Source organism: Helianthus annuus, chromosome 10, assembly GCF_002127325.2.
Source record: "Helianthus annuus cultivar XRQ/B chromosome 10, HanXRQr2.0-SUNRISE, whole genome shotgun sequence".
Taxonomy (NCBI): domain Eukaryota; kingdom Viridiplantae; phylum Streptophyta; class Magnoliopsida; order Asterales; family Asteraceae; genus Helianthus; species Helianthus annuus.
The window spans coordinates 49,477,938-49,550,026 of NC_035442.2; the positions used below are offsets into that span (position 1 = coordinate 49,477,938).

General features: G+C 40.6%; 1 protein-coding gene across 1 annotated transcript; it reads right to left on the reverse strand.

The window, feature by feature from the left end:
- Positions 1–17,653: 17,653 nt before the first annotated feature.
- LOC110881638 lies at positions 17,654–54,294 on the reverse strand. The gene is made up of 4 exons (XM_022129841.1): positions 54,249–54,294; positions 53,341–53,426; positions 18,281–18,862; positions 17,654–18,109 (listed from the first exon to the last, which is right to left on the reverse strand). Exons 1-4 carry the CDS (start codon positions 54,292–54,294, stop codon positions 17,654–17,656), a joined length of 1,170 nt encoding a protein of 389 aa, XP_021985533.1.
- Positions 54,295–72,089: the final 17,795 nt, after the last annotated feature.

A 72,089-nucleotide genomic window follows, 5' to 3' on the forward strand; every position in this document is an offset into this window, starting at 1 on the left:
TTAAGAAACAGGAAACTGTACAAACATATTTACATACATCTTTTTATGAGTTTGTGTAAGAGGATCATATCAGTTTTGAGACATATCAACAACACCGTTGATCTTGGTTTAACTTTAAATCTTAAACAAATTCACTTCTGATTGTCAGTATTGCTGTCCACTTAAACTTCTAACACAAGTTTCAATTGATTCGAGATACAAATTAGTGTTTTAAAGACTTAACTTATTCGCGTGTCCCACTCAGAATATACTGCTGTATCAAAATTCCCTAGATTCAGTCTTACGGGTGAATATACCAATCTGATATCTGTATTCGGGTTAGTGCGAGACCTTGAGAGCTCAGGTATGAACTACCGTTCAGTCAAAGAGATGAAGGCTCGACTTTAGGTGTGTTCCCTTTAGGGAATCTTTTTTACAACTGCACTTGATTTGTATCTTTCGAAATTTCATCAATTTTTATGTAGAGGGTGAGCTCTTAAAGCGCATAAAGTATTATACTAGGTCTAGGCCATTGCTTCCGCAATATCAGAAGACCAGGTATAATACCCCAGATATCAAACAGTATAAAGACCTAGTATCTCAGAATAAGGCAATCTCTCAAACAAGATTTCGGGGGTTACCCATATATCCGAGAGATGTTCCCCACGAGATAAGCAAGTATTGATATTTAGGTTTATATCTCAAATTCAATCTACTAGTCGTGTGAAGTCTACTGGCACATCATCAGTGAGACTTGTTTAAAATCATTTTAACTTTCCATTTCTTTAGCATGTTGTGATAGTCCACTGATGTACTATCATTTCCCCTTTTTCACAACAAAAACTCATTTTTGCCTTTTTCAATGTTTTCGTATTTTATGAAATTTTATCATGTTTTTGTATTTTCTATAAACTTTCTCACCCTAAAATCAAAAACATATTTTTGTGTTTTTTTTGGTTTTATCAAAAGCAGTAAAGAAACTGTACAGAAAACATGACAATTAGATGCAGATCACTTCTGATCGCCGTCCTCCTCGGCTTCACACTCTACCACCCTCCCAAAAAACAAATTCTTTAACCCGTTCAATTTCAAAAGATAAATTAAATCTTGTTTTATCAAAGGATTTGTGTAAAAATCAGCTCTCTGATAATCGGTGTGTATATAATCAATTCGAATCAATTTTTTCTCGTAGCAATCATGAATAAAATGATGTCGAATCTCAATATGTTTTGTTTTAGAGTGTTGCACCGGATTTTTAGTGATATTAATAGCTGCCTCATTGTCCACGAAAATTGGTGTGTCTAAGAATTGCAAACCATAGTCCCTCATTTTCTGTTGGATCCAGAGGATCTGAGAGCAACAGCTGGAAGCCGAAACATATTTAGCCTCACAGGTCGAGAGAGCGACTGTGGTTTGTTTCTTACATTGCCAAGTGATTATCCGAGTTCCGAAGAACTGACAACCAACAGTTGTGGACTTTGCATTTAACTTACAGCACCCGAAGTTAGAGTCAGCATAACCAGTTAGAGAAAAGTCACCGAATCGAGGATACCACAAGCCGGTGTTTGGGCAACCTTTAAAATACTGTAAGATTCTCTTCACTACCACCATGTGTGATTGTCTCGGACTTGACTGGTACCAGACGTAGAGGCAAGTTGGATACATGATGTCCGGTCGTGACGTTGTCAGATACATTAACGATCCTATGATAGACTGATAGTGTGTTTCATCCACTTTGTCACCACTTTCATCTGGACATATGCCATGATTCAAAGCCGGGGGGTTGATGTGGGAGATGATTCTGACATATTGAATTTGTCCAACACATCATTCACATATTTGGTCTGGTGTATGAAGATTCCATCGGGCAGTTGCTCAACTTGAAGCCCTAGGAAGAACTTCATCTCCCCCATTGAACTCATTTCAAACTTCTTTTTCATGACCTTCTCAAACTCTTTGCATAACTCATCGTTTGTTGATCCGAAGATTATATCATCCACGTATATCTGCACGATGAGTAGATGTCCTGCAACTTCTTTAGTGAACAGGGTACTATCGACAGTCCCTCTGGTGAACCCGTTGGTCAGCAGATGCTGGGAAAGCGTCTCATACCAGGCTCTCGGGGCCTGGTGTAGTCCGTATATGTCACGACCCCCATTTACAATCATCGTTAAGATGGAAGCTTTTCAAATTTCCACCTTCAACAAGATCATTATGAACTAAAAAGTTCATCTTTCTCACATTATGAACTAAAGAGTTCATCTTTCTCACGTGAATATGCCCCATTTTACGATGCCACATGATGGATTCTTTTTCAGTTGCCTTTGTCTTACTTACAAAGCATTGAGCCTTTTAATCTGTCGTTGTTGCAATGCTCATATCTAGTATATAGAGATCGTTTTCACGAGTTGCGCGCATTAACACCATTTCTTCAGGTATCTTAAACCCTGGTTTAAGAATCAGACATTCATCTTTTGTGAAATGAACAGTGAACGACTTATCACAAATCTGAGAAATGCTCAACAGATTGTTTTCTAACTCAGCAATGTAGTTCATTTTTTCAAGTGAGACGACCCCGTTTGTAAGTATTCCTTCTCCAACAATTCTTCCACCTTGAGTTCCAGCAAACCTGACATAACCTCCATTGATTGATTTGACGTCGTAAAGTAGTGCTAACATACCTGTCATGTGCCGCGAGGCACCGCTATCCATTATCCATTTAGAAATGATAGACCTTGGAAGCCCCTGCACACATCAAAAGACATTTACTTAAACAACGATGCCCAATATTTTTCAACATTTGGTATACTACCAAAGATAATATCATGAGCTACTTTGTCAACTTTTGGAATGTTAAAAACAACATTTGGAACATCAGGTTCTGGTTTTGATTTTAGAGTACCCTCCTTGATAGGTGGGAATTCTTTAATCAACTTATCTAACTCAAACTCAATTTTCTCATTGTTGGTTGCACAAATTTTTGGTTCAGATTTTAAAACCTCTTCCATTTTCTTTTCCTCAAAAGAACGTTTAGGTTTCTCCACCCATGATTGACTTTGGGAAGTCTTTGTTTTCGAATAAACCTTTGAAGTCTTTTGAGATTTTGAAGATTCACCAATTTCAAAAGTTGATTTTGGTTTGTCCTCAGACTTCAATGATTCACCGCGTTTGAGAATACGCACGGGAGATATCATAGGTGATTTTCCCTTAACATCCTTTGAAACTTTTGGTTTTGGTTTATGGAAAACTGGTTTTATTATCTTTTTGACACATTGTTTTGCCATGTGACCAATTTCATTGCATCGATAACAGATTCTTTTTTCATATTCAACAAAAGTGGATCTGTTGGTCTCATCTTTTATCTTTTTGGCCGCAATAAAATCGTCAATTGCTTGTTTACTAAAGATATAATCCTTTTCGGCTTCTGTATTCTTACCAGCGACAAACACTTCACTCAATTTTTCTTTTGGCTTAACTTCTTTCTTAGCCATTTTCTTCTCAAAACCAACACCTTTCTTTCTGAAATTATTACCATGTCTCTTGTTACCATTGTTACCCACCCATTCATTTTTCTTTCCCGGGTCGTTTGTCGGTTGTTGTTTGACAAAAGATTTTTTCAGTTTTGATAGAAACAAATTGTTGTTAACATCTAAAATGTCAATTTCCAGGAGTTTGAAAACTTTTTCAACATTTTCCAGATTCGCATTCTAAATCGGGTACTCAAAATCAGTATATAGTTTGTCAGTTCCGGTCATCGTGTAAACCACAATGATCGAATCGTCATCCAAAACTTTATCTGATTTTGGGATAAACTTATCAAGAAAGTTTCCGTCATCTTCAGAATCTGAACTGGAATTCTCAAAATGAGTTTTGACCGTTTCGAAATCAGTGTTATCACTCTCTTCACCCAACACTTCGTCTGCAACTGTTTTAACCAGTTGTGACTCGTTGTCGATGTTAGACGGAGAGAATGTAACATCTATGTTTTTTAGTAACTCATTCTCCTCTATTCTCAATTTGAGATTCAATGCATTTTCCACCCCGTCTGGATACTTCTGAGTATAATGATTCCACATTGGGGGTGGAACATTTTTGAAGTCTGTTTGTTGCAGAACGATCTGATCAATCACATATGAAGATGAAAGATAACTGATCAAATTTTTGTCGACTCTTTCTGTCTCAATGCACATCAGTTCAAGTTCCTTCTTTAGAGACGCAATTGTGTCTAGATGGATGTTAATCATCATTTGCTTTTCCATGACCGTAGCTTTGAGTAGATTAACAATTTTATCATTTTCTATACTCTCAGTTTGAATCATTTTGATAGATCGTGACAAAGTGTCATAAGCTTCTTTAACATCATTAAAATCAAATTTTAATTTGTCGTTAAACTTTTTCAACTCTTGAAACTGTTTGTCTTTTTCAAGACAATCCATGCATGGTTTTAAACAGTTTTCACATGGCGTTTCAGGAATTGGATTAACTTTTTCAAAAGCATTTTCTTGTTTGTCATTTTTACTTTCCGATTTACCAAACTCTGCGGACTCAGACTCAGATTTCTCTCCGGATTCGGACTTCACTTTTTCTGATTTGTCATCGGACTCGGACTTCACTTTTTCTGATTTTTCATCGGACCCGGACTTCTCATTTGACCCCTTTTCAACTGACACTGACTTTTGAGTTGCATCTTTGGTCTCATTGTTATCAGAAGGTGTTTTAGTTTGTTCTACCTCTTGTAGTTTGACCATGAGAGCTTTGTCTGCTATTTCTTTCAAAGTCTCTTCATTCATTTCCTTTGAGACATCAATGATCTCTTGAACCGGAGTTTGTTCAACTTCGTATTGTGGGCAAAATCCCGTAGTCGGTTCACTAAAGAATCCTGCAAAAGAATCAAACACATTAGAAGGCATTATAGATTTAAATGCATTAGTAATAACCTCCTGTTCAGACTGATAGTAGTAGACCGTTGCTGCTGCCTCTTCTAGTTCTGCATAACTTTCTTCAGTCAGCACTTCACTGACTTCTTCTTCAACAATTTCAGCCATCATAGCAGGACCTCCTCCTGGAATGTACTTATCCCAACTGAAACCTTCTGGAAGCTTTTCATCATCTTGATTCACCAAAAGAGCTTTTTCTTTGGATGGACTATTCTCGATTTGAGGTCTTGGATTGAATGGTTGTTGACTGTTTTTATGATAGATGGCATGTCGGTAATAATCGTTGGTGAATGGATTCTGGTGGTTGTTTACTTCTCTGTTTGGACATTCACGCTTGAAGTGCCCTTTCTCTTTACACTTGAAGCAAGTCACCTTAGATTTATCAAATCCAAGTTTCGGATCAGGACCTGCAAGACTACTTCTTCCGGTAATTTCCTTGAACCTTTGAGCTCTTCCCACAATGCTCGCCATACCCCATTTGATGTCGATGAGTTCTAGTTCCTCTGGATCAATTTGATCGTAATCTTCTTTTGTCATGTCTGGGTTACCAATTCGTCCGGCTACTAGACTCTCGTTAGACTCAAGTACGGAAGCTAGAAGTGCTATATGCTGCTTTGCGGCTGTCTCGGTAAAATCTTGACCATTTTTGATGTTAACAGCGATATTGCACAGTATCCCATGACTATAACTCTGATTGTTCAAACTTGAAGAACTTTGAGAAGAAACTTGTTCTTGAGAATTCTCAACCTTAGGATTCGGTTCGTAATTTGGAAACGGTCAATTGTTGTTAGACATGCTTTAAGATACTCCCGATAAAGAATCCGTACTGAATGCCGTTTGGATCTTTGGACTCGGAGTAGATGTGGCAGATAAGCTTCCTTTGTAATAAAGCTGAACATCTTGGTGTACATTTGCAGATTTCATTTGACTCATCTTCCGCATTTCAAGCTCTTGAGCTTCAATTCTCTCAGTAAACGTACTCAAATTGAAACCCATGTATTCCAAGTTGTTCTTCAAAACCATTAAGAACGTACCCCACATTTCTTGTGGTAATGCGTCAGCCAACTTATCAACCAACTCTTCATCTGTTTTATCGATACTCAAACGTTTCATCTCCAGTACCAAGTGACAATACCTCTCAATCAACTATTTTGTTGATTCTCCACTGATAGCAGTAAATATGTTGAATTCTTTTTTCAGTAGTGCCTTTTTTGCTTTTGATCATTGCAGCACTTCCAATAAATTTCAGTTTAAGAGCATTCCAAATAGATTGCGAGTCATTCTGATGCTGTAACAGTACCAAAATGTCTTCCTTAATTGCCTGTTGCAATATACTGGCCATCTTCTTCTCGGCTTTAAAACTCTCTGCTTCAGCTGGAGTTAATGTGTTAAGTGTTTTCGGAAGACCAGCTTCATTCACAGGAACTACATATTTCGCTTCAACTTTCAGCCAACATTCGAGATGATTCGCCTGAACCCACGTGCGAAATCTATCCTGCCACCCCGAATATTCTTCAATGTTGAGCAGTTTCGGTGGTTTTTGCATGGTTCCTAGTTCGTTCTCCATATTCACATTCTGAGCTATACTTGCTGGAGTTTGAACAGTCATACCTCCTCCGAAAAACGCATTGTAAAACTCTTGGTTGTCCATTTTATACTTTGAAAAATGTTTCGAAAAATTTTTAAGTTTTGCAAAATCAGATTTTCAAGCGATCTGGATTTTCAAGCGAACTGGACTCCAAATGAACTGAATTTCAAATGAACAGGACCTTTTCTAAATGACCTGGACAGTCTCACACGACCTGGACTGCCCAACTCGTACGAAGTGAAAAATGCTTGTTAAAGAAAACTTCAGTTCGTGCGAGCTGATGAACTCACACGACCTGGATACTCAATTCGTGCGATCTGATCAAACGATGTGAACTTTTCACGCGATCTGGTTCAACTCGTGCGAGCTGAACAAGATTTTCAAACGATTTGGTAAAAATTCAAACGATCTCGATCATTTCGTATGATCTGAGCATCATTTTCACATGAAGTGACATTTTTGACAGTTTTTGATCAGTTTTAGTGTGATTTACGGTCTGTAACTTTGTAGGATTGATTAAAATGGTGTTTTACACATAATATCAAAAATTCAGTCCATTTTGTCTGTGAATTCATCCAAAAATCCAAGAAAGAGTAGAAGTATAGAGTTCTAAACCATTCAAAACACTGATATCAATAGATTTGACTCATCCTGAGCTCTGATACCACTTGTAGGATCGAGATTCGATCAATACGAGTCAATCTGAGTCAAATCTGGGTGTCTAGAAAGGCGGAAACAGACTAGAAACCTTGAATCGGTGTTAGAATAGGAGTAGAAGAGTAGAAATACACTTTAAACATGTTTTCCATTGATTATAAACGTTTTTGTACGAAGAGAAATGGACAGCAGTTCGGTACACCAAACGTCTACCAACTGACCTTGTTCTTTGTAGGCATGTAGAATGATTCAAAGACGTGAGGTGGTGAAGTGTGTAAACGATAGACTCTAGCCACCCATGCTTCAAGCTAAAAAAGTCAGTTTTTAATTTTTTTATATATTCCCCATATAATTCCATAAGAATGTATCTGGAAGTTTGATTAATATGACTTACCCTCAAGAAACAACGTTCAGCAATGGATACAGATATTTCGGCACCAAAACAATCCATAATAGAAGGTAGAAAATGCAGCAATGCCTTTGGTCCGAACTCATTCGAAACCACATTTTCCGACTTCGCAAGATCATAAAATCGATCTCAAAACCCCAAATAATGTGGTTGTGAGAAGATTGAAATAAAAGGAGAAAGCGGGAATCGCCAATGTGAACTCAGGCTGAGATTTAGGGTTCAAAACAATTGGAGATTTACATATCCATTCTCAGTTTCACATAAACATAGAAGCTTTGAAATAATAATATACATGTTAAAAATTTCAAAAACATGATTCAACAAAATAGAAATCATGATTCAAAATTTTAGAAATGATTGGAGATTTTAAACATTAAACACATGACCGTATATATTATTTGGTCATCAATAATTAGAAACTAGCCATCAGATCTCCAGGTTTACCATCTATAGCTTGTTCACCATTCTCATAAAAGACCACTTTTTGATAGGTGTAAAATCATCAGAACCATATTTAGTCCTTTACCAGTAAGTTCATCGACAAAAACATGGAATCCATACGAGGTATGCATATAGCCGAATGGGATCCAGACGCCATGCTTATTTGTTTGCCCATCATTGCCAAACCTGGAACCTGAAACATATGTTAATAGATAGAACACATGATCTAAAACGACATATATTCAAGTAAAAGATGTATAGATATACAATTTCTTGGAAAGATCCATCCATGATGGCAGGAAGATCATTAAAGCTACAAAGATCCACAACATTTCCACCATCTTGAGTTGCATCTACGTTCCGAAAAACATCTTCTGAAGAAGCGTCCCAACTTTTAAAAACTGAACATTGCTTATTATCTAATATCAATAGGAAAACTGAACATTGCTTATTATCTAATATTGAAGTTTCAATGTAATTAACCTTCAAGTGAAACAGGGGAGCAAAAGCGCTGCATTTATTGTGAAGATTAGCATGATCTATCTTGTTTAGTTGCCAATGCTTCCATCGTCAAAACACCCATAAAATTCAGTTGGCATGTATAAAGTAAGTGTAGAAATTTAAAAGAAAAGCACTCTAAGAAACAAATCCGAGAGAAGTTTTCTTTTGTTACTCATTATAGATTCTAGTGAATGAACAAAATAACTCTTAAAATACAAAGGTTCTTCAACCAAAAGTCAACTTTGAGTGAATATAAAAAGTATAATATAACTGGAGAAGCTAAAGTACCTCAACATCATATGATAATCATTTTTTTGGGTAGCAATTCCTCCAAAATGAGTACTTGTCTGAACGCATCAATTGAAACCAAGCTGACTCACCCATCACTTTTCCGGGTTTTTGTTTCAGTGAACCAATTCTTGTTCTCCTATAATCTTCCGAGTTTTCAAAATCAGACTTTCTTTCTCTTCTCTCTGGCCTCTTATCATTTCTCGTGACTCATCAAAGCCTGTGAATAGCAAGTACATGAGAACTTGTGTTTTTTCAACACCTCACAAATATACGTTCACCTATTTACAATAAAAAAATCATGACATGACAACCTATTACATCCATGTACCGGGTCATGTTCTTAGGGTTAGACATATAACATAACATAACATAACATAATCACAAATAATAACATCTAACGATATAGATTTTAAAAAAAAGAGCATGATCTAAGATAATAATCAAGAAACAAAAACCATAGTTCTAAACATTACAAAACCACTACAACACATCATGACATCAAAATTCAAGAACATAATATACAATACACAAAACACATATATACATACTTGTTGAGATTCCAGGATCTGGTGAGTTTGATGGAGTTTTGGTTCTGAGATAACCGACTTGGTGAAGTATTATTGACAAGAAAGGAGTAGACGTAGAATCAACACCGAACAAGTCAATTTAATCTGGTTTCTATTCAATGATATGAAGTTACATACCCGCGAAACCAATTGGACAGCATCTCCCCTCTGAGAACCAAAGCTTGTCCAAACAAGACCCCAACACCCATATATATAGAGTTTGTTCATTCGTACGAACCTGGATAGCCCCTTCGTACGAACCTAGGTGTGTCTCGTGTTGATCCGTATGAATCAACTATTCAGTCCCTTCGTACGAATGGGCTCCATTCATACGAACCAACTGTTACAATACAAAACCTTTTGATTCGTAATGGATAACATACAAATCTATGCAATATTCAACATACGCTCTATCTAGCCTATTCGCATAGCGGCAGACATACGAAATATGCATCAACAGATTCCCCCTTGGTCGTCACTGTCAAATCGTCTCTTTGAAAACCTAGAGCCGTGTTTTGAATATTCTGGATTCAATCAGGCATCATGAAATCTTCAATAGATTCCCCCTTGATTGATGATCCGGGTTTACTTTGACATTGTTATACACACATTCCCGCTGAAATGAATCTTTAGGTCTTTGTTTGCACAGTTCACGACTCCTCCTCTGATTTGCTCAACTGCAATATTCATGAATCATCATCAACTTGAAACTCATCAATGAAGCTTCCCTGTTTCAGCTTTAATGTCACACCCCTAATTTCCACGTGTCACCGGTGGGCCCGGTGGGGGATTACGTGACGTAGTTGATATCATCATATGTCAAACAACACAAATTATAATGCACAGCGGAAGCAAATGAAAATTAGATTTATTCCAACTATTAATTGTAATATCAAGTATCACAACCAGTCAAAATAGATCCACAGGCGGATCGAAGTAAAAAGAAATAAATTGTTCAACAGATATATGCATCCCAAAAGCTTGCGAGACTCTACGATGCTAAGGAGAAACCAGCCTATTGCGTATAGCACCTGCACTTAATCTTTTTGGGGAAAATACGTCAGTTTGCACTGGTAAATATAATTTAACTGACTCATTTTGAAAAGGTTTTAAAAACTGGTTTTAAATGCACAAGGCACAAAACATTTTATAACTTGGGAATAATTAATCAAAGTTAAACTTGTAAAAGATTTACATGTTTGTTAACCGTTCAGTCGCCCGAGTCGTATCGGGTTTAAGGTTAAATGACACACCACATGGTATAAGCCCGCGGCGGGAAGCCAACGTTAATACCTTAAAAATAATGGACATAATACCGGGTGTACGCCTACACCCGGGTGTTAAGGTCGTGGCCAAAAATGATGCCAAGGATATCCGGGACACGGTCATTAAGCTCCCAAAGGCATAAAAACAAACAACACCAAGTTTTTAAACGGGTCCCATTGATAATACCCAACTACTAATGAGATGGGGTCAATCGTCCGACCAAGCGGTATTTTATATACCGTACCCCCAAGCCCGTATAAGGGAAAATAAGTTAAAAGTATTTACCTGAGCAAGTATAACCACAAATTCAAAAATGCACGCGTCTTTTACTGGGCTCCTATTAAGAGTCCTAAGATGGATTAGAGAGCCAAAGAAAAGAGTTGGTGACCAGAGGAGCTCCAGAAAATCCTTAGCCAAAGTTCCAAAATGAGCAAGTCTCAAATGAACAACTTGAACTCTATTTATAGTGAACCCAATGCACCAAGATCATGCCAAGCAAGTCTAGGGCAGTTACAAGATCAACCCAAATGTCCCTAAGGGTCTATATACTGCCTAGGAAGCCCATAGAATCAGAATTTTACGTTTTAAGTCGGTTAAAGGGCTGGACAGGCAGCTGTCCAAAACATACTGCCAGCGACGGTCTTACAGACCGTAAGCTTGAGGCCTTACGGTCCGTAAGGACCTCTTGCGGACCGTATGCTACATGGTTTGCGGTCCGTAACCGACTTTACTGAAACATGGTTCAGGTGCCCACCTTACGGACCGTAAGCCTAAGGCTTTGCGATCCGTAACCGATCTACGCGGAACATTCCCAGGTACCCTGCTTACGGACCGTAAGCCAAGGGCCTTGCGGTCCGTAAGCGATGGCCAGAAGACAAAAGTTTGCAAACTTTTAAGTCTTGACCATGCAACCACAAAAACCCGAAACGTGCTGCCTCTTTTCAGATGTGGGACCTTCAAGGCCAGCCATTGCATGTCCTACTTCTTCTTACATGTTCCCATTCATATCAACTCAATAAAGGACTTGTATTTTGACGGAGATTCAAAGAAATGAGTCTTGGAATTTTATAGAAATTGGCCAAGCTTATAACAATTCTTATTCATAAGAATTTTATTAAATTTAGGAGTAGTAACAACCTATAATTCCATGGCCCTTAATAAAGATAAAACTTTATTTATTCAAGAGCAACCGGTTATCGAATGAGATGATCATCAATTGATTTAAGGATCTTGGGATTTATAAAATTTGGGTCGCTCAGAGGTGATTTAATAACGTGTCGCCCTTGGGTCGTTCAGAGGTATTTTAAATAACATGACGCCCCTTTTTATTAGAAATCCTACCACATATCTCTTTATTAAATCCGGTTTTTCTGACATGTCTGTCACGGAGGACACGTGTCTTTATTCAATTGGACAGGAATTTTCGAGGTGTTACATCCTCACCCCCTTAAAAGAAATCTCGACCTCGAGATTTACTGAAACAATTGAGGGTATTTCTCCTTCATCGTGGATTCTAACTCCCACGCATAATCAGGACCTCTGCGGCCCTCCCATCTAACCTTGACAATGGGTACGTGCTTCCTTCGAAGCTTCTTCACCTGTCGGTCCTCAATCGACACAGGTTTTTCTATAAACTTCAAGCTTTCATCAATATGCACATCTGTATGTGGTATGACTAGCAATTCATCAGCCAGACACTTCTTCAAATTGCAGAGGTGGAACACATTGTGAATACCACTAAGCTCTTCTGGTAAGTTCAACTTATAAGCCACTGATCCTACACATTCGATAATCTCGAATGGTCCAATGTATCTTGGGCTTAACTTACCTTTCTTGCCAAATCTCATTACCCCTTTCCAAGGTGATACCTTGAGCAAAACCTTATCGCCAACCTCGAACTTGAGGCACTTTCGCTTACCATCAGCATAGCTCCTTTGCCTATCACGGGCAGCTTTTAGGTGCTCAGTAATTTGGGTGACTTTGTCAGTCGTCTCCAGGACTAGTTCGGGTCCTGATACTTGAACGTCCCTACCTCTGCCCAACAAATGGGTGTTCTGCATTTCCTACCGTAAAGTGCCTCAAAAGGCGCAGCCTTAATGCTGGTGTGGTAGCTATTATTGTATGAGAACTCGATCAGAGGCAGGTGTCTATCCCAACTTCCGCCTAAGTCAATCACGCATGCTCGAAGCATGTCCTCCAGGGTTTGAATAGTACGCTCACTTTGCCCATCCGTCTGAGGATGATAAGCTGTACTAAAATTTAGCTGCGTACCCAGTGACTTTTGGAAACTTTTCCAGAAGTGAGATGTATATCTGGTATCCCTATCAGAGATGATGGATACTGGTACGCCATGCAGGGATACTATCTTATCCACGTACAGCTGGGCTAGCATGTCAGAACTGAAAGTTTCTCTAATGGGTAGGAAATGAGCTGACTTAGTCAGTCGATCAACTATCACCCAAATGGTGTCATTTCCCTTCGGCGTCTTAGGCAACTTGGTAATGAAATCCATTGTCACCATTTCCCATTTCCAGGTGGGAATCTCAGGCTGTTGTAGCAAACCTGACGGTTTCTGATGCTCAGCTTTAACTTGAGCGCACGCCAGACACTTAGCCACATGGGTGGCTATAGACTTTTTCAAGCCTATCCACCAGTAATTTGCCTTTACATCCTGATACATCTTGTCCGCTCCAGGATGGACGGAATATTTGGAACTGTGGGCTTCCTTTAGGATGACGTCACGAAGACCTCCAAAAATAGGAACCCATATTCTTCCATTCAACCTCAGGATTCCGTCTTTGCCATAGGATAACTGTTCTTCAGTCACTCCTAGCTTCTCATTAGGGTAGTTAGCTTCTAGCACTGCTTCCTTCTGTGCAGCTAACAACCTTTCATTTAGACTGTTCCTAACCTCAATGCTTTTCGCATTGATTCTGATTGGCTTTATCCTTTCCTTCCTGCTCAGGGCATCTGCGACTACATTGGCCTTGCCTGAATGGTATCGTATTTCACAATCATAGTCATTTAGAGTTTCCATCCATCGTCGCTGCCTCATGTTCAATTCTTTCTGGTTGAACAAGTGCTGAAGGCTTTTGTGATCAGAATAGATCACACATTTAGTGCCATAAAAATAGTGCCTCCACAATTTCAGTGAAAATACAACGGCACCCAATTCCAAATCATGAGTGGTGTAATTCTTCTCGTGCACTTTCAATTGTCGCGAAGCGTAGGCAATGAACTTGCCTTTCTGCATCAACACACAACCCATCCCGGTGTGTGATGCATCACAATAGACTACAAATTCATCAATTCCATCAGGTAACGTTAACACAGGAGCGTTACTTAATTTCTGCTTCAAAGTATCGAATGACTCTTGCTGCTTAGGTCCCCAATTGAACTTGCTATTCTTGCGAGTCAGCAAAGTTAGGGGTGCTGCAATTCTTGAGAAATTTTCGATGAATCTCCTGTAGTATCCAGCTAAACCTAGGAAACTGCGGATTTCCGTAGGCGTCTTTGGCTCCTGCCAATTCATGACAGCTTCAACTTTAGCGGGATCCACTTGAATACCACGCTCACTAACCATATGTCCAAGAAATTGGACTTCTCTCAACCAAAACTCACATTTGGAAAACTTTGCATACAGCTTTTCTTGATGAAGCAGCTTCAGAATACTGCGGAGGTGTTTCTCGTGATCAGCTTTACTCTTGGAATAAATGAGAATGTCATCGATAAAGACGATGACAAACTTGTCCAAATAAGGTTTGCAGACGCGATTCATGAGATCCATGAATGCGGCAGGTGCGTTTGTGAGTCCGAAAGGCATCACTAGGAACTCGTTGTGACCATAACGAGTCCTAAACGCAGTCTTGTGCACGTCTTCATCCTTAACCTTCAGCTGATGATATCCCGATCTGAGATCTATTTTGGAGAAATAGCTTGGCCCTTGAAGTTGATCGAATAGATCGTCTATCCTGGGTAGAGGGTACCTATTCTTAATGGTAACCTTGTTAAGCTCTCGGTAATCGATACATAAGCGCATCGAACCATCTTTCTTCTTGACAAATAGAATCGGTGCTCCCCAAGGAGACGAACTAGGCCTAATGAAACCTTTGGCTAGCAAATCGTCTAGCTGCGTTCTCAATTCCTTCATCTCCGTTGGCGCTAGCCTATAAGGCGCTCTAGCGATAGGTGCAGCTCCAAGAATGATATCGATCCTGAATTCCACTTGCCTGTCTGGTGGCAAACCAGGCAGTTCTTCTGGAAAGACTTCAGGGTATTCGGATATAACGGGGATATCTTCAATCTTGGGCTTTTGCTCATCAATGGTTACCTGTGCCATATAGATGACACAACCATTCTTCAAACATCGGGATGCTTTAAGCATAGACATCTGCTTAGGCAACCCATGACGCGTATCTCCCTGAATGGTGAGAGACTCACTAGATGGAGTCTTGATTATTACTTGCCTTCTACTGCATACGATCTGGGCTTGGTTATGCGATAACCAATCCATACCCAATACTACATCGAAACCGGCTAATTTGAAGGGTAATAGGGATAGAGGAAAAGAGTGGTTCCTAATGGATATAGCACATCCATCTAACACAGTCGAGACTGTTTCTAAGGTACCATCTGCTAACTCTACCTCATACTTAGCACTAAGGGCTTTAACAGGCAATCCTAACAGCTCACAGAATTTACTATCCACAAAAGACTTATCTGCGCCAGAATCAAATAATACTCTTGCGAAAACGTCATTAATGAGAAACGTACCAGTTATGACGTTATCGTTCTGGATGGCTTCTTGAACATTCATTTGAAAGACCCTGGCATTGGTCTTCTTTCCTTCTTCCGCCTTCTTGGCATTCTTTGGGCAGTTGGTCTTGATGTGCCCTTTCTCATTGCAACTGAAACAAGTTGCATCTTTTAACTTCTTGCATTCAAGAGTCCGGTGTTCAGAAGACTTGCATATCCCATACATCTTAGACTGGGATTTCTGTTCAAACCTGCACCTCCCAAAATGGTGCTTTTGACAGGTCTTGCACTTGGGCTTATCGCCCGACCGATGCTCGTTCCTCCTGGCCTCAGAGCCCTTCTTACCGTCATGGTTTCCCCTATGTTTCTTGCTCGATTGACATGAATTATCATCTTCACGTTTTCTCTTGTCAGATTCCGAACTTCTTAGAGCTCTCTGTCTCGCTGCATCCTGAGTGAGAGACAGAGATAAGTCGGTGACAGATCGGAATGTAACAGGTCGCGAGGCCTTCACACTGGCCTTGATCTCTGGGGCCAAACCCCCAATAAAACGCGCGATCCTTTTTGGTTCAGGGGTTACCAGATAAGGAACCAATCTGGATAGGGTGTTGAAACTGGTGAGGTATGCCTTGCAATCAAGGTTCTTCATAACCAAGGATAGGAAATTGGATTCAATACGCTCAACCTCATGCTGAGGGCAATAGTTTTCCATGATAAGAGCAACAAACTGCTCCCATGACATACTATACAGGGTAGCCTTCCCAGAAGCCTGGATCAATGCTCCCCACCAGGCTAGAGCCTCACCTTTGAAAGACTGGGATGCAAACTTAACCATATCCCTCTCAGCACATCCACTGATGTCTACCACTGTCTCAATCTCATCAAGCCATGTCATACAGTCAACTGCCCCTTTCTCCCCTGTAAACTCTCGAGGTTTACATGACACAAAATACTTATACGTGCAACCCTTAGCACGTGGGGCTTCATCAACCACAAGCTTCTTGGGGTGAACACTGTTTTCATTTGAGGAATGACGATCCTCATCTTTCTTAGGTTTGGGAGGAGTAGGTGGCGGCTTGTTGCGAATCTCAGAATGATTCTTTGGTTTCGCATGTGGTGCAGACAGAGTTCTACTGTGGGTTTCACTGTACTCACTGTACTGTCGCGCTAAGGCTTTCTCAACCGCTTCATTCACAATCGCTTTCAACTCGGCACTAGTCACTAGGAACTTTGCATCATCACGGTTCTCAACCGGATGGCTATTGGCTTCCTCTGATCTGGTCATGTAGCTTCAACGCTACATATAATTAATAGACAAGATTTTCACTTAAAGGCTCTTTATAGTATTTTATGTTTTATTAACCAAGGTTTTAGATTGCCATTTTAGGTTAATTTATTAAAACATTAGGATGTTGTTATTATCCTATAATACTCTTATTATTAGCACATAAGGCCTAGTCACAAGGACAATTAGGATATTTAATAACCAAGATTTTACAGTATCTAGGTGTTTTAGGTCGAATCATAGTTCTCTACCATTAATTAACAGGGAGTCATAAGCTACCACTATCTTTAGTCACGGAGGACATTTAATTATTGCCCACAGGCACTTCACTTTCAAAGAAGTGGTTAAATAATTTAAGGGAATTTTAAAAAAAATTAACCCAAATATATATGGCCTGTGTGACTTTACTGATTCACAGTTTGCCAAGAGCATTAACATACTAGATGTTAATAATTGGAATCTATTATGTGGGTTATACCATCTTGGCCAGGTTTGAATAACACAAAGGCTAGGTTTTACCTCTAAGATTCTTTTAGTAATTAACGCAGAATAGTCCTAAATTGAGATGTTAATTATGGATCTTAACCTAATTATGGAACTACCATCTTGGCCTTGTTTTATAAAGCTAGGTCTTGGTTCACTTTAGATTTTACCAATTAATTATAATGGCAGATCCTTTTTAAATATTTCATTTATTTTCATAATTTATGCATGCAATAAAATGAAAAACTTAATTAAAACATCTCACCAATTGTTTTAAAACACTACAATAATTGCCCAAACGGGACTTCTACTAAAAATAAATAAAAATGCCCACGCAGGGGCGGGAAACAAGAACAAACCCACACAGGGGTTAACTAACCAAACTTGCTCACGCAGGAGCGGAATACAAACCACATGCTCACGCAGGAGCTGAATACTGGAATAACAAGTCCACGCAGGGACTGAATGACAACATAAATAAAATAATCAGGGTTTTCAATGACCCCTCCTCTTCGACTTCCCCTTAAGCAAGTCTGACAGCCCTTTGAAGAAACCTTGCCGCTCTCTGCGGTCTTCACGAACTTCTTGTTCAACTTGGTTTAGCCTCTCAAGGACTTCCTGCTGAATCTGTGGCTGTGGCGGCTGATACACCGGTGGAGGAGGTGGCTGATGCTGGTACCCATAAGTCGGGTAACCAGTAGTCCATGGCCCTCCATATGGTCCTTCAGGATGAAGGGCATTGTAATCCCGAGCTACTTGGTACGGATCTACCTCCGCATAACCGTAGTTGTAGTTGTAGTGGGTGTGCGCCGGCTGCTCGAATGGGTTGTATGCCGCTGACCCAGCATACGCAGGAATCGGGTTATCGAAACCCAAAGGTGGTACCACAGGTACTGAGTTGACATCTGGTATAGGGCTTGACGGACCACCATTATATGGGTCCTCTTCCTCCTGAAGTGGCGGATAATGGCTGCCACTTGATGGCTGGGGAGTACTAATCCGAACTCCACCTCGCACGGACATCCGTGCGTTCGACCTTCTTCGCCTCGGTGGCTCCAGAGGCGGCTGCTGCTCCACTGGCGGTGGTGGCGGCGGCGTGACTGCCACAAATTGATGACCCACCGAAGGATCCTGTTGCTGCTTGTGATGCGAGTGCTCAGACGGGGTGAAATACCAATCATACTGGTTGAATTTCTCCATAAAACTGTCCGGTCCGCGGTATGGCGATCCATGGAATGACGACCCATCTGAGATCTCAATGGGATGATTCGGCGTTCCTGATGCAGGCTCCACGGGGTCAGTATCCTCATCCATGTCGTTTTCCCCTGAAAAGTGGTCTTCTGGTCCAAGTGGGTTGAAACCCACGGGTTCTGGCAAAAGGTTAGCCGGGTTAAATCGGCTTTGGAAAACGGGTGTTGGGTCGCCAAAAGAGTGATGAGAGTTGGATCTCTGAAGAGGTATGAAAGCTGGCGGCTGGTTGTTGGGCTCGTTTTCTGAATGGGGCCCAAAAGAGTGTTGGTACGAAGGAGAGGAGCTAAGGGATACAGATCGCCTTCCATGTTCAATATAGAGCCTCCATGGCTCTTGCGGGCTGGTGCTCATGGTGATGGAAGGAGTACGTCGATGCGACAGCCCGGCCTCGTGATCATGACCTGACACGGGTCCTTTGCCTCTACCGCGAAGGAATCTGGGTGGCATGATGACCTGCATACGATAATCAGACAACAACAACAATATAATAAAAGACTCAAAAATAAAACAATTCAGAGTTTGTCCTATGTTCAATGTCTAGACTTGGAACTCGAAGAATGTGCAATTTGTGCACTAAGATTAAACACAAAAGGCTAGTGTTTAATTCACTCAGTGTTGGCTCTGATACCAACCTGTCACACCCCTAATTTCCACGTGTCACCGGTGGGCCCGGTGGGGGATTACGTGACGTAGTTGATATCATCATATGTCAAACAACACAAATTATAATGCACAGCGGAAGCAAATGAAAATTAGATTTATTCCAACTATTAATTGTAATATCAAGTATCACAACCAGTCAAAATAGATCCACAGGCGGATCGAAGTAAAAAGAAAGAAATTGTTCAACAGATATATGCATCCCAAAAGCTTGCGAGACTCTACGATGCTAAGGAGAAACCAGCCTATTGTGTATAGCACCTGCACTTAATCTTTTTGGGGAAAATATGTCAGTTTGCACTGGTAAATACAATTTAACTGACTCATTTTGAAAAGGTTTTAAAAACTGGTTTTAAATACACAAGGCACAAAACATTTTATAACTTGGGAATAATTAATCAGAGTTAAACTTGTAAAAGATTTACATGTTTGTTAACCGTTCAGTCGCCCGAGTCGTATCGGGTTTAAGGTTAAATGACACACCACATGGTGTAAGCCCGCGGCGGGAAGCCAACGTTAATACCTTAAAAATAATGGACATAATTGTCACACCCCGGCCGCGTGTAACATGCAACCGCGGCGGAAATGCCGGGGAGTGTCGTGGACAGAATTAAATTGTTTCATAACCATGGCATACAAGTTGTATTTTATTTATAAACAAAGGTGTTACATTGTCTTAGAAAGAGAGTACGGAAATCAAAACATAATTAAGCTAGTTCAACTTCATTTTTAGGCTCTAAGGCACAGGTCCGCCCTAGAATCATGATCATCGTCCTATGGAATAGCTCCTGAAAACACATGTGAAAGTAGGTATGTCAGCATAAAAATGCCTGTGAGATACATAGTTTTTGTGAAAATGGAATTCATGACTTGTGTTTAAAGAATGTTTAATAACAGTCAGTCATGAACCTTGTAATTTGTCTTGCTTTGTAAACCATTTGAAAAACGATAACATCAAAGGATATGTATAAATAAGTGCAAGGTTAAGTGAATAACCAAGTAAAATGAGTTGAATAAGATAAGTAGTTTGTGAAAATATTGTCTTGTGAAGGATATGTTCTTTATGTAAAATGCAATGTGTCTAAACTGAAATGACTTAGATAACGCCACGATATGTAATATTATACAAACATTTATATATAGGAAGTACCAGCGGCGTATCCACCATGTTTGTATCATATTACATACGCCACGTTACTTAAAGCATTTACCCAAACCAATCCACCATGTAAATTGTTCATGTGTAAACCAAATGTCAAGTGTTATTGTAAACCATGTCAAATGTTTATGTTCAAATGTAAACCACCAAATGTGTATGTCAATGTCAACGTGTTTATGTTTAATGTAAATCATATAATGTGCATCCCAAAATGTATTATGTATGGTAAGCGAAATGTATCAACTTAAACCATATGCACAAAACAAGTCGTTGAGGTAAAACGTGGTTTAAATCAACGTTATGTTCTGCGGAAAATGCATGCTCTATTGATATTAACATTTATGCGGTATTGTAAACTATGCATACATCCAAGCCTTGAGACTGCGGCGATAAACCCTTAAACAAATTAAAGGTTTATCTAAGTTATGTATATCGAATTCGGTCATTCCTTCCAGTCCTATCAAACCCAGAACTTCAGGAATGGGAGTTGTCAATTCCTATGGTACCACTACCTACTAACGAACGGCGTAGCTAATGTTAATGAATGTATTGTCCCATGTTGAAACAAACCAAATGTCATAACAAAATGAAGGCATGTGATGTAATCAATTGTACTAAGTATGCTAAGTAAACATACGAAGCAGAAATGTCCATGTAAATCAATGTGTCCATATGCTGAGTAAACATATGCAACAGAAATGTTCATGTAAATCGATGTGCCCATATGCTGAGTAAACATATGCAGCAAAAATGTTATGTAAATCAATGTACTAAGTACGCACACAATGGGCATACATAGCATAAAATGTAATGAAATCATGTACTATAATGTACTAATGAGCATAGCAGATATACAATGTGAAAACATGGAAAGCATGAAAGTAACAGATAGGCACATGTGTTTCACCCCAAAACAGTTTGGAAAACAGTAAAAGATGGGGTTCTATGTACTCACCTGAGGTTGCTTTGTTGTTCTTGTGAAATAACCAGGTAAATGCGAGAGGTCACGGAATATCAACGGCACCTAATAGGTAGCTATGTTAATATACCGGACCAAATCGGAAGATCGGATAGTACGCGGGTTCGTAAACCAAACGAGTATGGAGACTCGTGTAATATGGTTTAACAAAACCTACATACTAAAATGAAACTTAACCTAAGTGCTTACGGTCCATCACGACCCGTTTAGGTAGCTTATGCCACCTTACGCGTCGTTCGCGTATAACGCGTTCGGAACGCCTAACATCGTGACCACAAGGTATAACCTCGGAAGGTTATAGCTATGGTCACCTAATGTGTTTGGTCAGGTCCTAATGACCGACCAAATGGGTCGGGTTCGAAAGCATAAGCGATGGTTTAGATCGCTTACCTTACGACCCTATATAAGCACTAAACTAAAAGTGACGAGCTAAGCATGTTAGAACATGCTTAACTAAGTTTAGAAACAGGTTTGACATCAAAACAAACGGCTTTGATGCCCACGAGTAGTTTGGTTACAAAATATGCAAGAATGCACATTTTGGCCGAAACTACGACTCGTCACTGAGCCTAGATAACGTGGTGATCAGTAGGTATGGTTACTACGGACCATAACCATCGTGATCACGCTCACGTTATGAAGTTCCATGAACTTCGCATCGACCATAAGCTGGTCAATGCAGAAAGTCAACAAAACGTTGACTTTCGGACTCGAAAAGCGAATAAAAGAGCGAAAGAAGACTTACGGAGGGTCCCCGAGTGCTAATCAAGACCAAATAGCTCAGGTATGAAACAATGGTTTCAACTTAGAGCTTCAAGATCTGATTTTGTGATTTTTACACTAAAGGGGGGGGGGTATTTATAGGAAAACTGGAACCGTTAGGATCGTTTTATCGAATATCGTGCCTTGGTCTCGTGCGTACATGTGTCCAAGTGGATAAGTTCAGTGAACTTGACCCTTGGCTCTTCATTGGGTGAAAAGGCATCGCCCTTTGATCGAACGAAAGGCCAGATTCTGCATTAAATGCAAAATCTTTCTGTCAGACATGTTCACGCGGCCCGCCTAAAGATTTGGCAAATCTTTACGCGCCCCGCCTAAGGTTCCCAGACCAGAATTTTCAATTTTGGTCCCTGCACTTCAGAAACACGTATTTTGGCCCTTTTTTGGCACGTTTAAGCCCCGTTAACCTCATTTCAAGGCTCTAAGATGAAGTTAAAGTGTAGGGGACTTGAAATATGCTCAAAAATATTCCGGATGTCGGTTCGTTTGGCCGTACGATCGCGATGTTCGCTTAATTACGACGGAATGCGCATAAGCGTGAAAGACGATCCAAATGACGCGACGAATGGATTTTTCTTATGCCAAACACTAAGGCATAATACAAGGATGCTTACATAAATTTTTGGATGTCCGGATGTATTCAGAACGTAAGTTATGCGCGAAAGTGCAAACTTAGGCACTTTTTGACACTTTTAGTCCCTGAATGATACAAAAGTTTGTTTTAGCATACCAAACCTCTCAAAGCCTATTTCTAAGCTATGTAAAGGATATTTATGGTATGTTTAACTTATGGACATGTTCCGGAATGTTCGTTACAGTTCAAATTGGCATACTTTTACAGTTTGTCAAGTTTAGTCCCTGTAAGCGAATTAACTTGTTTTTGCCATACCAAAGCCTTTAAAACTTATTTCTAAGTTATGTAAAGGTTATTTAAGGTATGTTGAGTATATGTTGATGTTCCGGAGTATTTGTCGCATTAAACTGAGTATGTTTACGCACTAGTTAACGTATAACTCTCCAGAAAGCGATGTAGAGTTTGAAATTGAACAAAAGTCAAAACACGAAAAATGTAAAACACAATGAAACAAACATTGGGATCAAATAACATTATTTTATTGATAATTGAACTGTTCATGATGATTACAAGCACAAATGTTACAGTCTCCACTACTTGTGGAAATTTCGTCCCGAAATTTATTTAGAGGAAACTGATTGAAAAAGATGCGGATATTTTGCCTTCATTTGATCTTCACGTTCCCAAGTAAACTCGGGTCCACGCTTAGATTCCCAACGAACCTTGACCAAAGGAATGCGCTTGCGTTTGAGCCACTTGACTTCACGTTCCATGATTTCTACCGGTTTCTCAACAAATTTCAGTGTTTCATCAACACGAATTTCGTCCAGTGGTATGTGGAGGTTTTCATCAGCTAAACACCTCTTAAGATGGAACACGTGAAAGGTTGGATGAACAATTCCAAGTTCAGGAGGTAACTCAAGTCTGTAGGCTACCTTACCGATTCTTTCGACGATCTTGAATGGTCCAACATATCTAGGTGCAAGTTTTCCTTTCTTTCCGAATCTGATCACACCTTTCCAAGGTGAGACCTTAAGTAATACACGATCACCGACTTGAAAATCCAAGGGTTTGCGTTTTAGGTCCGCGTAACTCTTTTGACGGCTTCTAGCTGTCTGAAGGTTATCATGAACTTTCTTTACCTTTTCTGTTGTCTCTAAAATGAGGGCAGGTCCAGTAAGTTGAGCCTCACCGATCTCATTCCAGCAGACTGGTGAACGACATTTTCGACCATAGAGAGCCTCGAAAGGAGCCATGTTGACGCTGGAGTGATAACTGTTGTTGTAGGAGAATTCAATCAATGGAAGATGTGAATCCCAACTACCACCAAAGTCGATCACACAAGCTCTAAGCATATCCTCCAGTGTCTGGATTGTTCTTTCAGATTGACCATCCGTTTGCGGATGATAAGCTGTGCTCAGATTAAGTTGGGACCCCATAGCGGATTGCATGGTTCTCCAAAAATGAGAAGTGAAACGAGCATCTCTGTCAGAAATGATGCTCAAAGGAACACCATGTCTAGCTACAATTTCATCTACGTAGATTTGAGCAAGTCTGTCAGCTGAATAATCCTCACGGATTGGCAAGAAATGTGCTGACTTGGTAAGACGATCAACGACTACCCAGATGGCATCGTGACCTTTCTTTGTGCGCGGGAGTTTAGTAATGAGATCCATAGTAATGTTTTCCCATTTCCAAACCGGGATCTCTGGTTGTTCCAATAAGCCAGAAGGACGCTGATGTTCAGCCTTAACCTTAAGACAAGTAAGGCATTTTGATACGTATAAGGCAATGTCTTTCTTCATACCAGGCCACCAATACTGAATACGAAGATCCTTATACATCTTATCTGAGCCAGGATGAATGGAATAACGAGACTTATGGGCTTCATCCATAAGCAAGGTACGAAGATCATCTTGGCTTGGGACCCACAAACGGTCCATGAAATAGTACGATCCATTGTCTTTCAATTCAAGAGCAGGTGTTATGTGATAAGGGAATTCCTTATCCATTAAACCTTGTGAAACACAAGCTTGTTGAGCCTGAGAAATACGTGCTTGGATGTCGGTTTGAATAACAGATTGGACACGAACACAATGAAGCTTAGTACGTTCCTTGCGACTCAATGCATCGGCTACGACGTTCGCCTTACCAGGATGGTAGCGAATCTCGCAGTCGTAGTCGTTTAGGAGTTCAACCCAACGTCTTTGTCTCATGTTGAGTTCTTTCTGGTTGAAGATGTGTTGAAGACTCTTGTGGTCAGTGAAAACCACACATTTTGTACCGTACAAGTAGTGTCTCCAAATCTTAAGAGCAAAGACAACTGCACCCAACTCAAGATCATGAGTGGTGTAGTTTTTCTCATGTATCTTCAACTGCCTTGATGCGTATGCTATGACTTTGTTTCTTTGCATCAGGACGCAGCCAAGCCCTAATTTAGATGCGTCACAATAAACGACGAAATCATCATTGCCCTCAGGCAATGTTAGGACAGGTGCGTCGCAAAGCTTTTGTTTCAAAGTCTGAAACGCTTCCTCTTGTTTGACTCCCCAATCAAATGGCTTGTTCTTCTGAGTTAGAGCAGTTAGAGGAACTGCAATCTTCGAGAAATTTTCTATGAAGCGGCGGTAATAACCCGCTAGACCAAGAAAAGAACGAACTTCAGTAGGGGTAGTAGGTGTATCCCAATCCTTAATCGCACTGATCTTGGAGGGATCTACATGAATACCTTGTTCGTTGACAATATGTCCTAAGAATTGAACCTCTTTAAGCCAGAATTCACACTTGGAAAATTTGGCGAAAAGTTGTTCTTTCTTTAGGAGTTCCAATGTAAGACGAAGATGTTGCTCATGATCAGCTCGCGTCTTAGAATATATCAAAATGTCGTCAATGAAAACGATGATGAACTTATCTAAATACGGCTTGCAGACCCTATTCATTAAGTCCATGAAAACAGTAGGAGCATTAGTCAAACCAAATGGCATGACTGTGAACTCATAATGTCCATAACGAGTACGGAACGCTGTCTTGGGAATGTCTTCTTCATGTACACGAAGCTGATGATATCCAGATCGTAGATCAATCTTTGAAAAGTAAGATGCGCCTTGTAATTGATCGAAGAGATCATCAATGCGAGGTAGGGGATATCGATTTTTGATGGTAAGCTTGTTAAGCTCACGATAATCGATACACATCCTAAAAGATCCATCCTTCTTCTTTACAAAGAGAACGGGAGCACCCCAGGGTGAAAAGCTAGGACGGATAAAACCTTTGTCGGAGAGTTCCTGCAGCTGTTTAGATAATTCTTGCATCTCTGATGGTGCAAGACGGTATGGAGCTCTGGCAACGGGATTTGCACCAGGTACGAGATCAATACGGAACTCGACTTGGCGTGCTGGAGGTAGACCAGGTAACTCTTCAGGGAAAACTTCAGAATAATTCCGAACGACAGGAATATCTGAAATAGTCTTACCCTTGCCTTTATCTGCTGTAACATGTGCTAAGAAAGCCACGTAGTGCTTTCGCATATACTTCCGAGCTTTAAAACAAGACATGAGTTTGAGACCACCGGCAGGCTTCTCACCACGAACCTGTAGGATCTCGCCTGTAGACAGCGGCACACGAACAATCTTCTCAGAACAAACTATCTCTGCGCGATGCTTGGATAACCAATCCATTCCCACTATAACGTCGAAGCTTCCAAGTTGCATTGGCGTGAGGTCAATAGGAAAAATATGGTCGTCAAGATTCAACTGGCAGTTGCGTAGAACAGAATTAAGAACAATGGGTTCACCACTGGCAACCTCTACTGTCAAAGGTTTACCTAGTTTCGTTCTAGACACGCGAAGCATTGTCTCAAAAGACAATGACACAAAGCTCTTGTCGGCACCCGAATCAAAAAGAACAGATGCTGGCTGATTATTAATAAAGAACGTACCGTTCACCACCTCGTTGTCTGCTTGTGCTTCTTGTGCGTTCATGTTAAAGACTCGACCTCGAGCCGGTGCCGGATTCTGGTTTGCATTCTGGTTCTGGTTGACTAGTCTTGGACACCGATTTCTGTAGTGGGTCAGATCCCCACAATTATAACATGCACCTGGTGGGTAGTTTGGTCGTGCAACCTGACCCTGTTGTTGAGCAACCTGTTGAGCAGGGTTCTGGACTGCGTGATTCTGAGCAAACCGACAAACATCGGTAAGATGACCCGATTTCCCACAGTTAGTACAGAAACGACACTGATATTGTGGCTGGTGGTGACTGTTGCATCGATTGCACAAAGGTGCACTTCCTGAGTAGGGCTTCTTTGCTGGAGGCTGGTTGGGAGCTGCCTGGTTAGCTTGGGCAGTCACAGCAAAATTTTGGGAAGCCTTACGCTTCCTTGACCCCCTTGAGGAACCAGAGTCCTTTCCCTTCTTGTTCTGACCTTTCTTACTATCCTCCTTGTCAGCCGACTGCTTCTTGCCCTTGTCACCCTTCCTGTGTAGTTTATTCTTTCGGATCTGCGACTCAGTCAGTGTCGCTGATAACTCGATTGCCTGACGGAGTGTGGTAGGGTTGCTACCAGTGAGAATGTCTTGTACTGAGTCAGGTAGGCCGTCGATGTATCTTTCGATGGCCTTATCGAGTGGGGTAACCATAGTCGGGCAAAGAAGACTCAGCTCCTCAAACCTATCTGTATAAGCCCTGTGCTCGCCACTATCTTGCTTCAACACATCAAATTCCTTCTCCAACGCTCGTTGTTCATGACGAGGACAAAACTCCCTCATCATAAGAGCTCTCAGTTGAGCCCATGTCTGAGCTAGAGCAACTTCTGCACCTTGATCTCTCATAACCCCATTCCACCATGTTAGAGCCCTCTTCTGAAACACGCTTGAAGAAAACTCGACTTTGCGATTATCCGGACACTGCACATGGCGAAAAGTGTTCTCGATGCTCTCGAACCACTGAAGAAGCCCAGTTGCTCCTTCAGAACCACTAAACTTGAGTGGCTTAGCCTGGTTAAAATCCTTGTATTTGCATGTACCATTGTTGTTATTGGCCTGGTTCCATTGAGCAAAGAGATTCGGAAATTGAGCAGCCATCTGCTGCGCAATAATCTCCGCCAGCTCGGCAGTAGCTATCTGGTTGTCGCGTCGAGGAGGCATTCTGGAAGAGGAAAACATGAAAGGAAACGAGTGAGATGATTGGGTGTAGAGAACGAGATGAAACAGAATCAATAAAAGCAAAGATGGTGGTTATGCATCGCAATGCAAACAAGCGATATGAAATGTCTAGTCAAAGTAAATGGGTCAGAATTAGTGTATCGCGAAGACATGCTCGCCTATAAGTGAACACTCACCCCAAGAGTTCCCAGGTAAGAGTGACTGGTCCGATTATGTGGATTTGTACGAACACTCTAGCCTTAGACAGAAAACTCAGGGTACAGGCATTCACCCTTCCAGTTCGCACGTGTTCACACTATTAACCCAACACTTTGACGGGATTTTTGAAATCCAAAGAGGTTCAAAACCTTATAACAGAGGGTTCAAAACCTTATAACAGAGGGTTCAAAACCTTATAATAGAGGGTTCAAACCCTAGCAATCAATCACCCTAGAACAGATGATTAATTTTCAAAGCGGATTCGGAACCGAAGTTCCCGTTGTGGTTATCACCTAAGGATAGGTGATGTGCATGTTTTAAACTCTAAACACAAGATAACTTGTGTTAGGGTCCTAAAGTTATAGTCTAGGTCAAAGCATTACTAATAACCTAGTTCCCTATAACCATTGGCTCTGATACCAACTCTTCTGTCACACCCCGGCCGCGTGTAACATGCAACCGCGGCGGAAACGCCGGGGAGTGTCGTGGACAGAATTAAATTGTTTCATAACCATGGCATACAAGTTGTATTTTATTTATAAACAAAGGTGTTACATTGTCTTAGAAAGAGAGTACGGAAATCAAAACATAATTAAGCTAGTTCAACTTCATTTTTAGGCTCTAAGGCACAGGTCCGCCCTAGAATCATGATCATCGTCCTATGGAATAGCTCCTGAAAACACATGTGAAAGTAGGTATGTCAGCATAAAAATGCCTGTGAGATACATAGTTTTTGTGAAAATGGAATTCATGACTTGTGTTTAAAGAATGTTTAATAACAGTCAGTCATGAACCTTGTAATTTGTCTTGCTTTGTAAACCATTTGAAAAACGATAACATCAAAGGATATGTATAAATAAGTGCAAGGTTAAGTGAATAACCAAGTAAAATGAGTTGAATAAGATAAGTAGTTTGTGAAAATATTGTCTTGTGAAGGATATGTTCTTTATGTAAAATGCAATGTGTCTAAACTGAAATGACTTAGATAACGCCACGATATGTAATATTATACAAACATTTATATATAGGAAGTACCAGCGGCGTATCCACCATGTTTGTATCATATTACATACGCCACGTTACTTAAAGCATTTACCCAAACCAATCCACCATGTAAATTGTTCATGTGTAAACCAAATGTCAAGTGTTATTGTAAACCATGTCAAATGTTTATGTTCAAATGTAAACCACCAAATGTGTATGTCAATGTCAACGTGTTTATGTTTAATGTAAATCATATAATGTGCATCCCAAAATGTATTATGTATGGTAAGCGAAATGTATCAACTTAAACCATATGCACAAAACAAGTCGTTGAGGTAAAACGTGGTTTAAATCAACGTTATGTTCTGCGGAAAATGCATGCTCTATTGATATTAACATTTATGCGGTATTGTAAACTATGCATACATCCAAGCCTTGAGACTGCGGCGATAAACCCTTAAACAAATTAAAGGTTTATCTAAGTTATGTATATCGAATTCGGTCATTCCTTCCAGTCCTATCAAACCCAGAACTTCAGGAATGGGAGTTGTCAATTCCTATGGTACCACTACCTACTAACGAACGGCGTAGCTAATGTTAATGAATGTATTGTCCCATGTTTAAACAAACCAAATGTCATAACAAAATGAAGGCATGTGATGTAATCAATTGTACTAAGTATGCTAAGTAAACATACGAAGCAGAAATGTCCATGTAAATCAATGTGTCCATATGCTGAGTAAACATATGCAACAGAAATGTTCATGTAAATCGATGTGCCCATATGCTGAGTAAACATATGCAGCAAAAATGTTATGTAAATCAATGTACTAAGTACGCACACAATGGGCATACATAGCATAAAATGTAATGAAATCATGTACTATAATGTACTAATGAGCATAGCAGATATACAATGTGAAAACATGGAAAGCATGAAAGTAACAGATAGGCACATGTGTTTCACCCCAAAACAGTTTGGAAAACAGTAAAAGATGGGGTTCTATGTACTCACCTGAGGTTGCTTTGTTGTTCTTGTGAAATAACCAGGTAAATGCGAGAGGTCACGGAATATCAACGGCACCTAATAGGTAGCTATGTTAATATACCGGACCAAATCGGAAGATCGGATAGTACGCGGGTTCGTAAACCAAACGAGTATGGAGACTCGTGTAATATGGTTTAACAAAACCTACATACTAAAATGAAACTTAACCTAAGTGCTTACGGTCCATCACGACCCGTTTAGGTAGCTTATGCCACCTTACGCGTCGTTCGCGTAGAACGCGTTCGGAACGCCTAACATCGTGACCACAAGGTATAACCTCGGAAGGTTATAGCTATGGTCACCTAATGTGTTTGGTCAGGTCCTAATGACCGACTAAATGGGTCGGGTTCGAAAGCATAAGCGATGGTTCAGATCGCTTACCTTACGACCCTATATAAGCACTAAACTAAAAGTGACGAGCTAAGCATGTTAGAACATGCTTAACTAAGTTTAGAAACAGGTTTGACATCAAAACAAACGGCTTTGATGCCCACGAGTAGTTTGGTTACAAAATATGCAAGAATGCACATTTTGGCCGAAACTACGACTCGTCACTGAGCCTAGATAACGTGGTGATCAGTAGGTATGGTTACTACGGACCATAACCATCGTGATCACGCTCACGTTATGAAGTTCCATGAACTTCGCATCGACCATAAGCTGGTCAATGCAGAAAGTCAACAAAACGTTGACTTTCGGACTCGAAAAGCGAATAAAAGAGCGAAAGAAGACTTACGGAGGGTCCCCGAGTGCTAATCAAGACCAAATAGCTCAGGTATGAAACAATGGTTTCAACTTAGAGCTTCAAGATCTGATTTTGTGATTTTTACACTAAAGGGGGGGTATTTATAGGAAAACTGGAACCGTTAGGATCGTTTTATCGAATATCGTGCCTTGATCTCGTGCGTACATGTGTCCAAGTGGATAAGTTCAGTGAACTTGACCCTTGGCTCTTCATTGGGTGAAAAGGCATCGCCCTTTGATCGAACGAAAGGCCAGATTCTGCATTAAATGCAAAATCTTTCTGTCAGACATGTTCACGCGGCCCGCCTAAAGATTTGGCAAATCTTTACGCGCCCCGCCTAAGGTTCCCAGTCCAGAATTTTCAATTTTGGTCCCTGCACTTCAGAAACACGTATTTTGGCCCTTTTTTGGCACGTTTAAGCCCCGTTAACCTCATTTCAAGGCTCTAAGATGAAGTTAAAGTGTAGGGGACTTGAAATATGCTCAAAAATATTCCGGATGTCGGTTCGTTTGGCCGTACGATCGCGATGTTCGCTTAATTACGATGGAATGCGCATAAGCGTGAAAGACGATCCAAATGACGCGACGAATGGATTTTCTTATGCCAAACACTAAGGCATAATACAAGGATGCTTACATAAATTTTTGGATGTCCGGATGTATTCAGAACGTAAGTTATGCGCGAAAGTGCAAACTTAGGCACTTTTTGACACTTTTAGTCCCTGAATGATCCAAAAGTTTGTTTTAGCATACCAAACCTCTCAAAGCCTATTTCTAAGCTATGTAAAGGATATTTATGGTATGTTTAACTTATGGACATGTTCCGGAATGTTCGTTACAGTTCAAATTGGCATACTTTACAGTTTGTCAAGTTTAGTCCCTGTAAGCGAATTAACTTGTTTTTGCCATACCAAAGCCTTTAAAACTTATTTCTAAGTTATGTAAAGGTTATTTAAGGTATGTTGAGTATATGTTGATGTTCCGGAGTATTTGTCGCATTAAACTGAGTATGTTTACGCACTAGTTAACGTATAACTCTCCAGAAAGCGATGTAGAGTTTGAAATTGAACAAAAGTCAAAACACGAAAAATGTAAAACACAATGAAACAAACATTGGGATCAAATAACATTATTTTATTGATAATTGAACTGTTCATGATGATTACAAGCACAAATGTTACAGTCTCCCTACTTGTGGAAATTTCGTCCCGAAATTTATTTAGAGGAAACTGATTGAAAAAGATGCGGATATTTTGCCTTCATTTGATCTTCACGTTCCCAAGTAAACTCGGGTCCACGCTTAGATTCCCAACGAACCTTGACCAAAGGAATGCGCTTGCGTTTGAGCCACTTGACTTCACGTTCCATGATTTCTACCGGTTTCTCAACAAATTTCAGTGTTTCATCAACACGAATTTCGTCCAGCGGTATGTGGAGGTTTTCATCAGCTAAACACCTCTTGAGATTGGACACGTGAAAGGTTGGATGAACATTTCCAAGTTCAGGAGGTAACTCAAGTCTGTAGGCTACCTTACCGATTCTTTCGACGATCTTGAATGGTCCAACATATCTAGGTGCAAGTTTTCCTTTCTTTCCGAATCTGATCACACCTTTCCAAGGTGAGACCTTAAGTAATACACGATCACCGACTTGAAAATCCAAGGGTTTGCGTTTTAGGTCCGCGTAACTCTTTTGACGGCTTCTAGCTGTCTGAAGGTTATCACGAACTTTCTTTACCTTTTCTGTTGTCTCTAAAATGAGGGCAGGTCCAGTAAGTTGAGCCTCACCGATCTCATTCCAGCAGACTGGTGAACGACATTTTCGACCATAGAGAGCCTCGAAAGGAGCCATGTTGATGCTGGAGTGATAACTGTTGTTGTAGGAGAATTCAATCAATGGAAGATGTGAATCCCAACTACCACCAAAGTCGATCACACAAGCTCTAAGCATATCCTCCAGTGTCTGGATTGTTCTTTCAGATTGACCATCCGTTTGCGGATGATAAGCTGTGCTCAGATTAAGTTGGGACCCCATAGCGGATTGCATGGTTCTCCAAAAATGAGAAGTGAAACGAGCATCTCTGTCAGAAATGATGCTCAAAGGAACACCATGTCTAGCTACAATTTCATCTACGTAGATTTGAGCAAGTCTGTCAGCTGAATAATCCTCACGGATTGGCAAGAAATGTGCTGACTTGGTAAGACGATCAACGACTACCCAGATGGCATCGTGACCTTTCTTTGTGCGCGGGAGTTTAGTAATGAGATCCATAGTAATGTTTTCCCATTTCCAAACCGGGATCTCTGGTTGTTCCAATAAGCCAGAAGGACGCTGATGTTCAGCCTTAACCTTAAGACAAGTAAGGCATTTTGATACGTATAAGGCAATGTCTTTCTTCATACCAGGCCACCAATACTGAATACGAAGATCCTTATACATCTTATCTGAGCCAGGATGAATGGAATAACGAGACTTATGGGCTTCATCCATAAGCAAGGTACGAAGATCATCTTGGCTTGGGACCCACAAACGGTCCATGAAATAGTACGATCCATTGTCTTTCAATTCAAGAGCAGGTGTTATGTGATAAGGGAATTCCTTATCCATTAAACCTTGTGAAACACAAGCTTGTTGAGCCTGAGAAATACGTGCTTGGATGTCGGTTTGAATAACAGATTGGACACGAACACAATGAAGCTTAGTACGTTCCTTGCGACTCAATGCATCGGCTACGACGTTCGCCTTACCAGGATGGTAGCGAATCTCGCAGTCGTAGTCGTTTAGGAGTTCAACCCAACGTCTTTGTCTCATGTTGAGTTCTTTCTGGTTGAAGATGTGTTGAAGACTCTTGTGGTCAGTGAAAACCACACATTTTGTACCGTACAAGTAGTGTCTCCAAATCTTAAGAGCGAAAGACAACTGCACCCAACTCAAGATCATGAGTGGTGTAGTTTTTCTCATGTATCTTCAACTGCCTTGATGCGTATGCTATGACTTTGTTTCTTTGCATCAGGACGCAGCCAAGCCCTAATTTAGATGCGTCACAATAAACGACGAAATCATCATTGCCCTCAGGCAATGTTAGGACAGGTGCGTCGCAAAGCTTTTGTTTCAAAGTCTGAAACGCTTCCTCTTGTTTGACTCCCCAATCAAATGGCTTGTTCTTCTGAGTTAGAGCAGTTAGAGGAACTGCAATCTTCGAGAAATTTTCTATGAAGCGGCGGTAATAACCCGCTAGACCAAGAAAAGAACGAACTTCAGTAGGGGTAGTAGGTGTATCCCAATCCTTAATCGCACTGATCTTGGAGGGATCTACATGAATACCTTGTTCGTTGACAATATGTCCTAAGAATTGAACCTCTTTAAGCCAGAATTCACACTTGGAAAATTTGGCGAAAAGTTGTTCTTTCTTTAGGAGTTCCAATGTAAGACGAAGATGTTGCTCATGATCAGCTCGCGTCTTAGAATATATCAAAATGTCGTCAATGAAAACGATGATGAACTTATCTAAATACGGCTTGCAGACCCTATTCATTAAGTCCATGAAAACAGCAGGAGCATTAGTCAAACCAAATGGCATGACTGTGAACTCATAATGTCCATAACGAGTACGGAACGCTGTCTTGGGAATGTCTTCTTCATGTACACGAAGCTGATGATATCCAGATCGTAGATCAATCTTTGAAAAGTAAGATGCGCCTTGTAATTGATCGAAGAGATCATCAATGCGAGGTAGGGGATATCGATTTTTGATGGTAAGCTTGTTAAGCTCACGATAATCGATACACATCCTAAAAGATCCATCCTTCTTCTTTACAAAGAGAACGGGAGCACCCCAGGGTGAAAAGCTAGGACGGATAAAACCTTTGTCGGAGAGTTCCTGCAGCTGTTTAGATAATTCTTGCATCTCTGATGGTGCAAGACGGTATGGAGCTCTGGCAACGGGATTTGCACCAGGTACGAGATCAATACGGAACTCGACTTGGCGTGCTGGAGGTAGACCAGGTAACTCTTCAGGGAAAACTTCAGAATAATTCCGAACGACAGGAATATCTGAAATAGTCTTACCCTTGCCTTTATCTGCTGTAACATGTGCTAAGAAAGCCACGTAGTGCTTTCGCATATACTTCCGAGCTTTAAAACAAGACATGAGTTTGAGACCACCGGCAGGCTTCTCACCACGAACCTGTAGGATCTCGCCTGTAGACAGCGGCACACGAACAATCTTCTCAGAACAAACTATCTCTGCGCGATGCTTGGATAACCAATCCATTCCCACTATAACGTCGAAGCTTCCAAGTTGCATTGGCGTGAGGTCAATAGGAAAAATATGGTCGTCAAGATTCAACTGGCAGTTGCGTAGAACAGAATTAAGAACAATGGGTTCACCACTGGCAACCTCTACTGTCAAAGGTTTACCTAGTTTCGTTCTAGACACGCGAAGCATTGTCTCAAAAGACAATGACACAAAGCTCTTGTCGGCACCCGAATCAAAAAGAACAGATGCTGGCTGATTATTAATAAAGAACGTACCGTTCACCACCTCGTTGTCTGCTTGTGCTTCTTGTGCGTTCATGTTAAAGACTCGACCTCGAGCCGGTGCCGGATTCTGGTTTGCATTCTGGTTCTGGTTGACTAGTCTTGGACACCGATTTCTGTAGTGGGTCAGATCCCCACAATTATAACATGCACCTGGTGGGTAGTTTGGTCGTGCAACCTGACCCTGTTGTTGAGCAACCTGTTGAGCAGGGTTCTGGACTGCGTGATTCTGAGCAAACCGACAAACATCGGTAAGATGACCCGATTTCCCACAGTTAGTACAGAAACGACACTGATATTGTGGCTGGTGGTGACTGTTGCATCGATTGCACAAAGGTGCACTTCCTGAGTAGGGCTTCTTTGCTGGAGGCTGGTTGGGAGCTGCCTGGTTAGCTTGGGCAGTCACAGCAAAATTTTGGGAAGCCTTACGCTTCCTTGACCCCCTTGAGGAACCAGAGTCCTTTCCCTTCTTGTTCTGACCTTTCTTACTATCCTCCTTGTCAGCCGACTGCTTCTTGCCCTTGTCACCCTTCCTGTGTAGTTTATTCTTTCGGATCTGCGACTCAGTCAGTGTCGCTGATAACTCGATTGCCTGACGGAGTGTGGTAGGGTTGCTACCAGTGAGAATGTCTTGTACTGAGTCAGGTAGGCCGTCGATGTATCTTTCGATGGCCTTATCGAGTGGGGTAACCATAGTCGGGCAAAGAAGACTCAGCTCCTCAAACCTATCTGTATAAGCCCTGTGCTCGCCACTATCTTGCTTCAACACATCAAATTCCTTCTCCAACGCTCGTTGTTCATGACGAGGACAAAACTCCCTCATCATAAGAGCTCTCAGTTGAGCCCATGTCTGAGCTAGAGCAACTTCTGCACCTTGATCTCTCATAACCCCATTCCACCATGTTAGAGCCCTCTTCTGAAACACGCTTGAAGAAAACTCGACTTTGCGATTATCCGGACACTGCACATGGCGAAAAGTGTTCTCGATGCTCTCGAACCACTGAAGAAGCCCAGTTGCTCCTTCAGAACCACTAAACTTGAGTGGCTTAGCCTGGTTAAAATCCTTGTATTTGCATGTACCATTGTTGTTATTGGCCTGGTTCCATTGAGCAAAGAGATTCGGAAATTGAGCAGCCATCTGCTGCGCAATAATCTCCGCCAGCTCGGCAGTAGCTATCTGGTTGTCGCGTCGAGGAGGCATTCTGGAAGAGGAAAACATGAAAGGAAACGAGTGAGATGATTGGGTGTAGAGAACGAGATGAAACAGAATCAATAAAAGCAAAGATGGTGGTTATGCATCGCAATGCAAACAAGCGATATGAAATGTCTAGTCAAAGTAAATGGGTCAGAATTAGTGTATCGCGAAGACATGCTCGCCTATAAGTGAACACTCACCCCAAGAGTTCCCAGGTAAGAGTGACTGGTCCGATTATGTGGATTTGTACGAACACTCTAGCCTTAGACAGAAAACTCAGGGTACAGGCATTCACCCTTCCAGTTCGCACGTGTTCACACTATTAACCCAACACTTTGACGGGATTTTTGAAATCCAAAGAGGTTCAAAACCTTATAACAGAGGGTTCAAAACCTTATAACAGAGGGTTCAAAACCTTATAATAGAGGGTTCAAACCCTAGCAATCAATCACCCTAGAACAGATGATTAATTTTCAAAGCGGATTCGGAACCGAAGTTCCCGTTGTGGTTATCACCTAAGGATAGGTGATGTGCATGTTTTAAACTCTAAACACAAGATAACTTGTGTTAGGGTCCTAAAGTTATAGTCTAGGTCAAAGCATTACTAATAACCTAGTTCCCTATAACCATTGGCTCTGATACCAACTCTTCTGTCACACCCCGGCCGCGTGTAACATGCAACCGCGGCGGAAACGCCGGGGAGTGTCGTGGACAGAATTAAATTGTTTCATAACCATGGCATACAAGTTGTATTTTATTTATAAACAAAGGTGTTACATTGTCTTAGAAAGAGAGTACGGAAATCAAAACATAATTAAGCTAGTTCAACTTCATTTTTAGGCTCTAAGGCACAGGTCCGCCCTAGAATCATGATCATCGTCCTATGGAATAGCTCCTGAAAACACATGTGAAAGTAGGTATGTCAGCATAAAAATGCCTGTGAGATACATAGTTTTTGTGAAAATGGAATTCATGACTTGTGTTTAAAGAATGTTTAATAACAGTCAGTCATGAACCTTGTAATTTGTCTTGCTTTGTAAACCATTTGAAAAACGATAACATCAAAGGATATGTATAAATAAGTGCAAGGTTAAGTGAATAACCAAGTAAAATGAGTTGAATAAGATAAGTAGTTTGTGAAAATATTGTCTTGTGAAGGATATGTTCTTTATGTAAAATGCAATGTGTCTAAACTGAAATGACTTAGATAACGCCACGATATGTAATATTATACAAACATTTATATATAGGAAGTACCAGCGGCGTATCCACCATGTTTGTATCATATTACATACGCCACGTTACTTAAAGCATTTACCCAAACCAATCCACCATGTAAATTGTTCATGTGTAAACCAAATGTCAAGTGTTATTGTAAACCATGTCAAATGTTTATGTTCAAATGTAAACCACCAAATGTGTATGTCAATGTCAACGTGTTTATGTTTAATGTAAATCATATAATGTGCATCCCAAAATGTATTATGTATGGTAAGCGAAATGTATCAACTTAAACCATATGCACAAAACAAGTCGTTGAGGTAAAACGTGGTTTAAATCAACGTTATGTTCTGCGGAAAATGCATGCTCTATTGATATTAACATTTATGCGGTATTGTAAACTATGCATACATCCAAGCCTTGAGACTGCGGCGATAAACCCTTAAACAAATTAAAGGTTTATCTAAGTTATGTATATCGAATTCGGTCATTCCTTCCAGTCCTATCAAACCCAGAACTTCAGGAATGGGAGTTGTCAATTCCTATGGTACCACTACCTACTAACGAACGGCGTAGCTAATGTTAATGAATGTATTGTCCCATGTTTAAACAAACCAAATGTCATAACAAAATGAAGGCATGTGATGTAATCAATTGTACTAAGTATGCTAAGTAAACATACGAAGCAGAAATGTCCATGTAAATCAATGTGTCCATATGCTGAGTAAACATATGCAACAGAAATGTTCATGTAAATCGATGTGCCCATATGCTGAGTAAACATATGCAGCAAAAATGTTATGTAAATCAATGTACTAAGTACGCACACAATGGGCATACATAGCATAAAATGTAATGAAATCATGTACTATAATGTACTAATGAGCATAGCAGATATACAATGTGAAAACATGGAAAGCATGAAAGTAACAGATAGGCACATGTGTTTCACCCCAAAACAGTTTGGAAAACAGTAAAAGATGGGGTTCTATGTACTCACCTGAGGTTGCTTTGTTGTTCTTGTGAAATAACCAGGTAAATGCGAGAGGTCACGGAATATCAACGGCACCTAATAGGTAGCTATGTTAATATACCGGACCAAATCGGAAGATCGGATAGTACGCGGGTTCGTAAACCAAACGAGTATGGAGACTCGTGTAATATGGTTTAACAAAACCTACATACTAAAATGAAACTTAACCTAAGTGCTTACGGTCCATCACGACCCGTTTAGGTAGCTTATGCCACCTTACGCGTCGTTCGCGTAGAACGCGTTCGGAACGCCTAACATCGTGACCACAAGGTATAACCTCGGAAGGTTATAGCTATGGTCACCTAATGTGTTTGGTCAGGTCCTAATGACCGACTAAATGGGTCGGGTTCGAAAGCATAAGCGATGGTTCAGATCGCTTACCTTACGACCCTATATAAGCACTAAACTAAAAGTGACGAGCTAAGCATGTTAGAACATGCTTAACTAAGTTTAGAAACAGGTTTGACATCAAAACAAACGGCTTTGATGCCCACGAGTAGTTTGGTTACAAAATATGCAAGAATGCACATTTTGGCCGAAACTACGACTCGTCACTGAGCCTAGATAACGTGGTGATCAGTAGGTATGGTTACTACGGACCATAACCATCGTGATCACGCTCACGTTATGAAGTTCCATGAACTTCGCATCGACCATAAGCTGGTCAATGCAGAAAGTCAACAAAACGTTGACTTTCGGACTCGAAAAGCGAATAAAAGAGCGAAAGAAGACTTACGGAGGGTCCCCGAGTGCTAATCAAGACCAAATAGCTCAGGTATGAAACAATGGTTTCAACTTAGAGCTTCAAGATCTGATTTTGTGATTTTTACACTAAAGGGGGGGTATTTATAGGAAAACTGGAACCGTTAGGATCGTTTTATCGAATATCGTGCCTTGATCTCGTGCGTACATGTGTCCAAGTGGATAAGTTCAGTGAACTTGACCCTTGGCTCTTCATTGGGTGAAAAGGCATCGCCCTTTGATCGAACGAAAGGCCAGATTCTGCATTAAATGCAAAATCTTTCTGTCAGACATGTTCACGCGGCCCGCCTAAAGATTTGGCAAATCTTTACGCGCCCCGCCTAAGGTTCCCAGTCCAGAATTTTCAATTTTGGTCCCTGCACTTCAGAAACACGTATTTTGGCCCTTTTTTGGCACGTTTAAGCCCCGTTAACCTCATTTCAAGGCTCTAAGATGAAGTTAAAGTGTAGGGGACTTGAAATATGCTCAAAAATATTCCGGATGTCGGTTCGTTTGGCCGTACGATCGCGATGTTCGCTTAATTACGATGGAATGCGCATAAGCGTGAAAGACGATCCAAATGACGCGACGAATGGATTTTTCTTATGCCAAACACTAAGGCATAATACAAGGATGCTTACATAAATTTTTGGATGTCCGGATGTATTCAGAACGTAAGTTATGCGCGAAAGTGCAAACTTAGGCACTTTTTGACACTTTTAGTCCCTGAATGATCCAAAAGTTTGTTTTAGCATACCAAACCTCTCAAAGCCTATTTCTAAGCTATGTAAAGGATATTTATGGTATGTTTAACTTATGGACATGTTCCGGAATGTTCGTTACAGTTCAAATTGGCATACTTTTACAGTTTGTCAAGTTTAGTCCCTGTAAGCGAATTAACTTGTTTTTGCCATACCAAAGCCTTTAAAACTTATTTCTAAGTTATGTAAAGGTTATTTAAGGTATGTTGAGTATATGTTGATGTTCCGGAGTATTTGTCGCATTAAACTGAGTATGTTTACGCACTAGTTAACGTATAACTCTCCAGAAAGCGATGTAGAGTTTGAAATTGAACAAAAGTCAAAACACGAAAAATGTAAAACACAATGAAACAAACATTGGGATCAAATAACATTATTTTATTGATAATTGAACTGTTCATGATGATTACAAGCACAAATGTTACAGTCTCCCCTACTTGTGGAAATTTCGTCCCGAAATTTATTTAGAGGAAACTGATTGAAAAAGATGCGGATATTTTGCCTTCATTTGATCTTCACGTTCCCAAGTAAACTCGGGTCCACGCTTAGATTCCCAACGAACCTTGACCAAAGGAATGCGCTTGCGTTTGAGCCACTTGACTTCACGTTCCATGATTTCTACCGGTTTCTCAACAAATTTCAGTGTTTCATCAACACGAATTTCGTCCAGCGGTATGTGGAGGTTTTCATCAGCTAAACACCTCTTGAGATTGGACACGTGAAAGGTTGGATGAACATTTCCAAGTTCAGGAGGTAACTCAAGTCTGTAGGCTACCTTACCGATTCTTTCGACGATCTTGAATGGTCCAACATATCTAGGTGCAAGTTTTCCTTTCTTTCCGAATCTGATCACACCTTTCCAAGGTGAGACCTTAAGTAATACACGATCACCGACTTGAAAATCCAAGGGTTTGCGTTTTAGGTCCGCGTAACTCTTTTGACGGCTTCTAGCTGTCTGAAGGTTATCACGAACTTTCTTTACCTTTTCTGTTGTCTCTAAAATGAGGGCAGGTCCAGTAAGTTGAGCCTCACCGATCTCATTCCAGCAGACTGGTGAACGACATTTTCGACCATAGAGAGCCTCGAAAGGAGCCATGTTGATGCTGGAGTGATAACTGTTGTTGTAGGAGAATTCAATCAATGGAAGATGTGAATCCCAACTACCACCAAAGTCGATCACACAAGCTCTAAGCATATCCTCCAGTGTCTGGATTGTTCTTTCAGATTGACCATCCGTTTGCGGATGATAAGCTGTGCTCAGATTAAGTTGGGACCCCATAGCGGATTGCATGGTTCTCCAAAAATGAGAAGTGAAACGAGCATCTCTGTCAGAAATGATGCTCAAAGGAACACCATGTCTAGCTACAATTTCATCTACGTAGATTTGAGCAAGTCTGTCAGCTGAATAAACCTCATGGATTGGCAAGAAATGTGCTGACTTGGTAAGACGATCAACGACTACCCAGATGGCATCGTGATCTTTCTTTGTGCGCGGGAGTTTAGTAATGAGATCCATAGTAATGTTTTCCCATTTCCAAACCGGGATCTCTGGTTGTTCCAATAAGCCAGAAGGACGCTGATGTTCAGCCTTAACCTTAAGACAAGTAAGGCATTTTGATACGTATAAGGCAATGTCTTTCTTCATACCAGGCCACCAATACTGAATACGAAGATCCTTATACATCTTATCTGAGCCAGGATGAATGGAATAACGAGACTTATGGGCTTCATCCATAAGCAAGGTACGAAGATCATCTTGGCTTGGGACCCACAAACGGTCCATGAAATAGTACGATCCATTGTCTTTCAATTCAAGAGCAGGTGTTATGTGATAAGGGAATTCCTTATCCATTAAACCTTGTGAAACACAAGCTTGTTGAGCCTGAGAAATACGTGCTTGGATGTCGGTTTGAATAACAGATTGGACACGAACACAATGAAGCTTAGTACGTTCCTTGCGACTCAATGCATCGGCTACGACGTTCGCCTTACCAGGATGGTAGCGAATCTCGCAGTCGTAGTCGTTTAGGAGTTCAACCCAACGTCTTTGTCTCATGTTGAGTTCTTTCTGGTTGAAGATGTGTTGAAGACTCTTGTGGTCAGTGAAAACCACACATTTTGTACCGTACAAGTAGTGTCTCCAAATCTTAAGAGCGAAGACAACTGCACCCAACTCAAGATCATGAGTGGTGTAGTTTTTCTCATGTATCTTCAACTGCCTTGATGCGTATGCTATGACTTTGTTTCTTTGCATCAGGACGCAGCCAAGCCCTAATTTAGATGCGTCACAATAAACGACGAAATCATCATTGCCCTCAGGCAATGTTAGGACAGGTGCGTCGCAAAGCTTTTGTTTCAAAGTCTGAAACGCTTCCTCTTGTTTGACTCCCCAATCAAATGGCTTGTTCTTCTGAGTTAGAGCAGTTAGAGGAACTGCAATCTTCGAGAAATTTTCTATGAAGCGGTGGTAATAACCCGCTAGACCAAGAAAAGAACGAACTTCAGTAGGGGTAGTAGGTGTATCCCAATCCTTAATCGCACTGATCTTGGAGGGATCTACATGAATACCTTGTTCGTTGACAATATGTCCTAAGAATTGAACCTCTTTAAGCCAGAATTCACACTTGGAAAATTTGGCGAAAAGTTGTTCTTTCTTTAGGAGTTCCAATGTAAGACGAAGATGTTGCTCATGATCAGCTCGCGTCTTAGAATATATCAAAATGTCGTCAATGAAAACGATGATGAACTTATCTAAATACGGCTTGCAGACCCTATTCATTAAGTCCATGAAAACAGCAGGAGCATTAGTCAAACCAAATGGCATGACTGTGAACTCATAATGTCCATAACGAGTACGGAACGCTGTCTTGGGAATGTCTTCTTCATGTACACGAAGCTGATGATATCCAGATCGTAGATCAATCTTTGAAAAGTAAGATGCGCCTTGTAATTGATCGAAGAGATCATCAATGCGAGGTAGGGGATATCAATTTTTGATGGTAAGCTTGTTAAGCTCACGATAATCGATACACATCCTAAAAGATCCATCCTTCTTCTTTACAAAGAGAACGGGAGCACCCCAGGGTGAAAAGCTAGGACGGATAAAACCTTTGTCGGAGAGTTCCTGCAGCTGTTTAGATAATTCTTGCATCTCTGATGGTGCAAGACGGTATGGAGCTCTGGCAACGGGATTTGCACCAGGTACGAGATCAATACGGAACTCGACTTGGCGTGCTGGAGGAAGACCAGGTAACTCTTCAGGGAAAACTTCAGAATAATTCCGAACGACAGGAATATCTGAAATAGTCTTACCCTTGCCTTTATCTGCTGTAACATGTGCTAAGAAAGCCACGTAGTGCTTTCGCAGATACTTCCGAGCTTTAAAACAAGACATGAGTTTGAGACCACCGGCAGGCTTCTCACCACGAACCTGTAGGATCTCGCCTGTAGACAGCGGCACACGAACAATCTTCTCAGAACAAACTATCTCTGCGCGATGCTTGGATAACCAATCCATTCCCACTATAACGTCGAAGCTTCCAAGTTGCATTGGCGTGAGGTCAATAGGAAAAATATGGTCGTCAAGATTCAACTGGCAGTTGCGTAGAACAGAATTAAGAACAATGGGTTCACCACTGGCAACCTCTACTGTCAAAGGTTTACCTAGTTTCGTTCTAGACACGCGAAGCATTGTCTCAAAAGACAATGACACAAAGCTCTTGTCGGCACCCGAATCAAAAAGAACAGATGCTGGCTGATTATTAATAAAGAACGTACCGTTCACCACCTCGTTGTCTGCTTGTGCTTCTTGTGCGTTCATGTTAAAGACTCGACCTCGAGCCGGTGCCGGATTCTGGTTTGCATTCTGGTTCTGGTTGACTAGTCTTGGACACCGATTTCTGTAGTGGGTCAGATCCCCACAATTATAACATGCACCTGGTGGGTAGTTTGGCCGTGCAGCCTGACCCTGTTGTTGAGCAACCTGTTGAGCAGGGTTCTGGACTGCGTGATTCTGAGCAAACCGACAAACATCGACAAGATGACCCGATTTCCCACAGTTAGTACAGAAACGGCACTGATATTGTGGCTGGTGGTGACTGTTGCATCGATTGCACAAAGGTGCACTTCCTGAGTAGGGCTTCTTTGCTGGAGGCTGGTTGGGAGCTGCCTGGTTAGCTTGGGCAGTCACAGCAAAATTTTGGGAAGCCTTACGCTTCCTTGACCCCCTTGAGGAACCAGAGTCCTTTCCCTTCTTGTTCTGACCTTTCTTACTATCCTCCTTGTCAGCCGACTGCTTCTTGCCCTTGTCACCCTTCCTGTGTAGTTTATTCTTTCGGATCTGCGACTCAGTCAGTGTCGCTGATAAGTCGATTGCCTGACGGAGTGTGGTAGGGTTGCTACCAGTGAGAATGTCTTGTACTGAGTCAGGTAGGCCGTCGATGTATCTTTCGATGGCCTTATCGAGTGGGGTAACCATAGTCGGGCAAAGAAGACTCAGCTCCTCAAACCTATCTGTATAAGCCCTGTGCTCGCCACTATCTTGCTTCAACACATCAAATTCCTTCTCCAACGCTCGTTGTTCATGACGAGGACAAAACTCCCTCATCATAAGAGCTCTCAGTTGAGCCCATGTCTGAGCTAGAGCAACTTCTGCACCTTGATCTCTCATAACCCCATTCCACCATGTTTGAGCCATCTTCTGAAACACGCTTGAAGAAAACTCGACTTTGCGATTATCCGGACACTGCACATGGCGAAAAGTGTTCTCGATGCTCTCGAACCACTGAAGAAGCCCAGTTGCTCCTTCAGAACCACTAAACTTGAGTGGCTTAGCCTGGTTAAAATCCTTGTATTTGCATGTACCATTGTTGTTATTGGCCTGGTTCCATTGAGCAAAGAGATTCGGAAATTGAGCAGCCATCTGCTGCGCAATAATCTCCGCCAGCTCGGCAGTAGCTATCTGGTTGTCGCTTCGAGGAGGCATTCTGGAAGAGGAAAACATGAAAGGAAACGAGTGAGATGATTGGGTGTAGAGAACGAGATGAAACAGAATCAATAAAAGCAAAGATGGTGGTTATGCATCGCAATGCAAACAAGCGATATGAAATGTCTAGTCAAAGTAAATGGGTCAGAATTAGTGTATCGCGAAGACATGCTCGCCTATAAGTGAACACTCACCCCAAGAGTTCCCAGGTAAGAGTGACTGGTCCGATTATGTGGATTTGTACGAACACTCTAGCCTTAGACAGAAAACTCAGGGTACAGGCATTCACCCTTCCAGTTCGCACGTGTTCACACTATTAACCCAACACTTTGACGGGATTTTTGAAATCCAAAGAGGTTCAAAACCTTATAACAGAGGGTTCAAAACCTTATAACAGAGGGTTCAAAACCTTATAATAGAGGGTTCAAAACCTAGCAATCAATCATCCTAGAACAGATGATTAATTTTCAAAGCGGATTCGGAACCGAAGTTCCCGTTGTGGTTATCACCTAAGGATAGGTGATGTGCATGTTTTAAACTCTAAACACAAGATAACTTGTGTTAGGGTCCTAAAGTTATAGTCTAGGTCAAAGCATTACTAATAACCTAGTTCCCTATAACCATTGGCTCTGATACCAACTCTTCTGTCACACCCCGGCCGCGTGTAACATGCAACCGCGGCGGAAACGCCGGGGAGTGTCGTGGACAGAATTAAATTGTTTCATAACCATGGCATACAAGTTGTATTTTATTTATAAACAAAGGTGTTACATTGTCTTAGAAAGAGAGTACGGAAATCAAAACATAATTAAGCTAGTTCAACTTCATTTTTAGGCTCTAAGGCACAGGTCCGCCCTAGAATCATGATCATCGTCCTATGGAATAGCTCCTGAAAACACATGTGAAAGTAGGTATGTCAGCATAAAAATGCCTGTGAGATACATAGTTTTTGTGAAAATGGAATTCATGACTTGTGTTTAAAGAATGTTTAATAACAGTCAGTCATGAACCTTGTAATTTGTCTTGCTTTGTAAACCTTTTGAAAAACGATAACATCAAAGGATATGTATAAATAAGTGCAAGGTTAAGTGAATAACCAAGTAAAATGAGTTGAATAAGATAAGTAGTTTGTGAAAATATTGTCTTGTGAAGGATATGTTCTTTATGTAAAATGCAATGTGTCTAAACTGAAATGACTTAGATAACGCCACGATATGTAATATTATACAAACATTTATATATAGGAAGTACCAGCGGCGTATCCACCATGTTTGTATCATATTACATACGCCACGTTACTTAAAGCATTTACCCAAACCAATCCACCATGTAAATTGTTCATGTGTAAACCAAATGTCAAGTGTTATTGTAAACCATGTCAAATGTTTATGTTCAAATGTAAACCACCAAATGTGTATGTCAATGTCAACGTGTTTATGTTTAATGTAAATCATATAATGTGCATCCCAAAATGTATTATGTATGGTAAGCGAAATGTATCAACTTAAACCATATGCACAAAACAAGTCGTTGAGGTAAAACGTGGTTTAAATCAACGTTATGTTCTGTGGAAAATGCATGCTCTATTGATATTAACATTTATGCGGTATTGTAAACTATGCATACATCCAAGCCTTGAGACTGCGGCGATAAACCCTTAAACAAATTAAAGGTTTATCTAAGTTATGTATTTCGAATTCGGTCTTTCCTTCCAGTCCTATCAAACCCAGGACTTCAGGAATGGGAGTTGTCAATTCCTATGGTACCACTACCTACTAACGAACGGCGTAGCTAATGTTAATGAATGTATTGTCCCATGTTTAAACAAACCAAATGTCATAACAAAATGATGGCATGTGATGTAATCAATTGTACTAAGTATGCTAAGTAAACATACGAAGCAGAAATGTCCATGTAAATCAATGTGTCCATATGCTGAGTAAACATATGCAACAGAAATGTTCATGTAAATCGATGTGCCCATATGCTGAGTAAACATATGCAGCAAAAATGTTATGTAAATCAATGTACTAAGTACGCACACAATGGGCATACATAGCATAAAATGTAATGAAATCATGTACTATAATGTACTAATGAGCATAGCAGATATACAATGTGAAAACATGGAAAGCATGAAAGTAACAGATAGGCACATGTGTTTCACCCCAAAACAGTTTGGAAAACAGTAAAAGATGGGGTTCTATGTACTCACCTGAGGTTGCTTTGTTGTTCTTGTGAAATAACCAGGTAAATGCGAGAGGTCACGGAATATCAACGACACCTAATAGGTAGCTATGTTAATATACCGGACCAAATCGGAAGATCGGATAGTACGCGGGTTCGTAAACCAAACGAGTATGGAGACTCGTGTAATATGGTTTAACAAAACCTACATACTAAAATGAAACTTAACCTAAGTGCTTACGGTCCATCACGACCCGCTTAGGTAGCTTATGCCACCTTACGCGTCGTTCGCGTAGAACGCGTTCGGAACGCCTAACATCGTGACCACAAGGTATAACCTCGGAAGGTTATAGCTATGGTCACCTAATGTGTTTGGTCAGGTCCTAATGACCGACCAAATGGGTCGGGTTCGAAAGCATAAGCGATGGTTTAGATCGCTTACCTTACGACCCTATATAAGCACTAAACTAAAAGTGACGAGCTAAGCATGTTAGAACATGCTTAACTAAGTTTAGAAACAGGTTTGACATCAAAACAAACGGCTTTGATGCCCACGAGTAGTTTGTCACAAAATATGCAAGAATGCACATTTTGGTCGAAACTACGACTCGTCACTGAGCCTAGATAACGTGGTGATCAGTAGGTATGGTTACTACGGACCATAACCATCGTGATCACGCTCACGTTATGAAGTTCCATGAACTTCGCATCGACCATAAGCTGGTCAATGCAGAAAGTCAACAAAACGTTGACTTTCGGACTCGAAAAGCGAATAAAAGAGCGAAAGAAGACTTACGGAGGGTCCCCGAGTGCTAATCAAGACCAAATAGCTCAGGTATGAAACAATGGTTTCAACTTAGAGCTTCAAGATCTGATTTTGTGATTTTTACACTAAAGGGGGGGTATTTATAGGAAAACTGGAACCGTTAGGATCGTTTTATCGAATATCGTGCCTTGATCTCGTGCGTACATGTGTCCAAGTGGATAAGTTCAGTGAACTTGACCCTTGGCTCTTCATTGGGTGAAAAGGCATCGCCCTTTGATCGAACGAAAGGCCAGATTCTACATTAAATGCAAAATCTTTCTGTCAGACATGTTCATGCGGCCCGCCTAAAGATTTGGCAAATCTTTACGCGCCCCGCCTAAGGTTCCCAGACCAGAATTTTCAATTTTGGTCCCTGCACTTCAGAAACACGTATTTTGGCCCTTTTTTGGCACGTTTAAGCCCCGTTAACCTCATTTCAAGGCTCTAAGATGAAGTTAAAGTGTAGGGGACTTGAAATATGCTCAAAAATATTCCGGATGTCGGTTCGTTTGGCCGTACGATCGCGATGTTCGCTTAATTACGACGGAATGCGCATAAGCGTGAAAGACGATCCAAATGACGCGACGAATGGATTTTTCTTATGCCAAACACTAAGGCATAATACAAGGATGCTTACATAAATTTTTGGATGTCCGGATGTATTCAGAACGTAAGTTATGCGCGAAAGTGCAAACTTAGGCACTTTTTGACACTTTTAGTCCCTGAATGATCCAAAAGTTTGTTTTAGCATACCAAACCTCTCAAAGCCTATTTCTAAGCTATGTAAAGGATATTTATGGTATGTTTAACTTATGGACATGTTCCGGAATGTTCGTTACAGTTCAAATTGGCATACTTTTACAGTTTGTCAAGTTTAGTCCCTGTAAGCGAATTAACTTGTTTTTGCCATACCAAAGCCTTTAAAACTTATTTCTAAGTTATGTAAAGGTTATTTAAGGTATGTTGAGTATATGTTGATGTTCCGGAGTATTTGTCGCATTAAACTGAGTATGTTTACGCACTAGTTAACGTATAACTCTCCAGAAAGCGATGTAGAGTTTGAAATTGAACAAAAGTCAAAACACGAAAAATGTAAAACACAATGAAACAAACATTGGGATCAAATAACATTATTTTATTGATAATTGAACTGTTCATGATGATTACAAGCACAAATGTTACAATAATACCGGGTGTACGCCTACACCCGGGTGTCAAGGTCGTGGCCAAAAATGATGCCAAGGATATCCGGGACATGGTCATTAAGCTCCCAAAGGCATAAAAACAAACAACACCAAGTTTTAAAACGGGTCCCATTGATAACACCCAACTACTAATGAGATGGGGTCAATCGCCCGACCAAGCGGTATTTTATATACCGTACCCCCAAGCCCGTATAAGGGAAAATAAGTTAAAAGTATTTTTAGCTGAGCAAGTATAACCACAAATTCAAAAATGCACGTGTCTTTTACTGGGCTCCTATTAAGAGTCCTAAGATGGATTAGAGAGCCAAAGAAAAGAGTTGGTGACCAGAGGAGCTCCAGAAAATCCTTAGCCAAAGTTCCAAAATGAGCAAGTCTCAAATGAACAACTTGAACTCTATTTATAGTGAACCCAATGCACCAAGATCATGCCAAGCAAGTCTAGGGCAGTTACAAGATCAACCCAAATGTCCCTAAGGGTCTATATACTGCCTAGGAAGCCCATAGAATCAGAATTTTACGTTTTAAGTCGGTTAAAGGGCTGGACAGGCAGCTGTCCAAAACATACTGCCAGCGACGGTCTTACGGACCGTAAGCTTGAGGCCTTACGGTCCGTAAGGACCTCTTGCGGACCGTATGCTACATGGTTTGCGGTCCGTAACCGACTTTACTGAAACATGGTTCAGGTGCCCACCTTACGGACCGTAAGCCTAAGGCTTTGCGGTCCGTAACCGATCTACGCGGAACATTCCCAGGTACCTTGCTTACGGACCGTAAGCCAAGGGCCTTACGGTCCGTAAGCGATGGCCAAAAGACAAAAGTTTGCAAACTTTTAAGTCTTGACCATGCAACCACAAAAACCCGAAACATGCTGCCTCTTTTCAGATGTGGGACCTTCAAGGCCAGCCATTGCATGTCCTACTTCTTCTTACATGTTCCCATTCATATCAACTCAATAAAGGACTTGTATTTTGACGGAGATTCAAAGAAATGAGTCTTGGAATTTTATAGAAATTGGCCAAGCTTATAACAATTCTTATTCATAAGAATTTTATTAAATTTAGGAGTAGTAACAACCTATAATTCCATGGCCCTTAATAAAGATAAAACTTTATTTATTCAAGAGCAACCGGTTATCGAATGAGATGATCATCAATTGATTTAAGGATCTTGGGATTTATAAAATTTGGGTCGCTCAGAGGTGATTTAATAACGTGTCGCCCTTGGGTCGTTCAGAGGTATTTTAAATAACATGACGCCCCTTTTTATTAGAAATCCTACCACATATCTCTTTATTAAATCCGGTTTTTCTGACATGTCTGTCACGGAGGACACGTGTCTTTATTCAATTGGACAGGAATTTTCGAGGTGTTACATTTAACTAAATCCGTGTTTGGTTTTTGATATACCATTTCAGCACCATCGATCGCGCATTCCGCCTGCTTGATCTTTTTAATGTCCAAAAACCTAACAGGCAATTGATAGAAACTTTGAATACAACACTGGTTAACGTCAAATCTTTGATTACCCATGAAAATCTGACACCCCGTTTTCCGTGATCACATTTAAGCACCTTCCTGAATGATAGATCCGTATAAACGGTATTCTCCATAATCAGCAAATCTTCATCAGATAACAAATCATCTGATAATGCATTCAGATCTCCGAAGCTTTCGTCCACGATTAGATTTACCTTCTCGGACAACCCAGATCTCACAAGCTTTCATCCACGATCAGATTTACCTTCTCAGACAGTCTCAAAGTCGGAACCACCCGAATACTGTTGTATCGTCACGAATTTCAAAAATGCTGGAATTTCAATATGAAATTTTTATTCCCCCTCATTTTTTTGCAAATCCTGACGTCTTACCACTGAATTCCCCCTCAAATTGAGCAATCCAGTTCTCTTTTATCTCTAAAAAACTCGACTATGCCGAAAATATGACAATTTTTCCCAGACCTCAATTTTTCATCATTGCGGATTTTACGTTATGGCCCATTGATAGTCAGATAACCCAGACGATAAACATTCTTCACCAATATCATGACTACCCCACTAATTTCCACAATATGTGATCGTATCATCAAATCTATTCTCTGAAGCACATGACTATGTCCCCGAACAACCCAGCTTGGTCGTTAAAAACCCAAAAAAAAATTCAATCACCAAATTTTTTCTGGGGACTCATCTCGTCAATTCGATCAAAAAGTGCATATTTTAGGCATTTGCTCATTCGTGCGAACAGGGTAGGTTTATTCGTGCGAATGGGCTGATTTTGGAACGAATTGACATTTTGGAACGGATGGGACTAAATGACCATTTCATCGCGAATGAGCCAGTTCACGCGAACCTGCACATCTGTTCGAAAGAAACTGATATATTCTCAAAAGCATTCCCTATCACATTTTTCGATCCAAAATCTTTATTTTTGCGAATTTCATGATGAAACTTCACAGGATTGTGCGAAAATCAATCACGAACTTAATGATGTCTCCAATTTCAAATTCCATCCATGAATTGACCTTCAATTTGATGTTTATTTGATATTTTATGTCAAAACTCACTAAAAATCCAAAATTTATGAGCGTAGGTGATTCAATCAACTGTTAGATCGATTGAATCAGTATCGTAGCTTTGATACCAATTGAAATTCAAGGATCTGGTGGGTTTGATGGTGTGTTAGTTCTGAGATAACCAATTTGGTGAAGTATTATTAATAAGAAAGGAGTAGAAGTAGAATCAACACTGAACAAGTCAATTTAATCTGGTTTCTATTCAATGATTTGAATTTACATACCCGCGAAACCAGTTGGACAACATCTCGCCTCTGGGAACCAAAGCTTGTCCAAACAAGACCCTAACACCCATATATATAGAGCTTGTCCGTTCATACGAACCTAGGTAACACCTACGTATGAACCTGGGTGTGTGTCTTGTGGATCCGTACGAATTAACTATTCAGTCCATTCGTACGAACCAACTGTTACAATACAAAACCTTTTGATTCGTAACGGATAACATACAAATCTAGGCAATATTCAACACATGCTCTATCTACCATATTCGCACAGTGGCGGACATAAGAAATATGCATCAACACTTGTAAAGCAATTCTAGTTGTATAATAAAACTATAACCTAACTATGATAAAACCCTAAAGTTGCATTATAATTTATCAACAACATGATCAAATAATAAAATTAAACACTTATATGGCCTTGCAAATCAATCAAGTGGTCTATACACTACACCGAATCACATTTGTCAACAAAACCACTAAAAACTTAAAAATATCAAACCATATAAAGTACATCACAGCCACAAATATGTGTTGAATTCATGAACAAACAATCGTAATAGTTTCAGAAGCCAAGAATTTGCCAACTATATCGATTGTCAGGTATAGTGTTTCAAATGAAAACTCGAATTTTGTTGTGAACTTCAATCAGTCACCTGTTCTGCAGCTAGGGAATCATGTGCATCTGCATTCTCGGCCTAATTATATACCGGTATCGTACCGTATCGATCATTTTCGATACCTGTACATGTTCAGTACAATACTACAATACTAGTAACTTGGTGGATTTACAGATAAAAATATTATACCCATTTTTTCGGTACCGGGACCGGTACCCATTGTTATCATTTTTCAAAACCGGTATTTTCGGTACTCGTCTGGTACCATGCTCATCCCTACTTTGATTGCATCAATTATCTACACCCAATTTTCAACGTCAATCTTGATAACAAACCACAACTGTTATTACAAATTAGCGCACATAGCAAATGTCTACCAACTGACCGTGTTCTTTGTGGGCATGTAGAATGATTCAAAGACGTGAGGGGGTGAAGTGTGTAGACGATAGACTTTAGCCACCCATGCTTCAAGCTAAAAAATCAGTTTTTATTTTTTTTATATATTCCCTATATAATTCCATAAGAATGTATCTAGAAGCTGGATTAATATGACTTACCCTCAAGAAACAACGTTCAACAATTGATACAGATATTTCAGCACCGAAACAATCCATAATAGAAGGTATATGGTCACAAGATATTCCTTCATGCAAAATATGACATACAATTAAATTAATTAAGAGAATGTCTAGCAAATATGGAGTTTCAGGCCTGTTCAGCCTGCAACATTTTCATTGCCTCATTGCGGAATACCACATCAGTAGTCAACGTTACATCAGTGATTGATCCGTTCACATAGCACCTGTTGTAATACAAGTTTAATGTTATCAATATACAACTTTATGCATATTATTTGATCAAATAAAATGAAAAATAAGAATCATCAGCAAAAACAATTTTTTTTGCTATGTTTTATGTTACAAGGTTGGTTGAATTAAAAGAATGAACTTTAAAAATTAATTACATCAATGTGAGAACCGGGAGTTCGGTTTGCTCGAACACGCTTAGGTCAGATTAACAGCTACACAATCGCGCGGAATCCGAAAGTGAAGTAGGAAAAAGATAAACAACATAGACACCGTTAAACACATTCATTCTCATTGATGGTAATGACTAGTACAAAGATCCAGAGAAAAATTGAGCAGGGCTTCGCCAGAGGTGTCAAGAACAAGTGTCTCAAATGAGGAGCCAAGACCCTCTACTTATAGGCGAACCCATCCGGGAGAAAGCAACTAACCCATCCGTCCGGATGGGACTATGTCCATCCGTCCAGATGGACTTACATTACATCTTAACATTCTGTTTCAACCCGGATTTGATACAAAACATATATTAAACTCTACATAGACCACAAACAGGTAAATAAGACTCGATACAAACGAAAGCTACAAACATATGCATCTATAATCAATATGTAAGAAGTTTATTAGGGTAAAATATACAAACTTAAGGGGAATATTTGTACCTGCAATAACATCAAGTGGCCCGAAAACATCCAGCTTCACCACCATCTCACCATCCTTTAGTTTCTAATAAGATCTGGAAATCTGATCAATCAATTGAAAATAAACTTACAATGGATTCAAAGATCCTAACCCTCATGAACCAAAACAACCCACATATCAAAATGCTTTGTAGTGCATATGATAAAATATTACATATTTCTAATCTAATTAAACCAAGTTAGTGAATTCAGAAACTTCTATTGTCATTGATCTCAGTTATCAAATTTAAGAATCAAAATGCTTGTACAAAACAGATTTATATAAAAATAATGAGTAAAATTACCTCTCCTAGACCATAAAATGCCGCAATGCCTTTGGTCCGAACTCGCTGGAAACCGCATTTTCCGACTTTGAAACATCATAAAATCGATCTCAAAACACCAAATAATGTGGTTGTGAGAAGATGGAAAGAAAAGGGGAAAGGGGGAATCGCCAATGTGGACTCAGACTGAGATTTAGGGTTCAAAAGAAATGCAGATTTACATATCCATTCTGAGTTTCACATAAACATAGAAGCTTTGAAATAATAATATACAGGTTAAAATTTTCAGAAACACGATTCGACAAAATAGAAATCATGATTCAAAATTTCAGAAACGACTTGAGATTTTAAACATTAAACACATGAGCGTATATACAAATATCACAAACGATTTGAGATTTCGGATTTCTGATGAACATCAAAATGTGATTTTGCAAACGTCAATTGTTAAAAAAAACCTAAATTTGAATAGTAAAAAGATTAAACATACATTAAAGCTTAAAGAATAGACGAAAACATATCATTTGCTGGTTGCTTTAGACTAAGATATAGGTTGTGATGGAACAGAGAGAAATACAACGATGGAACAGGCAGAGATGTATAAAATTGAAATTATGGTTTTAAGGATTGATTGAAGAGAGAGGACATATTATAAGAGCGTGTTTGAGAAGCCGCGCGAATGAAGAAAAATAAGAGGAAAAAATTGCCGCTCAACTTCTGAATTCTCTGGATTAAGAGAATGTCCACATCATCAAATTGGTTAGCTAAAAACATGTCATATGGCTAAGTTGCATTCTTTTAATATAGTAGATAGTTACAGATTATAGATAAGTTGTTGTAAACCAACGTTTGTGATATATGCGAAAGTGCACATATTTTTATATCAATTTACACCTGCTTTTTATTAAGTTTTGTTAAAAAAATATTTAAAATTGCCTTATTATTGTTAAGAAATAAAATGAAGGCAACGTACGACTAAATGTAAGAAAAAAACAAAGAAAGACATTGACAAAAAAAACTCTGCCTCTACTTGAACTTGTCGCTGCAAAAGAAGTCAACAATCGGTGCTCTGTCAGAGGTAACGACGACGTACGGTGGTTGCCGGTGGTGTGGATTTCCGATTTGGAGAATTTTTAGACCAAGATGCTAATATTATGTTTGAACGACTTGATAAGAACTTAAAATGAGTTGAATTTCATGTTAGATTGGGTCAAGTTCCTTTTAGGATGACTAGTTGGACCTATGCATACATTTGTTGTGGTACATGTTTTTTAGTTATCACATATTATTATTATTATTATTATATATATATTTATTATTAATTTATTATTATTAATCTTTTGCACTTTTTATTTGGTTTTGTATTAATGACTTTAATAACTAGTTGCTTATGTTGAACGTGATCTTTCCTTATCGTTTGTCCGTGGTGTCTTGGCATTATTTTACTGTCTATATAAAATAAAAGATTTTCACCATTCATATCTCCACGGTCTATATGGAGGTATGTTGGCTACCTGGTCGGGGGTTAAGGGAACGGTTTGGTAAGGGTCTTGCTCTTGTTCAGCGTTTAGAGGTCCTGCAAGGGACCTGGGTCAAATTTAGTAGGATCTCCTTCAATACCCATAGGTATTGGATGGCGGGGATCCAAACTCTTTGACCCCCTCATAAGTTAACTACTATTAATACTATAACCCGGCTATTTAGGACTGTATCCCTGCTGACTCAGACTACTTAGTCGAGGGTAACGTCACCGCCAAAAGCGGGGCCTACCATAATTTGCATTAATAACTTAATTCATTATCTTCCAATAATCCAACCCTTTAGGATTGTAGCTGTTTTGGTCAAAAATTACCGAAGCAATTTAGTGATCAAATTAGTTAAGTGAGGTAGTGTGCTGAGAGAATGTGTTCAAAAATATGTTAAGTGAGTTATTTGCAAAAATAGTTTCAGGATACGGCTTAGGATATAGAGTTGTATCTGTGATCAAACAATGAGCAAAAAAGTAAAGTAAATGACACGAGATGTACGAGGAAAGCCCTTGATCAATCTAGATCGCCGGCATAAAACCTCGGGAGCTGACAATCGCAGCTGCCTTGTTCTTCTATTACTTCAAATATCAGGATACAGTGCAAGATGTGGTGCGGATCAACTAAGTGTTACAACGTGAGTTGGATACAAGTGTGGTGACTGCCGTAATCTAGAGAGCAAGAGTGCACGAGAGTGTTCGTGAAAAATTGTGTGCCTTAAACTGATCCGCCACATCTATTTATAGTAAAGATAAAGTAACTAACTATCCTAAACTCCCGGGATCCAGCAAATATTCCCACTCGAACGTTGAGGACCAAGTCTTTCGGGTTCAACGGCTTCCTCACAACAAATTCGCCCGAGTCTTAAGGAGAAGAAATCTTGATGACCGTTAATAGCTTTCAACCATTAACCCGCACGTGTTTAATTAATAAACCTCAGGATATCGCCCAAGATATAAGCAATATCCTCTTCCAGCATCCTAGTCACAAATAAACAAACAAAGGCAGGATATTGGTCAGGATATGTACGCTTAGAAAATGACTCATAACAATTGTCCCCAAAATATATCGGTTGGTATACCAATCCAACGGATATATTTTAAAGCTTATCTCATGAATCGAGGCAATTAATACGATTGGACATTTGAAGTGACAATGTGCAACTTCCCACGCGTTTTTTACTCGATGGCTATCCATTTAGCCCCTATATCTTCTCTCTTTTTGTTTGATAAACCATCATCTCCTCCGGAATCTTCAGTTAAATTCCTTTCCTTCCTTCTCTGTTTCTTTTTTTATTTCTCCACGGAAATCCCTCATGGCTAGCGGAACTAGATCCCACACCGGCGATTCAATCCCAACTTTCGAAGCCCAAAACCTTCTTAAAGAACCCAAGAAAGAGGTCTGCTCCTTCGACAATGCTGACATTGCTGCCTTGCAAGCTTCCGGTGCTTTCCCTGTTGGTACGATCATCCGCCCTTTCGACAGAGAAGTCCGATCGGACTTTTCTTCCAACGAATGGGTGTGCTTCCTGGCCTACCCTTTCTCTATCGGACTCCGATACCCCTTTCCGGCTTTTATATCCCGTTTCTTCGAACTCACTGGTCTCAGTTATGCCCAAACCATGCCCATGGTTTGGCGCGTGCTGGTGACCTTGGATCAGATCAGATCTCGATTTGTCCCCAACCTCTGCATTGAAGACCTCCCTATGGCATACCGCCTTCGTTCTCATGGCAACAGTCGTTTTCTCCTTTTCTCGACCTCCAAAAACCCCCTCGTTCTTAAAGCCACAAAGAATGAGGAGAAATGGCAACGAAAGTTCTTTTTTGTAAAAAGGGATTCCATCACTGGAGGTTTTGATCTTCCAGTAAAGTGGTTAACTTCTGGTAGGATTTAGGGTTTTAGGAATATCCCAACCGTATCCTAAAATATATCCTGAACTGACATCTTTATTTCTTGTGCAGCAAATTTCAAAGATCTAGCACCCCCAAGCGCCAAATGAGATTCGAGAATCAAAAGCATTTATCAACTCCCAGAAAGCGAGAGAACTTTTTCCCTGTCATTTGCAAGTTCAAGCCAAAGATCCAGCTCCGACATGTCTGGTATGCACATTAATACATATGAAGCAAATATAATAATTTATGAATATTCAAGAGTTAAACGTTTTTCCCTTTTATGCAGCCCCAACCAAAGATCCTGAGGTCTTCGATCTCGACGAATTGGATAGCTACTCTGCTCCCATTCCGGTAAAGAAAGAACCAAGTCCTAAGGCTCCCACGTCTTCCAGACCCAGCAGCTCGAAAGCCGTTACCACTCCCAAGCCTCCTCCAGCCACCAGGACCCGTGCTCCCAGTGCTGGGAAGAGGAAATAAACAGATTCTTCGGCTACCTCCGAGACTTTCCCATACGAGAACTATGGATTCAATGAAGCCAGTGGGTTTATGACTTCATTTCTTAATCAGGTAAAAATCCTCATCTGGTATCCTGCACATGTATGTTAACTATTATCCTGGATATTTTACACATATGTTGATACCTGTGCTTTTGGTTGTAGGGCCTGGAACGTCTCATGTTCCTTTATGAGGATGCGTGTGGGCTTAACAAGATGTTGGAGACCAAGCTCAAGAAAGCTGAAGAAACCATTGCTGACCAAGGGATGATCGCCGCCGCCAAGTCCAAGCATTATGAAGATAAATTCAAGGCGATGACTCAGGAGCACCAAACCGCTATACACAAGGCCAACGAGGACGCCCAAGCCAAGCTGGATGCTGCCCATCTTCAATACCAGCAGGATATGAGTTCTTACCGGGATGGCCTTAAAGGATCCGTTGTGGTTTCCCTTCTCCAAGCCAGGCTAAGGATGGCCTATGAAGCCGAGGCCTTGGGCTTTGAATGCCCTTCCTGGAACGTCAAGGCCTGGGAAACGAAGCTAGCGGATCTCAAAGGTACCCCTGTGGAACGTCCTGCAAAGCATGCTGGTGAGGATCCTCCCAAGACGGCGGATGCGGCGGCCGATGCTGGTGGTGATGCTGAGAAGAATCCCGATGGTGATGTTGGTGCGGGTGCTGATGAAGTGATGGTTGAAGAGGGTGCTGCCCCTTAAAAGCAGCGAAGTGGGCGATGATGGATGTTTATGCCGAGGCCGGAGCCCACTTTTTTAAATTTGATAGTGGTTATTGTCTGAACAATTTACTTTTCTGCATTTGAACAATTTACATTTCCTGCACTAGAACAATGTGATGACCAAAGGTGGATGGGTCCTAGGTTTTAGGACGAAGCCCTTGGTCATCAATTAGTATAACATGTTTTGAATGTGATAACGGTTGTAGGTGGACAGGTCCTGTTTGGAGATATACCCTGCAACCGTTACACAAGTATGGTAAAAACTAATCGTGCTTTTGGCGGATGGGCCTCGGTTTGAGGTGAAACCAAAAGCACAACTTTTGACTTGTTAATAATATAACTATCTTTTGACTTATTGTCTGTTACCTTGCATTACTTAGTGTAACTCTTAGCTTTGCAAAAAATTTCATACCGTTATCTTATAAAATATCCTGATTAGTATGCTCAGCGATATACTGTAAAAAATTTTTATTAGATAGAACTTCCAAACATCCCTTCAACTTTGTAGAAAGTTTTTGACAAACAATCTATTTTTCCAAAACCAGTTTTCAATAATAATCAAAGTTCCAAACTAACATTAGTTTCAAACACCCTAATCAAATATCCTGAAAAGGACTTTGAGAATGTATCAGGATACTTATCCTTTTATAAAACATAATGTTACTAAAAACTTAGACGATGTTTACAAAGGAAAGCTCATACCAGAAATAGGGTATAAACCTATTACCAAACTTCAATCCCTTTGCAATTCTTCCAATGAAGACGTCCCCAATGCAAGGTACTTAGTGCATTAGTTCCAAGTCTCATCCTTTTAGCTTTACACCACCACCTTGGTGGGAATGTCCCCTGTGTACAATGTCTTCAAATACTTTAGAAATCTTCTGAATGTCAGTTTCCATTGTTTAGGCAATTTTTTACGTCCCAAGGGCAAAACCCAAGGATGTACTGGAGATAAATCCCTTGTATCCTGGGGAAAATCCCAAATTTTCGTGCGCTACAGGCGGGAGTGTATAAACTCCAAGACTTAGAAAGGTGAAAACCTTTAAACCTTAGAGAGTATGAAAATACCCTTTCGTAAGAGAGGGTGATCAATCCTCATATACCTTTAGGGTTCAGGATATAGCCAACAGTAACGAAATTGTCAGCCACTTTTACATGGACTGGTCCCGCCACCTTGAACTATCCCTGAATAACTTGCGCTCCAGGCGGGGTGTTTAAACCCAATTCGGAAGAAAGGTGAATACCTTTAAACCTGTGAAGGGATCAGTATCCCTTAAACGTGAGAGAGAGGCCAATCCTCTAATCTTTCGAGCTATCCTGAGTACATATCCTGGAGCTGCATCCTGAAACATATCTTGCAAAACAATTGTAAACTAAGGTGGGTGTTAGCTTGGCTAACACCTCTCCGATGCTTAAGTCAGTATTGGGTTACAAAGAATAAATTAAACCAAACATATCTAAAAAGGTAGAATTCATACCATCCTGAGTTAGAACTTAAATTCTAAACTCACTTGAAATAGAGCTTGAGGTGTATAGCATTCCAAGACCTCGGTAGCATATCCCCCTCCATATTCTTGAGTCTGTATGCTCCTTTTCCTGCTTCTGATTCAACTTCGTATGGTCCTTCCCATTTTGGGGCTAACTTGCCATCGGTAGGATTAGTAGTATTCTGAAAAGCCTTTCTTAGCACCCAATCTCCAACCTTAAATCTTCTGGTCCTAATGTTCTTGTTATATGCCCTGGATATTCTCTGTTGATATGCTGCCATCCTTAGCCTTGCCGCATCTCTCTTCTCATCTATAGTGTCTGAATCCTGACTCAAGGCTTCAGGATTCTGCTCAGGATCACTTAGGGTAGATCTTGCAGTGGGTATTGTCATTTCTGTCGGAATCATTGCTTCTGCTCCAAATACCAAGGAAAATGGGGTTTGGCCTGTTGCATTCTTTACCGTTGTCCTATCAGCCCATAGAACAAAGGGTAATTCTTCTGCCCATCTTCCTTTTTTGGCTCCAAGCCTTTTCTTTAAGTTATTGACAATTATCTTGTTTGAGGATTCTGCTTGTCCATTCGCTTGAGGATGTACCGGAGTAGACGTTATCATTTTGATTCCCCAACTCTTGCAAAAGTCAGTAGTTCTCTTGCTTATAAACTGAGAACCATTGTCACAGATTATTTCGGCCGGTACTCCAAATCTGGTCAGGATATTCCTCTTTATGAAGGATACTACTTCTTGGTCTCTAACTTGAAAAAATGCTTCAGCTTCAACCCACTTAGAGAAATAATCCGTCATTGCTAGCATAAAGACTTTTCCTCCCGGGGCCTTTGGTAATTTTCCTACTATATCCATGCCCCACTTCATAAATGGCCAAGGGGAAACAATAGGATATAACGGTTCAGCGGGCTGATGCAATATGATGCTATGTCTTTGACACGCATCACATCTTCGAGCATACTCTGCGGCATCTTTTCTCATTGTTGGCCAATAATATCCTGTCCTTAATACTTTTGAGAATAATGACCTGCCCCCAGTATGGTTACCACAATCCCCTTCATGTATATCCCGAAGTACTTCCTTGGCTTCAGGATCCTCCAAGCATCTCAAGTATGGTCCTGCAAGAGATTTCTTATATAAAATATTATTTATAATAGTGAATCGTGATACCTTCATCCTAAATGCCTTAGGATTTTCATCCTCGGGGATATGTCCTTCCTTGAGATATCTCATGATTGGAGTCGTCCAAGGTTTAGGATCCTCTTCAGGATACACCGCTCTAGGATTCTGAATACCTGCTACTTCTTTATCCTGAGGATCCGTTGCAGGATACAGGATATGTAATATCGGTATTGGGGTCCCTTCTGGTATCCTGATCGATGATCCCAAGTTTGCCAATGCGTCTGCTTCGGCGTTATCCTCTCTTGGTACCTGTTCAAGTGTAAAAATATCGAAATATCCTGCTAATCTTTTAAGAATACCAAGGTATTCAATTAGTTTCTCACCCTTGACTGCATAGGATCCATTAAAATGATTAGTAATTAACAAGGAATCAACATATACTTGCAAATTCTTGATATTCATATTCTTAGCCAGTTCTAATCCTGCAATTAAAGCTTCATATTCTGCCTCATTGTTAGTAGCAGGGAATTCACATCTAACAGCCTGGGGTATTATGCCCCCCTGTGGCGATTTTAGTAGTATACCTAAACCTACACCCCTTACATTAGATGCACCATCAGTATATAATGTCCAGGATTCTAAGTTTTCTCCTAGTTGTTGCACTTCTAGGTCTACTTCATTTTGAATATCACTACTGAAATCAGCCACAAAGTCTGCTAGAGCCTGAGACTTTATTGCATTTCTAGGTTCATATATCAAATCATAGGCACTTAACTTTACCGACCACTTAGCCATCCTACCTGACATCTCCGGTTTTCTAAGCACATTTTTAACAGGATAATTAGTTTTAACATGAATCCTATGTGTTTCAAAATAATGCCTAAGCTTTGTTGATGCCATTACTAGAGCCAGTATTAGCTTTTCTAGGTGAGAATATCTAGTTTCAGCATCTAATAAACTTTTGCTAACATAATAGACAGGATACTGCTGACCTTCGTGATCCTTTACGAGTACTGCACTTACTGCATTCCCTGATACTGCAAGATACAGGGATAATGGTTCACCATCCTCAGGCTTCATCAATAGAGGCGCGGTTGAGAGATACTGCTTCAAATCCTGCAGGGCTGCTTCTTGCTTCTTGCCCCATTCAAGTTTCTTATTCTTTTTCAAAATATCATAGAATTCTTTACACTTTTCCGAGGATCTTGAGATAAACCTATTTAAGGCTGCCACTCGTCCTGTTAACCGTTGAACATCCTTCATATTCGAGGGTGACTTTATATCCAAGATAACTTTGATCTGCTCCGGACTTGCCTCTATCCCTCTTTTTGTCACCATGTATCCTAAAAACTGTTCTGCCCCCACTCCAAAATGGCACTTTGCAGGATTAAGTATCATATTGTACTGGTCCAGGATATCGAATGCTCCTTTAATATCCCGGAGATGATCCTCAGCTTTCTTGGATTTGACCACCATATCGTCAATGTACACCTTCATGGTGTCCCCCAGTTTATCTTTAAACATCATGTTCACCAATCTCTGGTACGTTGCACCTGCATTTTTCAAACCGAAAGGCATAGCAGTATAACAATAAATACCTGTTGGTGTCATGAAAGCAGTATCCTCCTGGTCCGAAGGTTCCATTTGAATTTGCTGGAATCCTGAGGATGCATCCATGAAGGTCAACATTTCATGACCGGCAGTGGCATCCACCATCGAGTCTATATGAGGCAGAGGGAATGGGTCTTTTGGACAAGCTTTGTTCAGGTCTGTGTAGTCTACACAGACTCTCCACTTCCCATTCTTCTTTTGAACCACTACCACATTTGCTAGCCATCTAGGGAATTTGACTTCCCTAATCATCCTGGACTTCAATAATCTTTCAACTTCCTCTTGGATAATTGCATTTCGTTCAGGGGCGAATTTCCTTCTCTTTTGTTGTACAGGCTTGTATGACCTGTCAATTCCAAGCTTGTGAGTGATAATATCTTTGGATATACCTGTCATATCCTCATTCTTCCATGCGAACGTTGACATCCTTCATTTCAGAAAGTTAGTTAATTGTTCTTCAATATCCTGTGGGATATTGGTTCCTACGAGCACCGAGATATCAGGATTATCCTGGTCCAGGATAACTTTCTTTACATCCTACTCCGGATTCTCCACGATATCCTGGGCCCGCATCTTTAATTGCTATGCTGCACTTGGTTTGGTTGAGGATTTCATTGAGGATGAGTAACATTCTTTCGCCTCTTGCTGATCACTATCGATCTTGACAACTCCCCAAGGGGTAGGGATCTTGATGCATTGGTGATATGTTGATGGTACGGCCTTCATATCGTGAATCCACGGTCTTCCTAGGAAGATGTTATAGCAGGATAGAGAATCCATCACACTGAAACGTTGTATCTTGTTGACTCCTTCAACATATACAGGCAGCTTTATCTCTCCCGCTGTGTTCCTAGCTTCTCCACTGAAACCAACGAGCATAGTAGACTTTGAAGTAATATCCATTGGAGACACATTCATTCTCTTCAGAGTCTCCAGTTGGATTATGTTGACGGAACTGCCATTATCAACCAGTATCCTGCGTACAAAATGGTTAGCCACATATAACGTTATTACCAGAGCATCATGGTGAGGATCCTGGACAGTATCCCTGTCATCAGCGTCAAACGTGATCATTTTGTCAGTTGTAAGGGTAGTCATCCTGAGAGGTTTGTCTCCCCTCTCAGCCTTAGCTTCTTTTGCATGTCTCTTCGCCGTCGAATACGAAGTCCCATAAATGTCGGATCCTCCCGAAATGAAGTTGATTATCTTGGCATCCGCGGGAGGTGAGGGTGCTTTTTCAGGATCCTTCTCGGGATCCTGTCCTTTATTTTTCTTTTTTCCCAGCAAGTCCTTCAGATATCCTTTGCTCAGAAGATAGCTTATTTCCTTCCTCAAGGCGATGCAATCCTCCGTAACATGTCCGAAATCTTCATGGAAGGCACACCATTTGGATTTATCCTTCCAATCAGCCTTTTGTTGATTCTTCCGAGGCCACCTGGCTTTATCTCCTAAACCCTGCATAGCATACATTAGTTCAGGTATATTAACAGAAAAACAATATTCGGATAATTCATGATATTCTTCAGGATCCTCGTCTTCAACAGCATTCACTCTCTTGTTATCATATCTGCCATACGGCTTTGAGCGATATGGCTTATATGAGGATTCTGACTTCCTGTTAGTCGATTCGTATGTTGAGGATGCATTCATCCTTTCTTGCATTTTCTTGTCATCCTCCAATCGAATATATCTTAGAGCCCTATTACGAGCCTTGTCGAGATTCCTGCAGGGATTCATTACAAGATCCTGATAAAACTGAGAATCCTTTTGCAACCCTATCTTAAAAGCTTGCACAGCTGTTGCAACATCAAGATGTGGGATGTCCAAGGATTCTCGACTGAATTTGTTCACATAATCCCTCAAGGATTCCTGAGGTCCCTGAGTTATCCTGTAAAGATCACTGGTTAGTTTTTCAAAACTCCGACTGCAAGAAAATTGACTATTAAATAAATTCACTAAGGGGGCAAATGATGTAATCGAATGTGGAGGAACATTTAACAGCCATTTTAAGGCTGATCCTGTCAGAGTAGAACTGAAACCCTTGCATAGGCAAGCTTCCTTGAGATCTGGAGGGATAGGGTTGATCTCCATCCTTTCCCTATATTGGGCAATATGCTCTTCAGGATCCGTGGTTCCATCGTAAAGCTTCATGTTCGGAGTCTGAAATCTTTTTGGGATTTCAGCATCACATATAGGATGTACGAACCGAGATATCCTGTGGCTATCCTGGGATACTTCAGGAATTGGCTGCACCACCCCAGGTACACTGGATATCATATCCTTTAGCTTCTGAAGTTCCCTGGATAATTCTGACGTTATCGCAGTATCCTGCAAAGATCCAACACTTTTAGTGGCAATAGCATTATTATTATTAGATACATTACCAGTCGGAGGGTTCTGCCCATATCCCGAAGCATATCCTGAGCTCCTCACGGTTGACATCCTAACCGAGGAGGGTATTTCAGGAGTATGATTCTGAGGAAGGCTGGGCACAATATTCCCCCTATTATCCTCAGTATACATAGCTGAGCTAAAGTTCAAAGCTCTGGGCTGTAATGGAGTGACAGTATCCTCAGCTGGTCTGCTCGAGCCGGACTTCAGGAGTTGTATCTCCCTTAACAGCATCTGGTTTGTTTCATGTTGTTGCCTCATCTGTTCCTGCACACTCCCAAATAAGGTTAGAATTTCATCATTAGAAGCCAAAATCGGAGTAGATCCCTGAATATTCCGAGTAGGGAAAATGTCCTGAGGTTGCGAAGAAGATTGCATCCTTGGAGGAGGTGGTGGGAGCACTGGACCAGTAGTAGCAGAAGTCATAGCAGACATAGTAGAGGAACTCATGTTTGATCTTGAGGCCATTATGGACAATGTGGCAAAAAGTTTTGAAAATAGAAAACTGATTAGCGATTTGACAAAGATTTTTAGTAAAGAGAGCACCACTTGCCCCACGGTGGGCGCCAAATTGTTTTGGTCAAAAATTACCGAAGCAATTTAGTGATCAAAAATATGTTAAGTGAGTTATTTGCAAAAACAGTTTCAGGATACGGCTCAGGATATAGAGTCGTATCTGTGATCAAACAATGAGCAAAAAAGTAAAGTAAATGACACGAGATGTACGAGGAAAGACCTTGATCAATCTAGACCGCCGGCATAAAACCACGGGAGCTGACAATCGCAGCTGCCTTGTTCTTCTATTACTTCAAATATCAGGATACAGTGCAGGATGTGGTGCGGATCAACTAATTGTTACAACGTGAGTTGGATACAAGTGTGGTGATTGCCGTAATCTAGAGAGCAAGAGTGTACGAGAGTGTTCGTGAAAAATTGTGTGCCTTAAACTGATCCGCCACATCTATTTATAGTAAAGATAAAGTAACTAACTATCCTAAACTCCTGGGATCCAGCGAATATTCCCACTCGAACGTTGAGGACCAAGTCTTTCGGGTTCAACGGCTTCCTCACAACAAATTCGCCCGAGTCTTAAGGAGAAGAAGTCCTGACGACCGTTAATAGCTTTCAACCATTAACCCGCACGTGTTTAATTAATAAACCTCAGGATATCGCCCATGATATTAGCAATATCCTCTTCCAGCATCCTGGTCACAAATAAACAAACAAAGGCAGGATATTGGTCAGGATATGTACGCTTAGAAAATGACTCATAACAGTAGCCTTGCTGACTCAAACTACTGGGTTGAGGGTAACGTCGCCTTCAAAAGAAGGGCCTACTACAATAACTAAGATAATCTCTTAAACAAGTGCAGAAGTGCGAAAATAATCAAAGATTATACTAATACACGAGTCGGATCCAAGTGATTCATCTTGTCTATCTGTTTTTATTTTATTTTTATTTTTCAGGATTTAGTTAGTTTTTAATTTCTTAGTTTAAAAACCTTTTCTAACATTTTGATTTGATTAGACGTTGAGGATAAGCCGGTACTAAAAGCTCTTGTGTCCTTGGACGACCTCGGTATCTTACCAACAATATACTACGTCCACGATGGGTGCACTTGCCCATATGTGTGTTTAGTGTTAGTAAATATCGTGTTTTATAAAAAAAGGCTTAAAATATACATTAAAAATATATTACACTACACGCACATCAAGTTTTTGGCGCCGCTGCAGGGGACACAAGGATTTTAAGAAAGTTAGGAATCAACGGCCTAATCATCTTTTTATTTTTTCTTTTTAATTTTTAGGATTTTCTTAGTTTTTCAGCTTCTGCAGAGCTCAGCACGGGCCGTGCCCGCTGAACACGCCCCCGTGCTCAATAATTCGAACTGGCAATCCTGTTTTAAGTCAGACAGTAAGCTGAACACGGGGCCGTGCTCACTCAACACGCCCCCGTGCCCAAGATTCACTTACTGAAAACAGAACCGTTAGATCCCGGCGGTTGGTAATTTCTGACACAAACATGAGTGATAGTAATTCTTTTTTACTTTTGGCACTCTTATGGTACGTGGTGTCAATTATGTGGAGGCCAACATAAAGAATTAGAATGTTACTTTCTAAATTATAGGCCCCACTACATAGACCCACCGATTCCTTATAACCTTAAGAGGGGCGAAAGTAAAAATAATCACTATCTCTCCCTCGAATGCGCCCAGCCAGATATTCTAGGAGAAATGCTCCTTGTCGAGTTATTTCAACTAGAAGAGCTAATTCTAAATTGGTCAAAAGAGCTTAGGAAGGATTTTATTGATCCACCCCAAGACGATGACCATGAAGAAATGTTGGGATCGCATTCCGACAACCTCGTTGCTCCCAAAAATACCTTCATACCTAGCGATGACTTGGACGTTAGTCGTCCCTGTGCCGATTGTGCCGTGAAGGACTCTCCATCGACTTCGTTCGGTGCATACATAGACCTGAGCGATTCGGCATACACCTTCTTTAAGAAGAGCCCGGGAAAGGGTTGGACTTGTCCACCTAGAATGAAAATAGGAATTACCCTCACCGACAACCTCTTGCGTTCTCGCCTTAGTCTAGGACAATTAAGGTATCTTAGGCACTTTGGGGTTGTTCCAACCAGTCAAGAGCCACCCGATACTATTAAGTTCCTTAAAAAAATTTTTTAGACAAACTTCATAAAACAGTCTCTCGACACGGGGCCATGTCCATCCAACACGCCCCCTTGCCCACCAAAAGATTCCCTTCTGATCCTTGTGTCAGAATACGGACAAACTGTGTCAGAATTCCATCTGCACACGGGGCCGTGCCCACTAAACACGGGGCCGTGTCCAGGATGCTGTCGTTTTCTATAAATGCAGCCAAGAATTCTGCACATTTAGACCAACTTGGGACAGAGATTTGAAGGAATCTTCTCTCAACTATCCTAGGTAAGTTCTAAAAGAAGGTTCCAACAACCCATCTTGTCCTTTCCTCTTTTAACCATTTCCTTCTTCTTCATCTTTCTCCAAGAACCTCCATTAAAGTTTGAATTTTTCAAGCTTTGTGGTTGGGATTGATGAGTTTTGATCAGGGAATCTTAGTAAAAATATGTTGTAAAACATTGTTTTAAATTACTAATATTTAAAAAGACCCCACAAGTTCAGAAAATAACTTAAAACTTCAAGTTTCCCTCCTCCAAAACTCTGCAGAAAGATGAACACGGGGCCGTGCTCATTGGGCACGGGGCCGTGTCCGGTTTACTGTTTCAGCAAATAAACTATCTTTAGTTTGTTTTTCGTAGAATGTCGAGTGAAAACAGCGAAACATCTTCCGTGCATTCATCAGACAACCGAAGAGGAAGGAGGCCCTCCATTGAAGCTACACTTGTGCATTATGTAATAGCATTAAGGGAGGCCCTCGACGAAATGACATCTGTAGAGGAGGTCTTAGTCGATCGTATTAACGATCTTACGGTGGGACTCAAGAGTAGCTTCCAAGAAATTAACCTCTTGCACCAAAGGTTTAATATTCTTGTGACACCCCCGATGGAACCGGTCCTCCCTCAACAGGATTGGAACCTGGCACTCGGAGTTAACAACCCTACCGGGAGGGATGACTTTCAGGCGGAACCTCCCATGGAGCACCAACAAGAGATCCCGCTGGAAATCGCAACCCCTCAAACTGACGCTAATGAGCCCTCTTTTCTCCTTCCAAGGGAGGTGGAGGAGTGGCTCGCCGACATATGAGGAAAACCACACCCGGAAGAAGGAGTTCTATAAGGCCATATCTAACCAAGACTACTAGCTTCTTGGAAATTTTGCTAAATTAAAATAATGTGTAGGCTAGAACTCCAGGGTTTAATGCTTCTTTGTTTTCTTATCTAGCTTAATATAATTTTTGGACCATGTAAAATCTCTCTATGGTTTTAATGGAATGGCGGTTTTAAGGATGGGATGTTTCATAAACACACTCATGGTGGTAATGGATGAAAAGGGAAACGAGAAACATGACCCCATGCACAAGAACAAGGCAACCCGACATCAATTTCTCCAACACAGAAGGTTCAACACGGGCCGTGTCCAACCAACACGGCCCCGTGCTGAACCCCCTGCAGAAAAATGCCCAGTTCAGGTAACTGGACACGGGCCATGGTCACCAGACACGGCCCCGTGTCCAGGCTTCTGTTTCTTTTCTTTAATTTTCGTTACTGGCACCTGAACACGGGGCCGTGTCCAGACTGCCAGTAACATAAAATCTTTGCTTTTAACACCATATTACACATCTAATCAACCTAAAAAATTATTTTTGGGACACATTGAGGACAATGTGTAATTTAAGTTGGGGGGGGGGGGATGCTAAAACCTTGAAATTTTGCAAGTCCTAAAAACAAGCCTTACACAAAACTCTATTGGAACCGCTAATCACCCCAAATTTTTCAAAAATTTTCAATTTTTTCTTTACTTGTCTAAAGTTTAAGTTGGGAATTCTAAGATTAATAAGGTTATATTTTTACAAGTTTACAACCAATAGCGTCGTGATAAAAAGAACCAACATAAGAAAATTATGAAACGGCATGACAAGCTTAGTTAAAATTTGATTATATATACTTGATCACATAGAATAAACCATTCCCACAAAAAGTGAGTTTTGAGCCTTTATTGAGCATACAAATATACATCTTTAGACTAAATGCTCATTTTCCGTTTCTTGTGTGAATAGCCGCTTGGTTCTTATGACTCTAGAACTTGCCACGACGATTCATTCCCAGTCCTTACCAACTTAAACCCAAGTAAGTAAATGATGGAGGCATTAGGACTAACCCTTTTTCTTTCTACACCATTATTTTTCAATTTTTTTACCACCTACCCAAAATCCCCCTAGTTAACCCCTTTGAGCCTAAACCTTTCATTTCTTTACCCTAAAACCTTTTTACCCACCAAAAACCCTTTTTATTTTTACCCTTTATTTTAGTAACAAGCTCGGTTTTCGTGTGACTAAAAAAAATGATGAAGTTTGAAATAAACAAACAAAGCTCTTAAAACAAAAGCTTGTTTGAAGAAATACTTCGAAATAAAAAGTCACTAAAGCAAAGTGTTTTACGAAAACCGACGCTTTTTACGCTTTTCGCCCTTTTTTACTAACCACTAACCTATTCACCCACCTTTAGCCCAAGCCTTTACCCAAAAAGTCCTCTTGATACTTACAAAGGTAACGAGTTAAAAAGGATGAGGATTGATTGCTTGGCAAGCTTATAGTAGGAATAAGTTCCATGCCGCTCTCGAGTGATTCACTAAAAATACACCTTCTGCCGAGTGTGAGTGATTTCTCCCGTGAGGTATGTGAACTTGTATATAAATGGAATTTTAAAAAGGCATGTTATGCCCAAATAAGTAATTTCTCCCATGAAACGTTCTAAACAAATCATAACGAATAGGATTGTAAATAAATAAAAAAATAAAACCCAGAAATTTCTTGGATTCTCGACACTCTATGACAAGCCAAAACCTTCTCTTCTACCTATTCCATTTGGGAGTGTAAGCCACATATTAAAGAGTTTTGCTTGAGGACACGCAAAAGTTCAAGTGTGGGGGTATTTCATGTGTGTAAAATGCAACATATAAATTACATCAAATGAGGCATAAAACTAACCCTTTTTAAGTACTAATGTTGGAAAAAGAGTGTTTTTGTCTTCCTTTTGTATTTTCAGGATTAAATGAGCTCAAATTCACAAAAGAAGAAAAAAGACAGCTAAATCTAACATAAATACAAGAAAAGGAACATAAGTGGATTGCCCGACCCCTCAACAGCATCCTCCCAAGCAAAATAGAGAAGGCAGAAGACTGAACACGCCCCGTGCGGGGCCGAGTCCAGCGGACACGGGGGCGTGGCGAAAGTACAGGAGGCGCATTAATTCTAATTGCGAATTACAATTAATGAAGAGAGAGAGTGTCAGACAGGCACGGGGGCGTGTCCAGCGGACACGGGGCCGTGCCCAGCCTTCTGTTCAGCCTATAAATAGGAGTGCTTGGTTTCATTGCAACTCATCCCCTGGCACAACACCTCTCTCACACTTCATCCACCACCCACCACCATCACAACACCATCATCCATTGTCCATCATAGAGTGTGTGAGTCGTCTCGGGATCCAAGATTGATCGTAAGAGTTCTTGACAATCAAGGCCATGTTTGCCTAAGTCTCTTACATCACTTGGTGAAGACAAGTGTTTAGAATAATACTTTTTATTTTTAATCTTTTGCACTTTTTATTTGGTTTTGT

Bases quoted from the DNA above. Each gene is read 5' to 3' on its own strand.
- LOC110881638 (XM_022129841.1), bottom strand. From the start codon at position 54,294: ATGGTGGTGAAGCTGGATGTTTTCGGGCCACTTGATGTTATTGCAG. The intron at 18,863-53,340 runs GTAAGTCATATT...TATCGTATGCAG, and splicing joins TTGAACGTTGTTTCTTGAGG to GTCATCATGCCACCCAGATT. The intron at 18,110-18,280 runs GTGGGTCATCAA...CCGCCACTTCAG, and splicing joins AGCAGCAACAGGATCCTTCG to GAGGAAGAGGACCCATATAA.